Below are 72,089 nucleotides of genomic sequence, written 5' to 3'. Positions count from 1 at the left end.
GGGAGGAAAGGGTTAACAGTGGAATATTAAGGTGCATTTCTGTGTGCAGTGTTACTAGTCAATGTAACAATTCAGTATGAGCTGCTCTTGGTGCCGGGGGAGGGAGATGCTCTCCTGAGCAAGATAGATGGGGAATGAACATGATATCTATATAGTGTAAGGCAGGGGGTCTCAAACCAGGTGATCATGTCTGATCAACTGGTTACATTATGTCTGATTACCTTGTCTAACAGTTTTTTCTCCCCTTTCTTTACCTTCCAGGTTCCCATAGTCACGTGAAATATCCCTGTTGCACTTGATTACGGCTCACTATTCACTATAGGATGTCTTATATCTAACATCACACTCTCACCCATCAGCACTCTATAGGTTTGTATAAGGTATGCGCTTACACATCCGGTCCTCCATAGGTATTTCCACTTATGTAACACTATCCCTATGATCACTCATAACTCATACCCTTGTAGTCAATTACAGCCTCCTCTCTCCCCCCTCCCCTTCTCCCTTTCCATCTATAATTTTGCCAGTACAATATTAGTTTACATTAGGCACACACTCACATATTCCTTTCCTTAGTGATTTATTGTAATTCACATTGACATACAATTCTCTATGCCTGCCCCATTACTACATTCATACCTACTTGACCCTATCCTGATACCCCTTGTCTCACCTTGTTGGTCCCTACACCTGTTATCATGTCCTTTCCTGTGTCTGTCTTGTCACACAACACATTTTAGCATATAACTTGTGCTCCTTATTACCTGTCCTGCCTATTAGAATTATGTCCATTATGTCCATGCATGGCCCAATGAATCAAGTCTGTACTTCATATTCATGGTTTAAGCCTTTGGGTTCCAATGTGCCCAGAGTATATATCCAGAAAGATTCCCTTTCTTTGAGCTTCCTAAATCTATTGCCTCCTCTGCGTATGGCTTGGACATGTTCGATGACTTGGAATCTTAATTGGATCACTGTGTGATTATGCGTCACAAAATGGTGTGGGACTGGTAATAGAATCTGCTTACAATGTATTGTTGACTTGTGTTTAGCTCAAAGAAAGAGAATCTTTCTGGATATGTACTCTGGGCATATTAGAACCCAAGGGCTTAAACCGTGAATATGAAGTAAAGACTTGATTCATTGGGCCGTGCACCATGTCACCAAGTGTCCAATTGCATTGTCCAATGGCTCACAATGGTTATGCGTTTTCATTGGATGGATAATCGAAGCCATGTTTTTTTCCTTTCTGTTGGGTTTGTTGTGTGAGTAGCCTATAGGATTAAGTTGGTTACCGCAGGCAGTGGATTTAACTTCCTGTCTTTGGTCCAGTGGTAGATGGATTGTCTGGTCTATGAGCTGTTATTGGTTTGAATGCAGGTGAATGCCCATGGGCTGCTTATGACTGTGTAAAATAGTATTGATTCATGATGGATTTCAGACTACATGTAGATATCTTCAGTCTTTCTATCCACATCATTTAAATGAACATTATCCATGCAGCTTGATGCCTTGTGGACTCGGTCTAGGGACTTTGGCTTCAACTAGAGGATCACTTGGCTACATGGCTTCAATCTAGGGGCTCCAATTCCGATTGGAGATCATAACCGCAATCTAGGGATTTCGACTCCGGCTGCCAGGATTATGCCATATCATCATACCAGAGACTACTTAAGGAAGAAACCCAGGTTGGACAATTTTGTCACCTGGCTACAGACTTTGCAGACCTCAGCCAGCTTCCTAAATCTGGCGCTATTCTATTGTCGGTGGGTGCCCGACAAATTACACAGCTATGTAAAATTTTGGTTTATGAAACTTCAAATCCAGTGACTGATTATTATGTTTTCTAATGTCCTGATTTAAAAAAAAAATAAATATTTTTTTTTAACCATCAAATATTGATTTTGTACAATCCATGTGTGAAGTTACATACAAGTGACATGAACAAGAAAAATACTTATTGTAACCAAAAATATTCACAATTTTATATATAAAATACATTTATTTATTGTACAGTCATTCTGCAACTTTATTAGAAATTTATTCTTGCACTTTTTCCTTTTCTCTAAATCCCCCTTTTCTCTTATAGAAGGCCTGTGGATCTTCTCTGTGAAGCATCCGGCAATCATGTTCACGTTTCATTTACTTTGGTATCGTCGTTCCATCTCCTTGATATTCCGATGAAAACCTTCTTGTTCTTCCCACCAGCACCAAGGTTTTCAGACAAGTAGTCCAAATAGGAATGTAAAAAATGTAACTTCAAATTCATTAGACAACCCAAGGCTTTGAAACGTTTCAGCATGTTCTCCACGATGGACTTAAATTTTGATTCTTTGTTGTTACCTAGAAACGTATTTATTGCTTCTTTCAAAGAGTCCCAAGCCCTTTTTTCAACAGTTTTCATTATTGTTTAAAACACGTCATCCTTCATTCATGGGTTTCTGAATATCCGAACCCACAAAAATGCTTTTGTGCTGCCCCTGTGCCAGCAGCCGCCGTTGGTCGGATCCAGACCTTCTAAGAGAGTGGCTCGACCCGGGGGTCTCGCGGACATGTCGAATAAAAGGAGGAATGTAGATGTATGGGCTAGGCCGTATTAAGTTTGTGACGCCACCAACGGTGTGTGGTGAGGTGGGACACCACCGCTGCCGTTATGGGATACCCGGGAGAGATGTAGTGGCAGCTGGATGTTAACCCCTCCGTGTGTAGGGATGATTGCCCCGGGGCCCAGTGTCTTTGTGCAGGGTATGGAGATGGCAAGGGCCGGCGCGCCTGAGCAAGCAGGGGGATGTTTGGTTACTCACAGTAAATGAATCACACGAGTCTTTCGGTAAACCAAAGGTGCTGGTGGCCTGCCGCCCCGGCCGGTTGCATTCAGGTCCCCCACCCAGGCTGGTGGTCGCTGTCCTTTACTCTGCACTTGTTTTTGTGTATGGTGGACTGCCTGGTCTGGAACTCAGGAGTCCGCTCCCGGCTGGATATGGCCTAAGGAGCCGTGCCCGCAGGCGCTGGCCCGTGGGATCTAAGGGCCCTGGCGGTGGCCTTATCCCTATCAGTGGGCTGTTGTCTTCTTTGAGGGACTTTAGGTGGGATAGGACCTATAATCCTGCCCTCAATCATTTAATTAGCTAGGCCGCTGGTTTCGGTCCTGGCTTCAGGGTCCTAGGTGACTAGGGTTTCAGGTCGGCTGTGTGTTTCCTAAGTGAGGAAAGGTGTTGTGCGGGGGCCTATCTGTAACTACCTGGTTTTGCCAGGGCATCACACCTTCCTTCAGACTTGATTCTGACAGTCCCTGAAACTTGGTACACAGGTACTTAAACATCTCTCCTTCTTTCAGTAGCGCTTTCACAAACAGCTTCATCAGTCCAAGCTTACAGTGGAGTGGTGGCAAGAGAACTTTAGGTGGGATCAACTAAGCTTTATGCAACAATGTTCTTGAGTCCCGGTTACAAAGATGTTCTTGTTGGCCAATTTTTTTTGCTCCAGTGAAGAGTCCTAACCTGGCTTTCCAATTCACACAAAAAGCATGTGTTCTGCCTTCTTTTACGTAATGCTGTGAATCTCTAGCATACAGCTAAACCCTAGTTCACATTTCAAATAAACAGACTGTGGAGTTCAATAGCCTTGATTTATTAGCTGGTAACGTGAACTTGATTGCAGTATACATGGAATATACAGTGAATATAGGAATATCCAAGATGCAGTTGAAGACAGAATACGGTATATCCAAGATACTGTTTTATACGGGTAAAAACTATAACAAGAAAATGATTACAGTCAGTACAGTGTTAATACAGAGTTAACATAGCATAACAGTACATGAGATGCAGTTCTTACGAGAATGTAGGTGAAAGGTCACTGCATCTGCAATACATAGAAATCTTATCTAGACAAACAAGACAGGGATGACACTAAAGGTGTAGAAGTACAATGTACAATGCATTTACTACACTCTTCCATCTAGGATTCTATCACTAACACATGTAATTTGCTTTGCTCACCGGATTACACTAGGCAGGGGTGAATGTACAGAGAGGTAAGTCGGCATGTCCTTTCCTGACAAATCCAAAGAGAAAATGGCTGCAGGCTTCTTCTCAGCTCAGGGAGGCATTCCTTACCCAGAATACATTTAGCTTAAAGGGAAACTCAGCAATTCAAAAGAATAACAATGATCTCTAGGGGTTGTAACAGAAATTTCAATGAATGACTATTAGCAGGCTGCCATGAGGCAGAACAGCATGGGTATTTAATATATCCTCCTTGCTGCCCAAGAAGCAATGAGAACATTTTTAGACCACCACATATTGACCATCCATGCTCCTTGTAGTTAAGTTTCTTGAGAATAAAGTCTAAATTCTCACAGCTTTCTTCCAAGTGCATAGCATGTGTGACGCCCTGGACTAGCCAGGTAGTCACAAACACAAAATCACACACACCCCCTCCCCTGGATAGTCTACATCAGTCACACAAAATCCTTGTTGCCTCCTCCAGGGTCTGATGTCCACACCAGGTGGGGCGGAGCCAGGCGGTTGGCCCCACCCACCGAGGAGTTCACAGGCCTGGAGGCGGGAAAAGCAGTTAGTTTAGTTTTGTAGTGGAAAGTGAGAGGACAGAAACTGTTAGTGTCTGGGTAGGAGCCCAGGCACTGTCAGCAAGGTCGGCAGACGGTGGTGGCCGTCTGCAGGAGGTGGTACAAGTCAGCTGAACCGTAGGACCGGGGACGGGCGGTGACCCGAGGGGAACTGAACCGGTGAGCGGATCTGTACCAAGCACAAAGGCAGGGCCATTGGACCCTGACCAGGCTAGGAGCCGCCGACAATGGTCAAATCCGAGAGTGACCGGAATCCCAGGGGTTCCCTAACACCCAAGACCCGACAGAAGGCAACCGTCCACACCGTGAGGATAAAAAGCCACCGCCATAGGCTAGAGATCCAAGGGCCAGCGCCTGCGGGCAAACGGGCTCCCTCGGTACGTACACCCCAGCCATCCAGCCTCCCCGTACCGCCACCGGGCCCCGGGATCACCAACCCCTACCCACGGAGGGGGAACCAACATCCTAGCTGCTCCCTGCCATCGCTCCCGGGATCCCCGTCACCAGCAGTGGTGGTGCCCATTATCACCACGACCTGTGGGTGACGTCACTAACTATCTCCCCAAACAAACCACCCCCTTTTCACTCGTGGGCGAGGAGCGCTGCTCGAGTCCCCGGATCTGGCCCTCCGCTCGAGCCACCGAGCAGCAGCAGCAGCAGAAGTCCCCGAACCCGAGCGTAGCGTGCGTGGCCCCTCTGCCCGCGACACATGCCCTACACACACTGAAGAATACTTACTGCCATTGAGCAGTAGCACAGCTTTCAGACTTTTTGGATGAAACAATGACGTGTCTCCACTCGCTCACATTGTACTTAATGTTACATTTTCCATCAGCACAGGAACATCGCTTGAATACACTAGAGCACCATCTTCAGAAAAGTATGGAGGGAATCTTTTCAGAATTCTAACCTTTTGGAAACCTATTGTCACGCTCTCCGGGTCCCCTGCTTCGCTCCCCGGCTCCTCTGGCAGACATCCCCCGCTCCACGGTCTCCAGCCTCCACCACCTGCGGTCCCCAGGCGGCCCGGTCCCCGCTCCCGGCGCCCGTCGGCAGCCCTGCTCCAGGCCGGCTCCCCTGCTTCCTATACACCGCTCCCTGCCCTGGCTTCTGGCACCCGGGCCTCGCGCATGCGCATTAGGGCGCGCGCGCGGTCATTGACCCTCTCTTAAAGGGCCAGCGTCCACTGACAGGAAATTGAACACACAGGTACAGGGTATAAAGGGGTTTAATGTCCAAGTGGGCGGGGCCTGTTCTTCGTGTTTCCTAAGCTAGGAGTCAGGTCTCCTTGTGTCTCTGTGATATACTTACCTATCTCTCTTCTAGAGCCGCTCCTGCCTCGCCATCCGGTCCTGCCGATTCCCGAACCCCGAACGCTGACTATCTGCCATCCCGTCAGTCCGTACCATCTCTGATCCCTGTGGTGACCCGTCCTCTCGCTCCATCGGTTCCGGACTCTGCCTGACATCTCGGCCTCCGAACCTGAGCTCCGTCACCCGGACTACCATCAGTGACTCCGTGGTCCCAGGGACTTCTCCATTCCACTCTTTTGCACGGACTGTCCTGCTACCCGTAGTGCTCCGGCTACCGGACCCCTTGCCTTCATTAAGGTGTTCGGCCCAGTGGATCCACCTCCTGGGTCTGCCCGTCCACCTGGCCCTAACACCTATAGAATCAGTGTTTGTGAAAAAACTGTACGTGATGATATTTTTTCAATATTTTTACTGAGTCCAATGATCAAAAGTATGAAAAAAATCACATCTTTCAAAAATTTTTACCCTTGGAAACCTGTGTTATTATTACTATGCACGAGCCCTAAATTGTCTGAAAAACAACAAATATGCTGGTTGGATAGACCTTGACCCCACAATTCAACGGCCACAATTAAGGAGAAAAGTGCTAAGAGAGTTAAATTTGCCCCTGAAATAACCCATGATACGGGCCAAGGAGGGACACACCATTTTGATCCGAAAATAGCCCAACACCATGAGAGACGGGCAAATCCGTGAAAAGACAAAGTTCCAAGCTACAACTGACGCAGGATCTACAGCACATACGCCCATTGTAATTGTTCATGATTTCCGGCCACTACGCATTTCAGCCTTCAGGGAACTGGTAATTCGAATGCTATGTCCAGGAGTAGAGATGAGCGAACCGGTCCCGGTTCGGCTCGAGGTCGGTTCGCCGAACGGAGCTCCCGTTCGAGTTCGGCTCGTCGAACGTTCGACGAACCGAACTCGAGCCAATAGGAAACAATGGCAGGCAATCACAAACACAGTAAAACACCTAGAAAACACCCTCAAAGGTGTCCAAAAGGTGACAAACAACTCACAACACAACACAAACACATGGGAAAGTGACAAGGACATATACTCATGCGAAAACAAAACAGCTGGACAAGGAAAAAGAGGAGGACACACAGATATAGGCATGGCACGCCATTCTAAAATCATGTAAAACACCGCAAGGTGACTCCAAGCGGAGTCTCCCTTTTTTCCAAAAATTGGGTCCCACACACACCCACCCCTTCAGTGGCAGCAGTTGTGCCCCAGTTGTACACTTCACAGCTACATTTGCATCAAGCACATTCAAAAATACGCTATTCTTAACCGTCCCCAGGATGACACCGGGGTAGGTAGCAAAGTCTTTCCTGATCCCAGCTCTGTTCATCTTGGCTTCTTTTAAAAACACAGCAAGCAAGGGTTACTCCAAGCGGAGTCTCCCTTTTTTCCAAAAATTGGGCCACACAGACACCCACCCCATCAGTGGCAGCACTTGGGCCCTAGTTGCAAACAGGATGTTTTGATTTGCATCAAGCAAATTCAAAAATACGCCATAATTAACCGTCCCCAGGATGACACCGGGGTAGGTAGCAAAGTCTTTCCTGATCCCAGCTCTGTTCATCTTGGCTTCTTTTAAAAACACAGCAAGCAAGGGTTACTCCAAGCGGAGTCTCCCTTTTTTCCAAAAATTGGGCCACACAGACACCCACCCCATCAGTGGCAGGACTTGGGCCCTAGTTGCAAACAGGATGTTTTGATTTGCATCAAGCACATTCAAAAATACGCCATTCTTATCCGTCCCCAGGATGACACCGGGGTAGGTAGATAAAGTCTTTGCTGACCCATGACTTGTTCATCTTGGCTTCTTTTAAAAACACAGCAAGCAAGGGTTACTCCAAGCGGAGTCTCCCTTTTTTCCAAAAATTGGGCCACACAGACACCCACCCCATCAGTGGCAGCACTTGGGCCCTAGTTGCAAACAGGATGTTTTGATTTGCATCAAGCACATTCAAAAATACGCCATAATTAACCGTCCCCAGGATGACACCGGGGTAGGTAGCAAAGTCTTTCCTGATCCCAGCTCTGTTCATCTTGGCTTCTTTTAAAAACACAGCAAGCAAGGGTTACTCCAAGCGGAGTCTCCCTTTTTTCCAAAAATTGGGCCACACAGACACCCACCCCATCAGTGGCAGCACTTGGGCCCTAGTTGCAAACAGGATGTTTTGATTTGCATCAAGCACATTCAAAAATACGCCATAATTAACCGTCCCCAGGATGACACCGGGGTAGGTAGCAAAGTCTTTCCTGATCCCAGCTCTGTTCATCTTGGCTTCTTTTAAAAACACAGCAAGCAAGGGTTACTCCAAGCGGAGTCTCCCTTTTTTCCAAAAATTGGGCCACACAGACACCCACCCCATCAGTGGCAGCACTTGGGCCCTAGTTGCAAACAGGATGTTTTGATTTCCATCAAGCACATTCCAAAATTCGCCATAATTAACCGTCCCCAGGATGACACCGGGGTAGGTAGCAAAGTCTTTCCTGATCCCAGCTCTGTTCATCTTGGCTTCTTTTAAAAACACAGCAAGCAAGGGTTACTCCAAGCGGAGTCTCCCTTTTTTCCAAAAATTGGGCCACACAGACACCCACCCCATCAGTGGCAGCACTTGGGCCCTAGTTGCAAACAGGATGTTTTGATTTGCATCAAGCACATTCAAAAATACGCCATAATTAACCGTCCCCAGGATGACACCGGGGTAGGTAGCAAAGTCTTTCCTGATCCCAGCTCTGTTCATCTTGGCTTCTTTTAAAAACACAGCAAGCAAGGGTTACTCCAAGCGGAGTCTCCCTTTTTTCCAAAAATTGGGCCACACAGACACCCACCCCATCAGTGGCAGCACTTGGGCCCTAGTTGCAAACAGGATGTTTTGATTTGCATCAAGCACATTCAAAAATACGCCATAATTAACCGTCCCCAGGATGACACCGGGGTAGGTAGCAAAGTCTTTCCTGATCCCAGCTCTGTTCATCTTGGCTTCTTTTAAAAACACAGCAAGCAAGGGTTACTCCAAGCGGAGTCTCCCTTTTTTCCAAAAATTGGGCCCCACACTCACCCACCCCTTCAGTGGCAGCAGTTGTGCCCCAGTTGTACACTTCACAGCTACATTTGCATCAAGCACATTCAAAAATACGCTATTCTTAACCGTCCCCAGGATGACACCGGGGTAGGTAGCAAAGTCTTTCCTGATCCCAGCTCTGTTCATCTTGGCTTCTTTTAAAAACACAGCAAGCAAGGGTTACTCCAAGCGGAGTCTCCCTTTTTTCCAAAAATTGGGCCACACAGACACCCACCCCATCAGTGGCAGCACTTGGGCCCTAGTTGCAAACAGGATGTTTTGATTTGCATCAAGCACATTCAAAAATACGCCATAATTAACCGTCCCCAGGATGACACCGGGGTAGGTAGCAAAGTCTTTCCTGATCCCAGCTCTGTTCATCTTGGCTTCTTTTAAAAACACAGCAAGCAAGGGTTACTCCAAGCGGAGTCTCCCTTTTTTCCAAAAATTGGGCCCCACACACACCCACCCCTTCAGTGGCAGCAGTTGTGCCCCAGTTGTACACTTCACAGCTACATTTACATCAAGCACATTCAAAAATACGCTATTCTTAACCGTCCCCAGGATGACACCGGGGTAGGTAGCAAAGTCTTTCCTGATCCCAGCTCTGTTCATCTTGGCTTCTTTTAAAAACACAGCAAGCAAGGGTTACTCCAAGCGGAGTCTCCCTTTTTTCCAAAAATTGGGCCACACAGACACCCACCCCATCAGTGGCAGCACTTGGGCCCTAGTTGCAAACAGGATGTTTTGATTTGCATCAAGCACATTCAAAAATACGCCATAATTAACCGTCCCCAAGATGACACCGGGGTAGGTAGCAAAGTCTTTCCTGATCCCAGCTCTGTTCATCTTGGCTTCTTTTAAAAACACAGCAAGCAAGGGTTACTCCAAGCGGAGTCTCCCTTTTTTCCAAAAATTGGGCCCCACACACACCCACCCCTTCAGTGGCAGCAGTTGTGCCCCAGTTGTACACTTCACAGCTACATTTGCATCAAGCACATTCAAAAATACGCTATTCTTAACCGTCCCCAGGATGACACCGGGGTAGGTAGCAAAGTCTTTCCTGATCCCAGCTCTGTTCATCTTGGCTTCTTTTAAAAACACAGCAAGCAAGGGTTACTCCAAGCGGAGTCTCCCTTTTTTCCAAAAATTGGGCCACACAGACACCCACCCCATCAGTGGCAGCACTTGGGCCCTAGTTGCAAACAGGATGTTTTGATTTGCATCAAGCACATTCCAAATCAACAAGCATTTACTCTCCCCAGGATGACACAGGGGTAGTAAATTCCTTATGGATCCATGACTTGTTCATTTTGATGACATTGTCACTGGACAGACGCGTGCGCTTATCTGTCAGCACACACCCAGCAGCACTGAATACACGTTCAGAGACAACGCTGGCAGCTGGACACGACAAAATCTCCAAGGCGTAACTGGAGAGCTCTGGCCATTTTTCTAGGTTTGAAGCCCAAAAGGAGCAAGGCTCCAGTTGCACAGTCATGGCATCGATGTTCATTTGGAGATACTCCTGTATCATCCTCTCCAGCCGTTGAGTATGTGTCAGACTTGTTGTCTCTGGTCGCCTTGCAAAAGAGGGTCTAAAAAAATTATGAAAAGATTCCATAAAATTGCTGTTACCGGCACCAGATACGGTCCTACTGGTACGGGTAGACTGTTGAAGATGACGAGACCGTCCCATGTTTGTCAAGTTACAACTGGGAGATTCCCTCCCTGCACCTGCACGGTTGTTTGGTGGAAAAGCCGAGCTAAGATCGAGTAACAGCTTCTGCTGATACTCCTGCATACGTGCGTCCCTTTCTATGGCTGGAATTATGTCACAAAATTTGGACTTGTACCGGGGATCTAATAGTGTGGCAATCCAGTAGTCATCATCACTTCTAATTTTGACAATACGACTGTCATGTTGGAGGTAGTGCAACAAAAAGGCACTCATGTGTCTTGCGCAGCCATGCGGACCAAGTCCACGCTGTGTTTGTGGCATAGAGGTGCTACCCGTTCTTTCTTCCTCTGACATCTCCCCCCAACCTCTTTCAACTGAAATTTGACTAAGGTCTCCCTCATCCGCTGAGTCTTCCATGTCCATGGACAGTTCGTCCTCCATTTCTTCATGTTCTCCTGCACCTTGCTCAACATTTCGCCTGCTACTATGCGCCCTTGTCGATCCCTGTTCCCCATGGTCCCATGCCTGCTGCGTTGGTGATGATGAACGTCTGGACCTTGGTGATGTTGTTGTCCCTTGCGCATATGAATCCTCCTGTAGTCCCTCCCCTTCATGTTGTCCCACCCCCTGACTCCGAATAGTGTTTAGCGTGTGCTCCAGCATGTAAATGACTGGAATCGTCATGCTGATAATGGCATTGTCAGAGCTAAACATATTCGTCGCCATGTCGAAACTGTGCAGAAGGGTGCATAGGTCCTTGATCTGAGACCACTCCATCAGGGTGATCTGCCCCACCTCTGCATCTCGTTGGCCCAGGCTATACGTCATGACGTATTGCACCAGGGCTCTGCGGTGCTGCCACAGTCGCTGTAACATGTGGAGAGTTGAATTCCAGCGTGTCGCCACATCGCATTTCAGGCGATGAACCGGCAGGCCGAAAGACTTCTGGAGCGATGCTAGTCGCTCTGCTGCGGCGCTTGAACGGCGGAAGTGAGCTGACAGTTTTCGTGCCCTGTTCAGAAGGCCATCTAGGCCGGGATAGTGTGTTAAAAATTGCTGGACGACAAGGTTCAACACGTGAGCCATACAAGGTACGTGTGTCACAATGCCCAGGCGAAGTGCCGCACCCAGGTTTGCAGCATTGTCGCACACGGCCTTACCAGGCTGCAGGTTGAGTGGAGACAACCATTTATTAAACTCGGACCGCAGAGCTGACCACAACTCCTCAGCTGTGTGACTCTTATTCCCAAGACATGTCAAGCTAAAGACCGCCTGATGCCGTTGCGCTCTGCTGCCAGCATAGTAATGAGGCGTGCGTGATTCCTTCTGCGCAGTGAGAACGCTGGTGGCCTGACCAGGCAGGCTTGGGGCGGAGGTGGAGGACCCAGATGAGGTGGAGGATGCAGAAGCTGTGGAGGAACTTGGACAGACAGAGGATTGACACACAAGTCGTGGGGACGGCAAGACTTGTGCAGCAGACCCTTCACCATCTATCACCATAGTTACCCAGTGCCCAGTCAGCGACATGTAACGTCCCTGTCCATGCTTACTGGTCCAAGTATCGGTGGTGAAATGCACCCGTTCACACACAGAGTTTCTCAAGGAAGCGGTGATGTTGTGTGCGACATGCTGGTGTAGCGCGGGCACACCTTTCTTAGAGAAGTAGTGGCGACTAGGCATCTGGTACTGGGGCACAGCGACAGACATAAGGTCTCTAAAATCCTGTGTGTCCACTAGGCGGAAAGGCAGCATTTCGGTAGACAACAGCTTACAGAGGGATAGAGTCAACCTCTTAGCTTTGTCATGGGTCGGAGGAAGTGGCCTTTTATTTGACCACATCTGAGGGACAGAGATCTGGCTGCTGTGTGTAGACGGTGTTGAGTAGGGTGTCCCTGGAAAAATGCAGGTTTGTGAGGAAAGTGCAGGCGGAGACATGATGTTGCCTTCATCCAACGTTGGTGCTATCGATGTCTGAGAGAGCTGTACACACTCACTTGTTTCCCCTTCCAAACCAACTGACGACCTTACAAGCAAACTGCCTGTTGCGGTTACAGTGGTGGAAGTTTGGCGTGGAAAAACAGGTGTGACAGCTGTCCCCACAGTCCTAGAAGATGAAGAGCGCGCGGATGCACTGGAAGGGGCGGGCGGTGGATGGTTCGCTCTTGCAGCATTGCAGCACAGTGAGCTTCCTACCGGGACCTATGATATTTATTCATGTGACGATTCATGGAAGAAGTTGTCAAAGTGCTGAGGTTTTGACCTCTACTAAGAGAATCATGACAAATTTTACATATCACATGATTTGGGCGATCTTTTTCTATGTCAAAAAAGGACCAGGCTAGGCAAGGCTTAGAGGCCATGCGACCTGTTGATCCACCCCGAATAATGCTCATAGGCAGAGTGGTGGCTGAGGATGCAGTTGTAGACGTGCTACCAGTGCTCCGACTCTGTCCAGGAAGGCGCAAGGTAACTTCGTCGTCGGTTGCATCCTCCTCCACCGCCTCTGTTGACCTCCTCGAGTGCCTGACTGGGGGTTGACAGTAGGTGGGATCTAGAACTTCATCATCAATTGTTGTGTTTGCACTCCCCTCCCCCTCAGACCGAGCCTCTTCTTGCCCTGACCGAATATTTAAGTTGTCATCCCAATCGGGTATCTGCGTCTCATCTTCATCAGTATGTTCCTCATTGTCTATAACCACAGGTGTTACAGTTTGTGACAAAGGGTCAACATTATGCTCAGAAACTTGGTCCTCACAGCCTGAATCAGAGTCACAAAGGTTCTGGGCATCACTGCAGACCATTTCCTGTTCTGTATTCACTGTAGCTTGGGAGCAGACCTCTGATTCCCAGGCTATAGTGTGACTGAACAGCTCTGCAGACTCAGCCATCTCAGTTCCACCATACTGTGCAGGGCTGATGGAGACTTCAGAGCTGGGAGAAATCAAGTGTGATTGGGATGACAACTCAGAGGACTGGTGTTTTTTGGATGCGGTACTTGAAGTGGCTGAGAGGGCACTTGTTGGACCACTTGAGATCCATTCAAGCATTTTCCTTTTTTGCCCATCATCTACCTTTCTTCCTGTTGTTCGTGTCCGTAAAAAAGGGAGCACATCGGATTGTCCACGGTAAGTAGTAGACATCTTACTTTTGCTGGTAGATGGTCTATCTTCAGCAGATGATAATGGAGCTTTGCCACTTTCCCCACAGACAAAACCTTTTTTGCCTTTTCCACCACGCCTCTTCCCCTTTCCACCAGCATCTGTCATTTTGCCACTCATGTTGATTGCGACAAGATTGTGGACTGAAAATGTGGTAGTAAAAATTGAGAGGTGGTGAAGATTGCAGTGGTGGTCTAGCTTTATTAACAGCAGAATAATAAAGAATAAATATCCCTGACAATGCAACTTATTTATAATGAGTTGGAGTGTGCAACGCAGGCAGATGCGCTCTGCAAATGTCTTGGCACTAGTGGGACTATAGCAAAGTCCAATAGCCACGTATAGGATGCCACTAGGTACACTGAGTGTTTGCTAGTATAATGGCTAAGTTAAAATTAGTTGGAGTGTGCAACGCAGGCAGATGCGCTCTGCAAATGTCTTGGCACTAGTGGGACTATAGCAAAGTCCAATAGCCACGTATAGGATGCCACTAGGTACACTGAGTGTTTGCTAGTATAATGGCTTACTTATAATTAGTTGGAGTGTGCAATGCAGGCAGATGCGCTCTGCAAATGTCTTGGCACTAGTGGGACTATAGCAAGGTCCAATAGCCACGTATAGGATGCCACTAGGTACACTGAGTGTTTGCTAGTATAATGGCTTACTTATAATTAGTTGGAGTGTGCAACGCAGGCAGATGCGCTCTGCAAATGTCTTGGCACTAGTGGGACTATAGCAAGGTCCAATAGCCACGTATAGGATGCCACTAGGTACACTGAATGTTTGCTAGTATAATGGCTTACTTATAATTAGTTGGAGTGTGCAACGCAGGCAGATGCGCTCTGCAAATGTCTTGGCACTAGTGGGACTATAGCAAAGTCCAATAGCCACGTATAGGATGCCACTAGGTACACTGAGTGTTTGCTAGTATAATGGCTAAGTTAAAATTAGTTGGAGTGTGCAACGCAGGCAGATGCGCTCTGCAAATGTCTTGGCACTAGTGGGACTATAGCAAAGTCCAATAGCCACGTATAGGATGCCACTAGGTACACTGAGTGTTTGCTAGTATAATGGCTTACTTATAATTAGTTGGAGTGTGCAATGCAGGCAGATGCGCTCTGCAAATGTCTTGGCACTAGTGGGACTATAGCAAGGTCCAATAGCCACGTATAGGATGCCACTAGGTACACTGAGTGTTTGCTAGTATAATGGCTTACTTATAATTAGTTGGAGTGTGCAACGCAGGCAGATGCGCTCTGCAAATGTCTTGGCACTAGTGGGACTATAGCAAGGTCCAATAGCCACGTATAGGATGCCACTAGGTACACTGAATGTTTGCTAGTATAATGGCTTACTTATAATTAGTTGGAGTGTGCAACGCAGGCAGATGCGCTCTGCAAATGTCTTGGCACTAGTGGGACTATAGCAAAGTCCAATAGCCACGTATAGGATGCCACTAGGTACACTGAGTGTTTGCTAGTATAATGGCTTACTTATAATTAGTTGGAGTGTGCAACGCAGGCAGATGCGCTCTGCAAATGTCTTGGCACTAGTGGGACTATAGCAAAGTCCAATAGCCACAGATAGGATGCCACTAGGTACACTGAGTGTTTGCTAGTAAAATTGCTTAGTTTAAAAAAGTTGGAGTGTGCAATGCAGGCAGACGTGCTCTGCAAATGTCTTTGCACTAGTGGGACTATAGCAAAGTCCAATAGCCACAGATAGGATGCCACTAGGTACACTGAGTGTTTGCTAGTATAATGGCTTACTTATAATTAGTTGGAGTGTGCAACGCAGGCAGATGCCCTCTGCAAATGTCTTGGCACTAGTGGGACTATAGCAAAGTCCAATAGCCACGTATAGGATGCCACTAGGTACACTGAGTGTTTGCTAGTAAAATTGCTTAGTTTAAAAAAGTTGGAGTGTGCAATGCAGGCAGACGTGCTCTGCAAATGTCTTTGCACTAGTGGGACTATAGCAAAGTCCAATAGCCACAGATAGGATGCCACTAGGTACACTGAGTGTTTGCTAGTATAATGGCTTACTTATAATTAGTTGGAGTGTGCAACGCAGGCAGATGCGCTCTGCAAATGTCTTGGCACTAGTGGGACTATAGCAAAGTCCAATAGCCACGTATAGGATGCCACTAGGTACACTGAGTGTTTGCTAGTATAATGGCTTACTTATAATTAGTTGGAGTGTGCAATGCAGGCAGACGTGCTCTGCAAATGTCTTTGCACTAGTGGGACTATAGCAAAGTCCAATAGCCACAGATAGGATGCCACTAGGTACACTGAGTGTTTGCTAGTATAATGGCTTACTTATAATTAGTTGGAGTGTGCAACGCAGGCAGATGCCCTCTGCAAATGTCTTGGCACTAGTGGGACTATAGCAAAGTCCAATAGCCACGTATAGGATGCCACTAGGTACACTGAGTGTTTGCTAGTAAAATTGCTTAGTTTAAAAAAGTTGGAGTGTGCAATGCAGGCAGACGTGCTCTGCAAATGTCTTTGCACTAGTGGGACTATAGCAAAGTCCAATAGCCACAGATAGGATGCCACTAGGTACACTGAGTGTTTGCTAGTATAATGGCTTACTTATAATTAGTTGGAGTGTGCAACGCAGGCAGATGCGCTCTGCAAATGTCTTGGCACTAGTGGGACTATAGCAAAGTCCAATAGCCACGTATAGGATGCCACTAGGTACACTGAGTGTTTGCTAGTATAATGGCTAAGTTAAAATTAGTTGGAGTGTGCAACGCAGGCAGATGCGCTCTGCAAATGTCTTGGCACTAGTGGGACTATAGCAAAGTCCAATAGCCACAGATAGGATGCCACTAGGTACACTGAGTGTTTGCTAGTATAATGGCTTACTTATAATTAGTTGGAGTGTGCAACGCAGGCAGATGCGCTCTGCAAATGTCTTGGCACTAGTGGGACTATAGCAAGGTCCAATAGCCACGTATAGGATGCCACTAGGTACACTGAGTGTTTGCTAGTATAATGGCTTACTTATAATTAGTTGGAGTGTGCAACGCAGGCAGATGCGCTCTGCAAATGTCTTGGCACTAGTGGGACTATAGCAAGGTCCAATAGCCACGTATAGGATGCCACTAGGTACACTGAATGTTTGCTAGTATAATGGCTTACTTATAATTAGTTGGAGTGTGCAACGCAGGCAGATGCGCTCTGCAAATGTCTTGGCACTAGTGGGACTATAGCAAAGTCCAATAGCCACAGATAGGATGCCACTAGGTACACTGAGTGTTTGCTAGTATAATGGCTTACTTATAATTAGTTGGAGTGTGCAACGCAGGCAGATGCGCTCTGCAAATGTCTTGGCACTAGTGGGACTATAGCAAAGTCCAATAGCCACGTATAGGATGCCACTAGGTACACTGAGTGTTTGCTAGTAAAATTGCTTAGTTTAAAAAAGTTGGAGTGTGCAATGCAGGCAGACGTGCTCTGCAAATGTCTTTGCACTAGTGGGACTATAGCAAAGTCCAATAGCCACAGATAGGATGCCACTAGGTACACTGAGTGTTTGCTAGTATAATGGCTTACTTATAATTAGTTGGAGTGTGCAACGCAGGCAGATGCCCTCTGCAAATGTCTTGGCACTAGTGGGACTATAGCAAAGTCCAATAGCCACGTATAGGATGCCACTAGGTACACTGAGTGTTTGCTAGTAAAATTGCTTAGTTTAAAAAAGTTGGAGTGTGCAATGCAGGCAGACGTGCTCTGCAAATGTCTTTGCACTAGTGGGACTATAGCAAAGTCCAATAGCCACAGATAGGATGCCACTAGGTACACTGAGTGTTTGCTAGTATAATGGCTTACTTATAATTAGTTGGAGTGTGCAACACAGGCAGATGCGCTCTGCAAATGTCTTGGCACTAGTGGGACTATAGCAAAGTCCAATAGGCACGTATAGGATGCCACTAGGTACACTGAGTGTTTGCTAGTATAATGGCTAAGTTAAAATTAGTTGGAGTGTGCAACGCAGGCAGATGCGCTCTGCAAATGTCTTGGCACTAGTGGGACTATAGCAAAGTCCAATAGCCACGTATAGGATGCCACTAGGTACACTGAGTGTTTGCTAGTAAAATTGCTTAGTTTAAAAAAGTTGGAGTGTGCAATGCAGGCAGACGTGCTCTGCAAATGTCTTTGCACTAGTGGGACTATAGCAAAGTCCAATAGCCACAGATAGGATGCCACTAGGTACACTGAGTGTTTGCTAGTATAATGGCTTAGTTATAATGAGTTGGAGTGTGCAGAGGACAGGAGGGTACAGTGGCAGGATTGTGGTGCTCTGGGTAGAGGAATGGAAGCCTGCCTTTCTATTCCCTCCTAATGGTGAAATGCAGGGAGGAAATCCCTGACCTTGGCTACACAGATGCTGTTGCTGTTTGCAGGACCTGTCACCTATGGCTCTCTGACCCTGCCGGTTTGAGCCCTTAAAAGGACTGCTATAAAGTGCTCTCCCTATGCTGTCTAACGCTGTGTATGCAGCGCATACAGCTGTATCGGCTATAGGACTCAGGAGGACGGAGCTGCGACAGTGATGTCTGACACCAAAGACGCAGAAGGCAGATAATGGCGTCCGTGAAGAAAATGTCCGGTTTTATAATGCAGGGATGACCGTTACAAGAGTTAGGCCTTTGTTTCAGGTATACCCCCAGTGGTAAATTTTTTCGCCCATTCTTTGCAGAATGGACATTACAACGACAGGAGACCCGCTCCTTTGCAATGGGAACAATGTTTTGAGGCCCTCATGCACGTCTCTATGCAGGGACAACGTGGAGCCTCCCAATTTTTGGCTGCCCTGCCTAAGGGCTATACTAAAATAGACCCACTTCCTTACAATGGGAATTATATTATATTATACTAGCAAACACTCAGTGTACCTAGTGGCATCCTATACGTGGCTATTGGACCTTGCTATAGTCCCACTAGTGCCAAGACATTTGCAGAGCGCATCTGCCTGCGTTGCACACTCCAACTAATTATAAGTAAGCCATTATACTAGCAAACACTCAGTGTACCTAGTGGCATCCTATACGTGGCTATTGGACCTTGCTATAGTCCCACTAGTGCCAAGACATTTGCAGAGCGCATCTGCCTGCGTTGCACACTCCAACTAATTATAAGTAAGCCATTATACTAGCAAACACTCAGTGTACCTAGTGGCATCCTATCTGTGGCTATTGGACTTTGCTATAGTCCCACTAGTGCCAAGACATTTGCAGAGCGCATCTGCCTGCGTTGCACACTCCAACTAATTATAAGTAAGCCATTATACTAGCAAACACTCAGTGTACCTAGTGGCATCCTATACGTGGCTATTGGACCTTGCTATAGTCCCACTAGTGCCAAGACATTTGCAGAGCGCATCTGCCTGCGTTGCACACTCCAACTAATTATAAGTAAGCCATTATACTAGCAAACACTGAGTGTACCTAGTGGCATCCTATACGTGGCTATTGGACCTTGCTATAGTCCCACTAGTGCCAAGACATTTGCAGAGCGCATCTGCCTGCGTTGCACACTCCAACTAATTATAAGTAAGCCATTATACTAGCAAAAACTCAGTGTACCTAGTGGCATCCTATCTGTGGCTATTGGACTTTGCTATAGTCCCACTAGTGCAAAGACATTTGCAGAGCACGTCTGCCTGCATTGCACACTCCAACTTTTTTAAACTAAGCCATTATACTAGCAAACACTCAGTGTACCTAGTGGCATCCTATACGTGGCTATTGGACTTTGCTATAGTCCCACTAGTGCCAAGACATTTGCAGAGCGCATCTGCCTGCGTTGCACACTCCAACTAATTATAAGTAAGCCATTATACTAGCAAGCACTCAGTGTACCTAGTGGCATCCTATACGTGGCTATTGGACCTTGCTATAGTCCCACTAGTGCCAAGACATTTGCAGAGCGCATCTGCCTGCGTTGCACACTCCAACTAATTATAAGTAAGCCATTATACTAGTAAACACTCAGTGTACCTAGTGGCATCCTATACGTGGCTATTGGACTTTGCTATAGTCCCACTAGTGCCAAGACATTTGCAGAGCGCATCTGCCTGCGTTGCACACTCCAACTAATTATAAGTAAGCCATTATACTAGCAAACACTCAGTGTACCTAGTGGCATCCTATACGTGGCTATTGGACCTTGCTATAGTCCCACTAGTGCCAAGACATTTGCAGAGCGCATCTGCCTGCGTTGCACACTCCAACTAATTATAAGTAAGCCATTATACTAGCAAACACTCAGTGTACCTAGTGGCATCCTATCTGTGGCTATTGGACTTTGCTATAGTCCCACTAGTGCCAAGACATTTGCAGAGCGCATCTGCCTGCGTTGCACACTCCAACTAATTATAAGTAAGCCATTATACTAGCAAACACTCAGTGTACCTAGTGGCATCCTATACGTGGCTATTGGACTTTGCTATAGTCCCACTAGTGCCAAGACATTTGCAGAGCGTATCTGCCTGCGTTGCACACTCCAACTAATTATAAGTAAGCCATTATACTAGCAAACACTCAGTGTACCTAGTGGCATCCTATACGTGGCTATTGGACTTTGCTATAGTCCCACTAGTGCCAAGACATTTGCAGAGCGCATCTGCCTGCGTTGCACACTCCAACTAATTTTAACTTAGCCATTATTCTAGCAAACACTCAGTGTACCTAGTGGCATCCTATACGTGGCTATTGGACTTTGCTATAGTCCCACTAGTGCCAAGACATTTGCAGAGCGCATCTGCCTGCATTGCACACTCCAACTAATTATAAGTAAGCCATTATACTAGCAAACACTCAGTGTACCTAGTGGCATCCTATACGTGGCTATTGGACTTTGCTATAGTCCCACTAGTGCCAAGACATTTGCAGAGCGCATCTGCCTGCGTTGCACACTCCAACTAATTTTAACTTAGCCATTATACTAGCAAACACTCAGTGTACCTAGTGGCATCCTATACGTGGCTATTGGACTTTGCTATAGTCCCACTAGTGCCAAGACATTTGCAGAGCGCATCTGCCTGCGTTGCACACTCCAACTCATTATAAATAAGTTGCATTGTCAGGGATATTTATTCTTTATTATTCTGCTGTTAATAAAGCTAGACCACCACTGCAATCTTCACCACCTCTCAATTTTTACTACCACATTTTCAGTCCACAATCTTGTCGCAATCAACATGAGTGGCAAAATGACAGATGCTGGTGGAAAGGGGAAGAGGCGTGGTGGAAAAGGCAAAAAAGGTTTTGTCTGTGGGGAAAGTGGCAAAGCTCCATTATCATCTGCTGAAGATAGACCATCTACCAGCAAAAGTAAGATGTCTACTACTTACCGTGGACAATCCGATGTGCTCCCTTTTTTACGGACACGAACAACAGGAAGAAAGGTAGATGATGGGCAAAAAAGGAAAATGCTTGAATGGATCTCAAGTGGTCCAACAAGTGCCCTCTCAGCCACTTCAAGTACCGCATCCAAAAAACACCAGTCCTCTGAGTTGTCATCCCAATCACACTTGATTTCTCCCAGCTCTGAAGTCTCCATCAGCCCTGCACAGTATGGTGGAACTGAGATGGCTGAGTCTGCAGAGCTGTTCAGTCACACTATAGCCTGGGAATCAGAGGTCTGCTCCCAAGCTACAGTGAATACAGAACAGGAAATGGTCTGCAGTGATGCCCAGAACCTTTGTGACTCTGATTCAGGCTGTGAGGACCAAGTTTCTGAGCATAATGTTGACCCTTTGTCACAAACTGTAACACCTGTGGTTATAGACAATGAGGAACATACTGATGAAGATGAGACGCAGATACCCGATTGGGATGACAACTTAAATATTCGGTCAGGGCAAGAAGAGGCTCGGTCTGAGGGGGAGGGGAGTGCAAACACAACAATTGATGATGAAGTTCTAGATCCCACCTACTGTCAACCCCCAGTCAGGCACTCGAGGAGGTCAACAGAGGCGGTGGAGGAGGATGCAACCGACGACGAAGTTACCTTGCGCCTTCCTGGACAGAGTCGGAGCACTGGTAGCACGTCTACAACTGCATCCTCAGCCACCACTCTGCCTATGAGCATTATTCGGGGTGGATCAACAGGTCGCATGGCCTCTAAGCCTTGCCTAGCCTGGTCCTTTTTTGACATAGAAAAAGATCGCCCAAATCATGTGATATGTAAAATTTGTCATGATTCTCTTAGTAGAGGTCAAAACCTCAGCACTTTGACAACTTCTTCCATGAATCGTCACATGAATAAATATCATAGGTCCCGGTAGGAAGCTCACTGTGCTGCAATGCTGCAAGAGCGAACCATCCACCGCCCGCCCCTTCCAGTGCATCCGCGCGCTCTTCATCTTCTAGGACTGTGGGGACAGCTGTCACACCTGTTTTTCCACGCCAAACTTCCACCACTGTAACCGCAACAGGCAGTTTGCTTGTAAGGTCGTCAGTTGGTTTGGAAGGGGAAACAAGTGAGTGTGTACAGCTCTCTCAGACATCGATAGCACCAACGTTGGATGAAGGCAACATCATGTCTCCGCCTGCACTTTCCTCACAAACCTGCATTTTTCCAGGGACACCCTACTCAACACCGTCTACACACAGCAGCCAGATCTCTGTCCCTCAGATGTGGTCAAATAAAAGGCCACTTCCTCCGACCCATGACAAAGCTAAGAGGTTGACTCTATCCCTCTGTAAGCTGTTGTCTACCGAAATGCTGCCTTTCCGCCTAGTGGACACACAGGATTTTAGAGACCTTATGTCTGTCGCTGTGCCCCAGTACCAGATGCCTAGTCGCCACTACTTCTCTAAGAAAGGTGTGCCCGCGCTACACCAGCATGTCGCACACAACATCACCGCTTCCTTGAGAAACTCTGTGTGTGAACGGGTGCATTTCACCACCGATACTTGGACCAGTAAGCATGGACAGGGACGTTACATGTCGCTGACTGGGCACTGGGTAACTATGGTGATAGATGGTGAAGGGTCTGCTGCACAAGTCTTGCCGTCCCCACGACTTGTGTGTCAATCCTCTGTCTGTCCAAGTTCCTCCACAGCTTCTGCATCCTCCACCTCATCTGGGTCCTCCACCTCCGCCCCAAGCCTGCCTGGTCAGGCCACCAGCGTTCTCACTGCGCAGAAGGAATCACGCACGCCTCATTACTATGCTGGCAGCAGAGCGCAACGGCATCAGGCGGTCTTTAGCTTGACATGTCTTGGGAATAAGAGTCACACAGCTGAGGAGTTGTGGTCAGCTCTGCGGTCCGAGTTTAATAAATGGTTGTCTCCACTCAACCTGCAGCCTGGTAAGGCCGTGTGCGACAATGCTGCAAACCTGGGTGCGGCACTTCGCCTGGGCATTGTGACACACGTACCTTGTATGGCTCACGTGTTGAACCTTGTCGTCCAGCAATTTTTAACACACTATCCCGGCCTAGATGGCCTTCTGAACAGGGCACGAAAACTGTCAGCTCACTTCCGCCGTTCAAGCGCCGCAGCAGAGCGACTTGCATCGCTCCAGAAGTCTTTCGGCCTGCCGGTTCATCGCCTGAAATGCGATGTGGCGACACGCTGGAATTCAACTCTCCACATGTTACAGCGACTGTGGCAGCACCGCAGAGCCCTGGTGCAATACGTCATGACGTATAGCCTGGGCCAACGAGATGCAGAGGTGGGGCAGATCACCCTGATGGAGTGGTCTCAGATCAAGGACCTATGCACCCTTCTGCACAGTTTCGACATGGCGACGAATATGTTTAGCTCTGACAATGCCATTATCAGCATGACGATTCCAGTCATTTACATGCTGGAGCACACGCTAAACACTATTCGGAGTCAGGGGGTGGGACAACATGAAGGGGAGGGACTACAGGAGGATTCATATGCGCAAGGGACAACAACATCACCAAGGTCCAGACGTTCATCATCACCAACGCAGCAGGCATGGGACCATGAGGAACAGGGATCGACAAGGGCGCATAGTAGCAGGCGAAATGTTGAGCAAGGTGCAGGAGAACATGAAGAAATGGAGGACGAACTGTCCATGGACATGGAAGACTCAGCGGATGAGGGAGACCTTGGTCAAATTTCAGTTGAAAGAGGTTGGGGGGAGATGTCAGAGGAAGAAAGAACGGGTAGCACCTCTATGCCACAAACACAGCGTGGACTTGGTCCGCATGGCTGCGCAAGACACATGAGTGCCTTTTTGTTGCACTACCTCCAACATGACAGTCGTATTGTCAAAATTAGAAGTGATGATGACTACTGGATTGCCACACTATTAGATCCCCGGTACAAGTCCAAATTTTGTGACATAATTCCAGCCATAGAAAGGGACGCACGTATGCAGGAGTATCAGCAGAAGCTGTTACTCGATCTTAGCTCGGCTTTTCCACCAAACAACCGTGCAGGTGCAGGGAGGGAATCTCCCAGTTGTAACTTGACAAACATGGGACGGTCTCGTCATCTTCAACAGTCTACCCGTACCAGTAGGACCGTATCTGGTGCCGGTAACAGCAATTTTATGGAATCTTTTCATAATTTTTTTAGACCCTCTTTTGCAAGGCCACCAGAGACAACAAGTCTGACACATACTCAACGGCTGGAGAGGATGATACAGGAGTATCTCCAAATGAACATCGATGCCATGACTGTGCAACTGGAGCCTTGCTCCTTTTGGGCTTCAAACCTAGAAAAATGGCCAGAGCTCTCCAGTTACGCCTTGGAGATTTTGTCGTGTCCAGCTGCCAGCGTTGTCTCTGAACGTGTATTCAGTGCTGCTGGGTGTGTGCTGACAGATAAGCGCACGCGTCTGTCCAGTGACAATGTGGACAGACTGACGTTCATCAAAATGAACAAGTCATGGATCCATAAGGAATTTACTACCCCTGTGTCATCCTGGGGAGAGTAAAATGCTTGTTGATTTGGAATGTGCTTGATGCAAATCAAAACATCCTGTTTGCAACTAGGGCCCAAGTGCTGCCACTGATGGGGTGGGTGTCTGTGTGGCCCAATTTTTGGAAAAAAGGGAGACTCCGCTTGGAGTAACCCTTGCTTGCTGTGTTTTTAAAAGAAGCCAAGATGAACAGAGCTGGGATCAGGAAAGACTTTGCTACCTACCCCGGTGTCATCCTGGGGACGGTTAAGAATAGCGTATTTTTGAATGTGCTTGATGCAAATGTAGCTGTGAAGTGTACAACTGGGGCACAACTGCTGCCACTGAAGGGGTGGGTGTGTGTGGGGCCCAATTTTTGGAAAAAAGGGAGACTCCGCTTGGAGTAACCCTTGCTTGCTGTGTTTTTAAAAGAAGCCAAGATGAACAGAGCTGGGATCAGGAAAGACTTTGCTACCTACCCCGGTGTCATCCTGGGGACGGTTAATTATGGCGTATTTTTGAATGTGCTTGATGCAAATCAAAACATCCTGTTTGCAACTAGGGCCCAAGTGCTGCCACTGATGGGGTGGGTGTCTGTGTGGCCCAATTTTTGGAAAAAAGGGAGACTCCGCTTGGAGTAACCCTTGCTTGCTGTGTTTTTAAAAGAAGCCAAGATGAACAGAGCTGGGATCAGGAAAGACTTTGCTACCTACCCCGGTGTCATCCTGGGGACGGTTAAGAATAGCGTATTTTTGAATGTGCTTGATGCAAATGTAGCTGTGAAGTGTACAACTGGGGCACAACTGCTGCCACTGAAGGGGTGGGTGTGTGTGGGGCCCAATTTTTGGAAAAAAGGGAGACTCCGCTTGGAGTAACCCTTGCTTGCTGTGTTTTTAAAAGAAGCCAAGATGAACAGAGCTGGGATCAGGAAAGACTTTGCTACCTACCCCTGTGTCATCCTGGGGACGGTTAATTATGGCGTATTTTTGAATGTGCTTGATGCAAATCAAAACATCCTGTTTGCAACTAGGGCCCAAGTGCTGCCACTGATGGGGTGGGTGTCTGTGTGGCCCAATTTTTGGAAAAAAGGGAGACTCCACTTGGAGTAACCCTTGCTTGCTGTGTTTTTAAAAGAAGCCAAGATGAACAGAGCTGGGATCAGGAAAGACTTTGCTACCTACCCCGGTGTCATCCTGGGGACGGTTAAGAATAGCGTATTTTTGAATGTGCTTGATGCAAATGTAGCTGTGAAGTGTACAACTGGGGCACAACTGCTGCCACTGAAGGGGTGGGTGTGTGTGGGGCCCAATTTTTGGAAAAAAGGGAGACTCCGCTTGGAGTAACCCTTGCTTGCTGTGTTTTTAAAAGAAGCCAAGATGAACAGAGCTGGGATCAGGAAAGACTTTGCTACCTACCCCGGTGTCATCCTGGGGACGGTTAATTATGGCGTATTTTTGAATGTGCTTGATGCAAATCAAAACATCCTGTTTGCAACTAGGGCCCAAGTGCTGCCATTGATGGGGTGGGTGTCTGTGTGGCCCAATTTTTGGAAAAAAGGGAGACTCCGCTTGGAGTAACCCTTGCTTGCTGTGTTTTTAAAAGAAGCCAAGATGAACAGAGCTGGGATCAGGAAAGACTTTGCTACCTACCCCGGTGTCATCCTGGGGACGGTTAATTATGGCGTATTTTTGAATGTGCTTGATGCAAATCAAAACATCCTGTTTGCAACTAGGGCCCAAGTGCTTCCACTGATGGGGTGGGTGTCTGTGTGGCCCAATTTTTGGAAAAAAGGGAGACTCCGCTTGGAGTAACCCTTGCTTGCTGTGTTTTTAAAAGAAGCCAAGATGAACAGAGCTGGGATCAGGAAAGACTTTGCTACCTACCCCGGTGTCATCCTGGGGACGGTTAATTATGGCGAATTTTGGAATGTGCTTGATGGAAATCAAAACATCCTGTTTGCAACTAGGGCCCAAGTGCTGCCACTGATGGGGTGGGTGTCTGTGTGGCCCAATTTTTGGAAAAAAGGGAGACTCCGCTTGGAGTAACCCTTGCTTGCTGTGTTTTTAAAAGAAGCCAAGATGAACAGAGCTGGGATCAGGAAAGACTTTGCTACCTACCCCGGTGTCATCCTGGGGACGGTTAATTATGGCGTATTTTTGAATGTGCTTGATGCAAATCAAAACATCCTGTTTGCAACTAGGGCCCAAGTGCTGCCACTGATGGGGTGGGTGTCTGTGTGGCCCAATTTTTGGAAAAAAGGGAGACTCCGCTTGGAGTAACCCTTGCTTGCTGTGTTTTTAAAAGAAGCCAAGATGAACAGAGCTGGGATCAGGAAAGACTTTGCTACCTACCCCGGTGTCATCCTGGGGACGGTTAATTATGGCGTATTTTTGAATGTGCTTGATGCAAATCAAAACATCCTGTTTGCAACTAGGGCCCAAGTGCTGCCACTGATGGGGTGGGTGTCTGTGTGGCCCAATTTTTGGAAAAAAGGGAGACTCCGCTTGGAGTAACCCTTGCTTGCTGTGTTTTTAAAAGAAGCCAAGATGAACAAGTCATGGGTCAGCAAAGACTTTATCTACCTACCCCGGTGTCATCCTGGGGACGGATAAGAATGGCGTATTTTTGAATGTGCTTGATGCAAATCAAAACATCCTGTTTGCAACTAGGGCCCAAGTCCTGCCACTGATGGGGTGGGTGTCTGTGTGGCCCAATTTTTGGAAAAAAGGGAGACTCCGCTTGGAGTAACCCTTGCTTGCTGTGTTTTTAAAAGAAGCCAAGATGAACAGAGCTGGGATCAGGAAAGACTTTGCTACCTACCCCGGTGTCATCCTGGGGACGGTTAATTATGGCGTATTTTTGAATTTGCTTGATGCAAATCAAAACATCCTGTTTGCAACTAGGGCCCAAGTGCTGCCACTGATGGGGTGGGTGTCTGTGTGGCCCAATTTTTGGAAAAAAGGGAGACTCCGCTTGGAGTAACCCTTGCTTGCTGTGTTTTTAAAAGAAGCCAAGATGAACAGAGCTGGGATCAGGAAAGACTTTGCTACTTACCCCGGTGTCATCCTGGGGACGGTTAAGAATAGCGTATTTTTGAATGTGCTTGATGCAAATGTAGCTGTGAAGTGTACAACTGGGGCACAACTGCTGCCACTGAAGGGGTGGGTGTGTGTGGGGCCCAATTTTTGGAAAAAAGGGAGACTCCGCTTGGAGTCACCTTGCGGTGTTTTACATGATTTTAGAATGGCGTGCCATGCCTATATCTGTGTGTCCTCCTCTTTTTCCTTGTCCAGCTGTTTTGTTTTCGCATGAGTATATGTCCTTGTCACTTTCCCATGTGTTTGTGTTGTGTTGTGAGTTGTTTGTCACCTTTTGGACACCTTTGAGGGTGTTTTCTAGGTGTTTTACTGTGTTTGTGATTGCCTGCCATTGTTTCCTATTGGCTCGAGTTCGGTTCGTCGAACGTTCGACGAGCCGAACTCGAACGGGAGCTCCGTTCGGCGAACCGACCTCGAGCCGAACCGGGACCGGTTCGCTCATCTCTACTCCTGGACATAGCATTCGAATTACCAGGTCCCTGAAGGCTGAAATGCGTAGTGGCCGGAAATCATGAACAATTACAATGGGCGTATGTGCTGTAGATCCTGCGTCAGTTGTAGCTTGGAACTTTGTCTTTTCACGGATTTGCCCGTCTCTCATGGTGTTGGGCTATTTTCGGATCAAAATGGTGTGTCCCTCCTTGGCCCGTATCATGGGTTATTTCAGGGGCAAATTTAACTCTCTTAGCACTTTTCTCCTTAATTGTGGCCGTTGAATTGTGGGGTCAAGGTCTATCCAACCAGCATATTTGTTGTTTTTCAGACAATTTAGGGCTCGTGCATAGTAATAATAACACAGGTTTCCAAGGGTAAAAATTTTTGAAAGATGTGATTTTTTTCATACTTTTGATCATTGGACTCAGTAAAAATATTGAAAAAATATCATCACGTACAGTTTTTTCACAAACACTGATTCTATAGGTGTTAGGGCCAGGTGGACGGGCAGACCCAGGAGGTGGATCCACTGGGCCGAACACCTTAATGAAGGCAAGGGGTCCGGTAGCCGGAGCACTACGGGTAGCAGGACAGTCCGTGCAAAAGAGTGGAATGGAGAAGTCCCTGGGACCACGGAGTCACTGATGGTAGTCCGGGTGACGGAGCTCAGGTTCGGAGGCCGAGATGTCAGGCAGAGTCCGGAACCGATGGAGCGAGAGGACGGGTCACCACAGGGATCAGAGATGGTACGGACTGACGGGATGGCAGATAGTCAGCGTTCGGGGTTCGGGAATCGGTAGGACCGGATGGCGAGGCAGGAGCGGCTCTAGAAGAGAGATAGGTAAGTATATCACAGAGACACAAGGAGACCTGACTCCTAGCTTAGGAAACACGAAGAACAGGCCCCGCCCACTTGGACATTAAACCCCTTTATACCCTGTACCTGTGTGTTCAATTTCCTGTCAGTGGACGCTGGCCCTTTAAGAGAGGGTCAATGACCGCGCGCGCGCCCTAATGCGCATGCGCGAGGCCCGGGTGCCAGAAGCCAGGGCAGGGAGCGGTGTATAGGAAGCAGGGGAGCCGGCCTGGAGCAGGGCTGCCGACGGGCGCCGGGAGCGGGGACCGGGCCGCCTGGGGACCGCAGGTGGTGGAGGCTGGAGACCGTGGAGCGGGGGATGTCTGCCAGAGGAGCCGGGGAGCGAAGCAGGGGACCCGGAGAGCGTGACAATAGGTTTCCAAAAGGTTAGAATTCTGAAAAGATTCCCTCCATACTTTTCTGAAGATGGTGCTCTAGTGTATTCAAGCGATGTTCCTGTGCTGATGGAAAATGTAACATTAAGTACAATGTGAGCGAGTGGAGACACGTCATTGTTTCATCCAAAAAGTCTGAAAGCTGTGCTACTGCTCAATGGCAGTAAGTATTCTTCAGTGTGTGTAGGGCATGTGTCGCGGGCAGAGGGGCCACGCACGCTACGCTCGGGTTCGGGGACTTCTGCTGCTGCTGCTGCTCGGTGGCTCGAGCGGAGGGCCAGATCCGGGGACTCGAGCAGCGCTCCTCGCCCACGAGTGAAAAGGGGGTGGTTTGTTTGGGGAGATAGTTAGTGACGTCACCCACAGGTCGTGGTGATAATGGGCACCACCACTGCTGGTGACGGGGATCCCGGGAGCGATGGCAGGGAGCAGCTAGGATGTTGGTTCCCCCTCCGTGGGTAGGGGTTGGTGATCCCGGGGCCCGGTGGCGGTACGGGGAGGCTGGATGGCTGGGGTGTACATACCGAGGGAGCCCGTTTGCCCGCAGGCGCTGGCCCTTGGATCTCTAGCCTATGGCGGTGGCTTTTTATCCTCACGGTGTGGACGGTTGCCTTCTGTCGGGTCTTGGGTGTTAGGGAACCCCTGGGATTCCGGTCACTCTCGGATTTGACCATTGTCGGCGGCTCCTAGCCTGGTCAGGGTCCAATGGCCCTGCCTTTGTGCTTGGTACAGATCCGCTCACCGGTTCAGTTCCCCTCGGGTCACCGCCCGTCCCCGGTCCTACGGTTCAGCTGACTTGTACCACCTCCTGCAGACGGCCACCACCGTCTGCCGACCTTGCTGACAGTGCCTGGGCTCCTACCCAGACACTAACAGTTTCTGTCCTCTCACTTTCCACTACAAAACTAAACTAACTGCTTTTTCCCGCCTCCAGGCCTGTGAACTCCTCGGTGGGTGGGGCCAACCGCCTGGCTCCGCCCCACCTGGTGTGGACATCAGACCCTGGAGGAGGCAACAAGGATTTTGTGTGACTGATGTAGACTATCCAGGGGAGGGGGTGTGTGTGATTTTGTGTTTGTGACTACCTGGCTAGTCCAGGGCGTCACACATGCTATGCACTTGGAAGAAAGCTGTGAGAATTTAGACTTTATTCTCAAGAAACTTAACTACAAGGAGCATGGATGGTCAATATGTGGTGGTCTAAAAATGTTCTCATTGCTTCTTGGGCAGCAAGGAGGATATATTAAATACCCATGCTGTTCTGCCTCATGGCAGCCTGCTAATAGTCATTCATTGAAATTTCTGTTACAACCCCTAGAGGTCATTGTTATTCTTTTGAATTGCTGAGTTTCCCTTTAAGCTAAATGTATTCTGGGTAAGGAATGCCTCCCTGAGCTGAGAAGAAGCCTGCAGCCATTTTCTCTTTGGATTTGTCAGGAAAGGACATGCCGACTTACCTCTCTGTACATTCACCCCTGCCTAGTGTAATCCGGTGAGCAAAGCAAATTACATGTGTTAGTGATAGAATCCTAGATGGAAGAGTGTAGTAAATGCATTGTACATTGTACTTCTACACCTTTAGTGTCATCCCTGTCTTGTTTGTCTAGATAAGATTTCTATGTATTGCAGATGCAGTGACCTTTCACCTACATTCTCGTAAGAACTGCATCTCATGTACTGTTATGCTATGTTAACTCTGTATTAACACTGTACTGACTGTAATCATTTTCTTGTTATAGTTTTTACCCGTATAAAACAGTATCTTGGATATACCGTATTCTGTCTTCAACTGCATCTTGGATATTCCTATATTCACTGTATATTCCATGTATACTGCAATCAAGTTCACGTTACCAGCTAATAAATCAAGGCTATTGAACTCCACAGTCTGTTTATTTGAAATGTGAACTAGGGTTTAGCTGTATGCTAGAGATTCACAGCATTACGTAAAAGAAGGCAGAACACATGCTTTTTGTGTGAATTGGAAAGCCAGGTTAGGACTCTTCACTGGAGCAAAAAAAATTGGCCAACAAGAACATCTTTGTAACCGGGACTCAAGAACATTGTTGCATAAAGCTTAGTTGATCCCACCTAAAGTTCTCTTGCCACCACTCCACTGTAAGCTTGGACTGATGAAGCTGTTTGTGAAAGCGCTACTGAAAGAAGGAGAGATGTTTAAGTACCTGTGTACCAAGTTTCAGGGACTGTCAGAATCAAGTCTGAAGGAAGGTGTGATGCCCTGGCAAAACCAGGTAGTTACAGATAGGCCCCCGCACAACACCTTTCCTCACTTAGGAAACACACAGCCGACCTGAAACCCTAGTCACCTAGGACCCTGAAGCCAGGACCGAAACCAGCGGCCTAGCTAATTAAATGATTGAGGGCAGGATTATAGGTCCTATCCCACCTAAAGTCCCTCAAAGAAGACAACAGCCCACTGATAGGGATAAGGCCACCGCCAGGGCCCTTAGATCCCACGGGCCAGCGCCTGCGGGCACGGCTCCTTAGGCCATATCCAGCCGGGAGCGGACTCCTGAGTTCCAGACCAGGCAGTCCACCATACACAAAAACAAGTGCAGAGTAAAGGACAGCGACCACCAGCCTGGGTGGGGGACCTGAATGCAACCGGCCGGGGCGGCAGGCCACCAGCACCTTTGGTTTACCGAAAGACTCGTGTGATTCATTTACTGTGAGTAACCAAACATCCCCCTGCTTGCTCAGGCGCGCCGGCCCTTGCCATCACCATACCCTGCACAAAGACACTGGGCCCCGGGGCAATCATCCCTACACACGGAGGGGTTAACATCCAGCTGCCACTACATCTCTCCCGGGTATCCCATAACGGCAGCGGTGGTGTCCCACCTCACCACACACCGTTGGTGGCGTCACAAACTTAATACGGCCTAGCCCATACATCTACATTCCTCCTTTTATTCGACATGTCCGCGAGACCCCCGGGTCGAGCCACTCTCTTAGAAGGTCTGGATCCGACCAACGGCGGCTGCTGGCACAGGGGCAGCACAAAAGCATTTTTGTGGGTTCGGATATTCAGAAACCCATGAATGAAGGATGACGTGTTTTAAACAATAATGAAAACTGTTGAAAAAAGGGCTTGGGACTCTTTGTAAGAAGCAATAAATACGTTTCTAGGTAACAACAAAGAATCAAAATTTAAGTCCATCGTGGAGAACATGCTGAAACGTTTCAAAGCCTTGGGTTGTCTAATGAATTTGAAGTTACATTTTTTACATTCCTATTTGGACTACTTGTCTGAAAACCTTGGTGCTGGTGGGAAGAACAAGAAGGTTTTCATCGGAATATCAAGGAGATGGAACGACGATACCAAAGTAAATGAAACGTGAACATGATTGCCGGATGCTTCACAGAGAAGATCCACAGGCCTTCTATAAGAGAAAAGGGGGATTTAGAGAAAAGGAAAAAGTACAAGAATAAATTTCTAATAAAGTTGCAGAATGACTGTACAATAAATAAATGTATTTTATATATAAAATTGTGAATATTTTTGGTTACAATAAGTATTTTTCTTGTTCATGTCACTTGTATGTAACTTCACACATGGATTGTACAAAATCAATATTTGATGGTTAAAAAAAAAATATTTTTTTTTTTTTTTAAATCAGGACATTAGAAAACATAATAATCAGTCACTGGATTTGAAGTTTCATAAACCAAAATTTTACATAGCTGTGTAATTTGTCGGGCACCCACCGACAATAGAATAGCGCCAGATTTAGGAAGCTGGCTGAGGTCTGCAAAGTCTGTAGCCAGGTGACAAAATTGTCCAACCTGGGTTTCTTCCTTAAGTAGTCTCTGGTATGATGATATGGCATAATCCTGGCAGCCGGAGTCGAAATCCCTAGATTGCGGTTATGATCTCCAATCGGAATTGGAGCCCCTAGATTGAAGCCATGTAGCCAAGTGATCCTCTAGTTGAAGCCAAAGTCCCTAGACCGAGTCCACAAGGCATCAAGCTGCATGGATAATGTTCATTTAAATGATGTGGATAGAAAGACTGAAGATATCTACATGTAGTCTGAAATCCATCATGAATCAATACTATTTTACACAGTCATAAGCAGCCCATGGGCATTCACCTGCATTCAAACCAATAACAGCTCATAGACCAGACAATCCATCTACCACTGGACCAAAGACAGGAAGTTAAATCCACTGCCTGCGGTAACCAACTTAATCCTATAGGCTACTCACACAACAAACCCAACAGAAAGGAAAAAAACATGGCTTCGATTATCCATCCAATGAAAACGCATAACCATTGTGAGCCATTGGACAATGCAATTGGACACTTGGTGACATGGTGCACGGCCCAATGAATCAAGTCTTTACTTCATATTCACGGTTTAAGCCCTTGGGTTCTAATGTGCCCAGAGTACATATCCAGAAAGATTCTCTTTCTTTGAGCTAAACACAAGTCAACAATACATTGTAAGCAGATTCTATTACCAGTCCCACACCATTTTGTGACGCATAATCACACAGTGATCCAATTAAGATTCCAAGTCATCGAACATGTCCAAGCCATACGCAGAGGAGGCAATAGAATTAGGAAGCTCAAAGAAAGGGAATCTTTCTGGATATATACTCTGGGCACATTGGAACCCAAAGGCTTAAACCATGAATATGAAGTACAGACTTGATTCATTGGGCCATGCATGGACATAATGGACATAATTCTAATAGGCAGGACAGGTAATAAGGAGCACAAGTTATATGCTAAAATGTGTTGTGTGACAAGACAGACACAGGAAAGGACATGATAACAGGTGTAGGGACCAACAAGGTGAGACAAGGGGTATCAGGATAGGGTCAAGTAGGTATGAATGTAGTAATGGGGCAGGCATAGAGAATTGTATGTGAATGTGAATTACAATAAATCACTAAGGAAAGGAATATGTGAGTGTGTGCCTAATGTAAACTAATATTGTACTGGCAAAATTATAGATGGAAAGGGAGAAGGGGAGGGGGGAGAGAGGAGGCTGTAATTGACTACAAGGGTATGAGTTATGAGTGATCATAGGGATAGTGTTACATAAGTGGAAATACCTATGGAGGACCGGATGTGTAAGCGCATACCTTATACAAACCTATAGAGTGCTGATGGGTGAGAGTGTGATGTTAGATATAAGACATCCTATAGTGAATAGTGAGCCGTAATCAAGTGCAACAGGGATATTTCACGTGACTATGGGAACCTGGAAGGTAAAGAAAGGGGAGAAAAAACTGTTAGACAAGGTAATCAGACATAATGTAACCAGTTGATCAGACATGATCACCTGGTTTGAGACCCCCTGCCTTACACTATATAGATATCATGTTCATTCCCCATCTATCTTGCTCAGGAGAGCATCTCCCTCCCCCAGCACCAAGAGCAGCTCATACTGAATTGTTACATTGACTAGTAACACTGCACACAGAAATGCACCTTAATATTCCACTGTTAACCCTTTCCTCCCAGCAGTAACACACAACTCCTCACCTTGATATCATGGTGATTTATGGTCAGAATGACTTCAATGCGATCAGTGATTTCTATTCTAGCTCTGCTCACATAGATTTTATATCCACACTCAACTATAGGCCGTTCTTCATATTTTGGGGGCTTTTAGTCAGATATACTAGTTTGTGCCTGTATAGTATTGGTGTAGATGGGAGTGTAGGGCATGGGTTACATGGCACTGTGGTGGAATACTGATGGGAGGTATTGGTGCTGTGTTTGATGCTTCTACTGGGTATTTTCCTACAAATACTGGAACAGCTCACTGCTTAGAATGATCCTTCCCAGCTCTATAATATATTATATATACCCCACAATGCAGGCTCACACACACATTTGTCTCAAGTGTGTTGTAGGGACACAGATACAGTCTTGGTCATGTGACTAAAGGCTACTTTACACACTGCGATATCGGTCCCGATATCGCTAGTGTGGGTACCCGCCCCCATCTGTTGCGCGACACGGGCAAATCGCTGCCCATGCCGCACAACACCGACCAGACCCGTCACACATACTTACCTGCCCGGCGACGTCGCTGTGTCCGGCGAACCGCCTCCTTTCTAAGGGGGCGGTCCGTGCGGCGTCACAGCGACGTCACTGAGCGACGGCCCAATAGCAGCGGAGGGGCGGAGATGAGTGGCCGGAACATCCCGCCCACCTCCTTCCTTCCTCATAGCGGCTGGGAGGCAGGTAAGGAGAGGTTCCTCGTTTCTGCGGTGTCACACGGAGCGATGTGTGCTACCGCAGGAGCGACGAACTACATCGTTACTGCTGCAGTAACGATAATCGAGAATGGAGACCCATGTCACCGATGAGCGATTTTGCACGTTTTTGCAACGATGCAAAATCGCTCATCGGTATCACACGCAGCAACATCGCTAATGCGGCCGGATGTGCGTCACAAATTCCGTGACCCCAACGACTCCGCATTAGCGATGTCGCAGCGTGTAAAGCCCCCTTTAGTGGGAGTGATGTACAGGGTCTTAGCAGTAAAGAGTATTCCATATTTCTGCCAGATACCCACAGAGATATTGAAATCTGAAAAAAGAGACTTCTGCTCATTGAAGGTAAGAACTACTCACATAGCGTTCAACTCCACAGCAAACGAGTGCTCTAGCACTGGCATCTCAGCAGGGATATTCCCCTACTACACATGTGTGTCTAGGTCACTGTGACAGTTTACAGGACATAACTCAGGGCACCTAGACAGAAGGCAGAGGGACTACTTTCTATTTCTGGTGTAGAGCTTAGTACAATATATATATATTTATACTATTACATGGGACACATGTACCTTGTATTACCATTATTCGCTGTATATGAACCCCTTTTCTCCGGGCATTATTTGTCTATAGCATTTTTCACGAACCTGAGGCAACTGAGAACCCTTCAGTGAAGGAATTCCACTAACCCTCACAATACCTACCAGGGGCCTCCCTGCAGTAACTCAGGTAGTTGTACCCATTCTCTTTCCGCATTCTATGTGTTCTTCTTCTTTCTTCTTTTTTTTCTTTTTTCTTCTTTTTATTTCTATCATGTAGTTCAGGGGTTTATAGATATATGTCCTGCATCTCATATTTCCTTTAGTGGTGCTTCTTACCCATTCTCATATCATTTACCCTAGTATTTCATGATCCTGAGGCGACTGAGAACCCTTTAATAAAGGAATCCTTTTTCACCTGAATTGTCAAGTGATACTTACCAGTGACTATCACGTAATGTTACAGGTAGTTCCATTTTCTTCCTCTTCTTTCTCTCCTTTCTTCTTTGTCACACGGTCCATTGTGTTATAGCCCACGTGTCATGATAACACTTGTACCATCTTTTCATTTAGATTCCACCTACAATTATTTACCGATTCCAGTTCTGGAATAGGCTTTCATCATCTACTCACTAGAATTCTCAAGTTCATAAGGTACTGAGACATATACATGTTCACACCATTATAAAGAACAAAGTATAAACATTGAGGTTTTTCTCACACCCATGTTCCTGTGTTCTTTGATATGATATGTGTTCATTTCCTTCACTATATAGGATTGCAAGTTTTCCATTTGTACCTTAATGGCAATGACGCTATACAATTGAACACATATCATCCTGTTATCCATATAGGTGTGTATTTACCTGCTTGACTATTTTTGGTTGTTTGATCCAGAATGTTTCTCCAGATAGGTCATGTGGAAATTTTCTTTCCTCAGTACAAATGTTTTCACTATGGCTTTGGAAAATTTTTTTGTATGTGCATCATGGTCATTTGACCCATTGTACTCTCAAGTAGCAATATATTGTACTGTTATGTTGTACTATGTACTAATTACGTGTTTATATGGTTTTGTAACCCTTTATGATCTTAGATAACTTTATCCTTGATAAAGACCTAAAAACAAGCTCGAAACGTTGGATGAATTATCCTTTTGCACAAATAAAGAATTTTCAGCATTCTAAGAGTTCTTTTCTTACGTTATTGATCACTATAGTGTGCCAGAGCTATTTCTATTGAATTGACTCTTATTTTTTCTGAGCACCTGCTATATACACAGTGAGCCAGACATATTCAATTTTCATTCAGAAGGCAGAGGGAAGCCTTAGCAGCTGAGCCTATATCTTGGCTTGTGAGCATTAGAACAGGCCGGCGATTACAGGGTAACATGAAAAATGTCCAGCTTGCATTATGACTAGAACATGACAATATCCTTTTAAGTACTAACCTATGATGCGTTCCTAAGCAGTTGATGTTATATGTTCTACATTTCATTTTCTGCATACTTTACAAGTAGTAGAATTTGCTTTGATATAGGCAACTGGATTTTCATTTTTTTTCTGTTTATCAGTAGGACTTCAAAATAACAAAGGTGATCGCCTCCCGTTGCCTGGGAACCGTCCAGGCACAAGAGGGCTATGTGTCACCAGAAGGCGCACACACTCCCTCAAGGCCGGCAGACGTGCAATCCCAGGCACCTTCCAGTACCGACCAAGGTAGCGTCCTCCGAAACTACACTTGATCTTAGCCAAAAGGCCGAGAAGCTATAACCCGAATTGGTTACGGCCTTAAGTGGCACCCTGGCCTATACCGGACACATCTTAGGGAGAGGGAGACAAACCCACGCCTACAGAAGACATTTTGTCACCCAAGCCAAACCCTTGAAAAGGCTGTTTTGCAGAGCAAAAACAAGGAGAATGGTGCTTTTTGCAGCCGCCGCCCACTGCAATGAATCTGAATAACTCCTCCTTTTGGGCACAAGCACCTCCCCTCCCCCTTGCAGTCTTTCCAATTCATGATACAAAAAGACGGACGGACAGGACAGGACAGGACCATCTGCCTGACTTTCCGTCACTGCCACCCTTTGCCATCCTTGCCCGTAGAAAGCCCTTTCATCATCCCCAAACCCTAATCTTTTCCCTTCCCTTCCCAGCTGCGTCTCACTCCCTTTCATTAGGAAGTGAGCGCAGCCTTTTCTCCGTTCTGCACATGCGCGACGTTAAACACAAATGCGCAGGCGTGCGTTCCATTAGCCTCACTGCATTCCACTCCCATACAGGAAGTGGGCACAGCTATTACTACGGTCGCACATAAAAGAACCCACGGCCACCACTGCACATAGCTGACTCCACCACAGGACACCCACTTCTACACCAACGCAGGTAAGACAGGATCGGCACCTCTATGCTCCCGTTACAATCAGGCTCAGTCACCATGTGATAACGCTCTCAACTCTTTAGTTGCAGGCTCCCCTTGCTTCACCTCCACTGGCTGTGCTGCCATTTCCTCTCCCACCTGGAAGGTATACTTTATTCCACTATTTTCCTGTTTCTCTCTTCCCCCTTTTCCCATAACCTACTTTTATCTGCATTTGTGGGGTATCTATATGCTATTTACATCATAGTTTTATTCATTAATATGGAAGGGAAGAGTGCCCATGAGAGTGTTGAACTGCGGAGAGCAAAAGATTAAGCTGCTCCGATTTGCCACCATTGATAAGCTGTTCTCAGTAGATACACATGCTATCCAAACAGCAGCATCCACCATTGCTTCAGCCCACCCATTCAGTGACAGCTCACCAAGTCAGCCAGAGGAGTGGTGTAAGGAATTACACGTAGGCACTGACTCCACACCTTCACATCACAAGAAGGGGGTCTACAGGCTAGTGCAAGAATACGAGCAAGTCTTCAGCAAACATCCGCTAGACTTTTGAAAAATAAAAGGGGTCAAACACTACATCCCCACAAGTGCACACCCACCCATCAAAGAGAGATATAAGCCAAATCTACCTGCACATTACCAGTGTACCAAGGACATGTTGAGCAACATGAAGGAGGCTGGGGTTATCCGTGACAGTTGTAGCCTCTGGGCAGCTCCGTTGGTCCTGTTAAAGAAGAAGGACAGCACCACTCCCCTGTATTGAGGAATAGCTAGCTGCATTGACAACTGCAAATTATTTTTCTACCCTTGATCTCACTAGTCACTATTGGCAAGTGTCCGTTGCTGAGGCAGACCGGGAGAAGACCGCCTTTGCCACCCCGATGGGTCTCTGCGAGTTCAAAAGCATGCCCTTCGAGCTGTGCAATTTGCCAGGAACCTTCCAGAGGCTGATGGAATGCTGCTTGGGACACCGAAACTTTGAAACGGTACTGCTATACCTTTATGATGTTATTGTTTATTCTAACGCAAACAAGATTTTAGGGTGTATAAAAAGGGAGATTAGATCCGATGATCCCAACGTATTGTTACCCCTCTATAAATCACTTGTAAGGCCACATCTGGAATATGGGGTAAAGTCCTGAGCAGGTTGATAACCATTGGTTTGAGCATGGTAGGGTGTAGTACGCATCTTCCTGCATCGGTAAAAGCTGCAGAAGTCCTTGAAGATTTCCGCTTCAAAGGCAGTGCCTTGATCTGTGAGGACTCTCTCTGAGTAGCCATGAGGTCTGCATAAGTGTGCTTGGAAGACCTTCGCTGCAGTATGGGCCATTAGATCTTTGACTTGTACCACAACCATAAATCTCGAGTAGTTGTCTACCATCGTAAGTGCATACGTGAGCTCACCTCGATATTCTGCAACAAAACTCCCTTTTTCGATTTCAGTTTCAGCAAACACTCCTCTTCCTGTAGAAAATATTTATCATTACCTAAGACAGTCATTCTAATGCATGACAATATTAAGGCAATTTAGTTAAAACTTGTTTTAACTCACCTTTAAGGGGATTGATGTATTTCATGGTCAATCCAGGTTTGTCAGTGATGGCACTGACATAATGTATGGCGTCTTTTTCGGGCGTTATCCTTTGCCTTTTCATTGTGAAAATCCAGTTGCCTATATCAAAGCAAATTCTACTACTTGGAAAGTATGCAGAAAATGAAATGTAGAACATATAACATCAACTGCTTAGGAACGCATCATAGGTTAGTACTTAAAAGGATATTGTCATGTTCTAGTCATAATGCAAGCTGGACATTTTTCATGTTACCCTGTAATCGCCGGCCTGTTCTAATGCTCACAAGCCAAGATATAGGCTCAGCTGCTAAGGCTTCCCTCTGCCTTCTGAATGAAAATTGAATATGTCTGGCTCACTGTGTATATAGCAGGTGCTCAGAAAAAATAAGAGTCAATTCAATAGAAATAGCTCTGGCACACTATAGTGATCAATAACGTAAGAAAAGAACTCTTAGAATGCTGAAAATTCTTTATTTGTGCAAAAGGATAATTCATCCAACGTTTCGAGCTTGTTTTTAGGTCTTTATCAAGGATAAAGTTATCTAAGATCATAAAGGGTTACAAAACCATATAAACACGTAATTAGTACATAGTACAACATAACAGTACAATATATTGCTACTTGAGAGTACAATGGGTCAAATGACCATGATGCACATACAAAAAAATTTTCCAAAGCCATAGTGAAAACATTTGTACTGAGGAAAGAAAATTTCCACATGACCTATCTGGAGAAACATTCTGGATCAAACAACCAAAAATAGTCAAGCAGGTAAATACACACCTATATGGATAACAGGATGATATGTGTTCAATTGTATAGCGTCATTGCCATTAAGGTACAAATGGAAAACTTGCAATCCTATATAGTGAAGGAAATGAACACATATCATATCAAAGAACACAGGAACATGGGTGTGAGAAAAACCTCAATGTTTATACTTTGTTCTTTATAATGGTGTGAACATGTATATGTCTCAGTACCTTATGAACTTGAGAATTCTAGTGAGTAGATGATGAAAGCCTATTCCAGAACTGGAATCGGTAAATAATTGTAGGTGGAATCTAAATGAAAAGATGGTACAAGTGTTATCATGACACGTGGGCTATAACACAATGGACCGTGTGACAAAGAAGAAAGGAGAGAAAGAAGAGGAAGAAAATGGAACTACCTGTAACATTACGTGATAGTCACTGGTAAGTATCACTTGACAATTCAGGTGAAAAAGGATTCCTTTATTAAAGGGTTCTCAGTCGCCTCAGGATCATGAAATACTAGGGTAAATGATATGAGAATGGGTAAGAAGCACCACTAAAGGAAATATGAGATGCAGGACATATATCTATAAACCCCTGAACTACATGATAGAAATAAAAAGAAGAAAAAAGAAAAAAAAGAAGAAAGAAGAAGAACACATAGAATGCGGAAAGAGAATGGGTACAACTACCTGAGTTACTGCAGGGAGGCCCCTGGTAGGTATTGTGAGGGTTAGTGGAATTCCTTCACTGAAGGGTTCTCAGTTGCCTCAGGTTCGTGAAAAATGCTATAGACAAATAATGCCTGGAGAAAAGGGGTTCATATACAGCGAATAATGGTAATACAAGGTACATGTGTCCCATGTAATAGTATAAATATATATATATTGTACTAAGCTCTACACCAGAAATAGAAAGTAGTCCCTCTGCCTTCTGTCTAGGTGCCCTGAGTTATGTCCTGTAAACTGTCACAGTGACCTAGACACACATGTGTAGTAGGGGAATATCCCTGCTGAGATGCCAGTGCTAGAGCACTCGTTTGCTGTGGAGTTGAACGCTATGTGAGCAGTTCTTACCTTCAATGAGCAGAAGTCTCTTTTTTCAGATTTCAATATCTCTGTGGGTATCTGGCAGAAATATGGAATACTCTTTACTGCTAAGACCCTGTACACCACTCCCACTAAAGGGGGCTTTACACGCTGCGACATCGCTAATGCGGAGTCGTTGGGGTCACGGAATTTGTGACGCACATCCGGCCGCATTAGCGATGTTGCTGCGTGTGATACCGATGAGCGATTTTGCATCGTTGCAAAAACATGCAAAATCGCTCATCGGTGACATGGGTCTCCATTCTCGATTATCGTTACTGCAGCAGTAACGATGTAGTTCGTCGCTCCTGCGGTAGCACACATCGCTCCGTGTGACACCGCAGAAACGAGGAACCTCTCCTTACCTGCCTCCCAGCCGCTATGAGGAAGGAAGGAGGTGGGCGGGATGTTCCGGCCACTCATCTCCGCCCCTCCGCTGCTATTGGGCGGTCGCTCAGTGACGTCGCTGTGACGCCGCACGGACCGCCCCCTTAGAAAGGAGGCGGTTCGCCGGACACAGCGACGTCGCCGGGCAGGTAAGTATGTGTGACGGGTCTGGTCGGTGTTGTGCGGCATGGGCAGCGATTTGCCCGTGTCGCGCAACAGATGGGGGCGGGTACCCACACTAGCGATATCGGGACCGATATCGCAGTGTGTAAAGTAGCCTTTAGTCACATGACCAAGACTGTATCTGTGTCCCTACAACACACTTGAGACAAATGTGTGTGTGAGCCTGCATTGTGGGGTATATATAATATATTATAGAGCTGGGAAGGATCATTCTAAGCAGTGAGCTGTTCCAGTATTTGTAGGAAAATACCCAGTAGAAGCATCAAACACAGCACCAATACCTCCCATCAGTATTCCACCACAGTGCCATGTAACCCATGCCCTACACTCCCATCTACACCAATACTATACAGGCACAAACTAGTATATCTGACTAAAAGCCCCCAAAATATGAAGAACGGCCTATAGTTGAGTGTGGATATAAAATCTATGTGAGCAGAGCTAGAATAGAAATCACTGATCGCATTGAAGTCATTCTGACCATAAATCACCATGATATCAAGGTGAGGAGTTGTGTGTTACTGCTGGGAGGAAAGGGTTAACAGTGGAATATTAAGGTGCATTTCTGTGTGCAGTGTTACTAGTCAATGTAACAATTCAGTATGAGCTGCTCTTGGTGCCGGGGGAGGGAGATGCTCTCCTGAGCAAGATAGATGGGGAATGAACATGATATCTATATAGTGTAAGGCAGGGGGTCTCAAACCAGGTGATCATGTCTGATCAACTGGTTACATTATGTCTGATTACCTTGTCTAACAGTTTTTTCTCCCCTTTCTTTACCTTCCAGGTTCCCATAGTCACGTGAAATATCCCTGTTGCACTTGATTACGGCTCACTATTCACTATAGGATGTCTTATATCTAACATCACACTCTCACCCATCAGCACTCTATAGGTTTGTATAAGGTATGCGCTTACACATCCGGTCCTCCATAGGTATTTCCACTTATGTAACACTATCCCTATGATCACTCATAACTCATACCCTTGTAGTCAATTACAGCCTCCTCTCTCCCCCCCTCCCCTTCTCCCTTTCCATCTATAATTTTGCCAGTACAATATTAGTTTACATTAGGCACACACTCACATATTCCTTTCCTTAGTGATTTATTGTAATTCACATTCACATACAATTCTCTATGCCTGCCCCATTACTACATTCATACCTACTTGACCCTATCCTGATACCCCTTGTCTCACCTTGTTGGTCCCTACACCTGTTATCATGTCCTTTCCTGTGTCTGTCTTGTCACACAACACATTTTAGCATATAACTTGTGCTCCTTATTACCTGTCCTGCCTATTAGAATTATGTCCATTATGTCCATGCATGGCCCAATGAATCAAGTCTGTACTTCATATTCATGGTTTAAGCCTTTGGGTTCCAATGTGCCCAGAGTATATATCCAGAAAGATTCCCTTTCTTTGAGCTTCCTAATTCTATTGCCTCCTCTGCGTATGGCTTGGACATGTTCGATGACTTGGAATGTTAATTGGATCACTGTGTGATTATGCGTCACAAAATGGTGTGGGACTGGTAATAGAATCTGCTTACAATGTATTGTTGACTTGTGTTTAGCTCAAAGAAAGAGAATCTTTCTGGATATGTACTCTGGGCACATTAGAACCCAAGGGCTTAAACCGTGAATATGAAGTAAAGACTTGATTCATTGGGCCGTGCACCATGTCACCAAGTGTCCAATTGCATTGTCCAATGGCTCACAATGGTTATGCGTTTTCATTGGATGGATAATCGAAGCCATGTTTTTTTCCTTTCTGTTGGGTTTGTTGTGTGAGTAGCCTATAGGATTAAGTTGGTTACCGCAGGCAGTGGATTTAACTTCCTGTCTTTGGTCCAGTGGTAGATGGATTGTCTGGTCTATGAGCTGTTATTGGTTTGAATGCAGGTGAATGCCCATGGGCTGCTTATGACTGTGTAAAATAGTATTGATTCATGATGGACTACATGTAGATATCTTCAGTCTTTCTATCCACATCATTTAAATGAACATTATCCATGCAGCTTGAAATCCATCCAATAAGAGAAGCAACCTTGTACAACCAATCTGATAAGGGCACAGTATATCCTAAGGGAAGGTTATGGCGGATGCAGGAAGATGCGCACTACACCCTACCATGCTCAAACCAATGGTTATCAACCTGTTCAGGACTTTACCCCATATTCCAGATGTGGCCTTACAAGTGATTTATAGAGGGTTAACAATACGTTGGGATCACCGGATCTAATCTCCCTTTTTATACACCCTAAAATCTTGTTTGCTTTAGAATAAACAATAACATCATAAAGGTATAAGATGACGCCATTATTAGCGTCACCATACCGCTACTCTGCCTTCTAAAACGGTCTCTGCTCAAAACCAAACATGATGCATTGCAGGCGGAGCGCGATGAGTTGCAGCAAGAAACAGTAGTGGGTGTGGGTGATAACACACAGCCCAGCCTCGTCTCATCACAACGTGCAGTGGAGGACTATGACGAGGAGGAGGATGAAGACATGGAGCAAATCTCCGGCCAAATTGAGGATATGACATGCACACCAGTCATATCCTCGGTTCAGCGTGGCTGGCCAGAGGACAGGGTAGATGAGGAGGAGAAGGAGGAGGAGGAGGAGGACAGCATGTTCAGTCAACGTGTTGGTCAGGCTACTGAAGTCCTGGCTGTTAAGAGTCTGGCGCACATGGCTGACTTTATGGTAAGCTGCCTGTCTCGTGACCCTCGCGTTAAGAACATCTTGGCCGACAATCATTACTGGTTGGTAACACTGTTAGACCCACGCTACAAGGAGAACTTTATGTCTCTTATTCCCGAGGCGGAGAGGTCAACCAAAATGCAGCAGTTCCGGAAGGCCATAGTCACGGAAGTAGGCAAAGCATTCCCCTCACAAAACGCTAGCGGCATAGGTCAGGAATCAGTGGACAACCAAGGCGTACAGCCGAGAGAGGCACAAGTCCAATCCGCCAGAGGTAGGGGAACAGTCTTTAAGATGTGGGACAGTTTTCTCAGCCCCTCACGTACCACAGCCCCTGAGGTGCGGGGTAGTGCCACAAGAAATCCTAAGTTTGCCCAGATGCTCAAGGAGTACCTTGCAGATCGAACAACTGTACTCCGACATTCCTCTGTGCCTTACAATTATTGGGTATCCAAGGTGGACACGTGGCATGAATTGGCTCTCTACGCCTTGGAAGTCCTGGCCTGCCCTGCCGCTAGCGTTTTGTCAGAGCGTGTTTTTAGTGCCGCAGGTGGAATCATTACAGATAAACGCACCCGCCTGTCAACTGAAAATGCTGACAGGCTGACTCTGATCAAGATGAACAAGGGTTGGATTGGGCCAGACTTCACCACACCACCAGCAAATGAGAGCGGAATTTAAAGTTTGTAACGGGAATTTGCCATGTACCTCCAGTCACCCATGGGTACACACTTCTGGACTTTGGATAATCGCTGGACTGCTCCTCCTTCTCCTCATGCGCCACCATGATGACCGTTACAAGAGTTAGGCCTTTGTTTCAGGTATACCCCCAGTGGTAATTTTTTTCGCCCATTCTTTGCAGAATGGACATTACAACGACAGGAGACCCGCTCCTTTGCAATGGGAACAATGTTTTGAGGCCCTCATGCACGTCTCTATGCAGGGACAACGTGGAGCCTCCCAATTTTTGGCTGCCCTGCCAAAGGGCTATACTATAATACACCCACTTCCTGACAATGGACACTTAATGTTTTGAGGCCCTCATGCACGTCCCTATCCAGGGACAACGTGTAGCCTCCCAATTTTTGGCTGCCCTGCCAAAGGGCTATACTACAAAAGACCCACTTCCTGACAATGGACACTTAATGTTTTGAGGCCCTCATGCACGTCTCTATCCAGGGACAACGTGGAGCCTCCCAATTTTTGGCTGCCCTGCCTAAGGGCTATACTATAATACACCCACTTCCTGACAATGGACACTTAATGTTTTGAGGCCCTCATGCACGTCTCTATCCAGGGACAACGTGGAGCCTCCCAATTTTTGGCTGCCCTGCCAAAGGGCTATACTACAAAAGACCCACTTCCTGACAATGGACACTTAATGTTTTGAGGCCCTCATGCACGTCTCTATCCAGGGACAACGTGGAGCCTCCCAATTTTTGGCTGCCCTGCCAAAGGGCTATACTACAAAAGACCCACTTCCTTCCAATGGGCACTTCAGGTTTACAGGCCCTCATGCACGTCTCTATCCAGGGACAACGTGGAGCCTCCCAATTTTTGGCTGCCCTGCCTAAGGGCTATACTATAATACACCCACTTCCTGACAATGGACACTTAATGTTTTGAGGCCCTCATGCATGTCTCTATCCAGGGACAACGTGGAGCCTCCCAATTTTTGGCTGCCCTGCCAAAGGGCTATACTACAAAAGACCCACTTCCTTCCAATGGGCACTTCAGGTTTACAGGCCCTCATGCACGTCTCTATCCAGGGACAACGTGGAGCCTCCCAATTTTTGGCTGCCCTGCCAAAGGGCTATACTACAAAAGACCCACTTCCTTCCAATGGGCACTTCAGGTTTACAGGCCCTCATGCACGTCTCTATCCAGGGACAACGTAGAGCCTCCCAATTTTTGGCTGCCCTGCCTAAGGGCTATACTATAATACACCCACTTCCTGACACTGGACACTTAATGTTTTGAGGCCCTCATGCACGTCTCTATCCAGGGACAACGTGGAGCCTCCCAATTTTTGGCTGCCCTGCCTAAGGGCTATACTACAATAGACCCACTTCCTTACAATGGGCACTTCAGGTTTACAGGCCATCATGCACGTCTGTATGCAGGGGCATTAGTGAACCTCACAATTTTGGACTGCCCTTGCAAAGGAAAATACTACAAAGACTCAGTTCCTCAAAATGGGCACATTAGACTCAGAGGCCTTTATGTACGTCTCTTCTCAGGGACATCGGAGTGCCACACAATGTTTTACGTAAAATCTTTCATGTATTGATCTCAAAAAGTAACATACATTAGCTCTATCTCACTATTGGGTATGTGCCCTTAACATTTCCGCTATGAAAAATCATTTTGGTGTCATTTTGGAAGGTTTTCTGGTGAGTCCGTAAAAATGGCGTAAAACGTGGACAAAATTATTCACAGCTGTGACTTTTGAGTGATAAATGCTTCAAGGGGTCTTCCCCATGCTGTTGCCATGTCATTTGAGCACTCTTCGGAGACTTTTGTGCCATTTTTAGGGTTTCTACATGCTGCCGGTGGTCATTTCACAAAAATACTCGGGTCTCCCATAGGATAACATTGGGCTCGGTGCTCGGGCCGAGTACACGAGTATCTTGGGAGGCTCGGCCCGAGCTTCGAGCACCCGAGCTTTTTAGTACTCGCTCATCACTACTAATAAACCTAAAAAATAAAAATAAATTGAATAAAAATCATGAATGTTGTGTTATAACAGGAAATTCGGTGTAAGAATGAATATCCGGGATGAGAGTTCAGCGAATGAGTTATAGAAATTGTTACAAAAAGGAGTGTGTACGGTTTATGCGTAAATTTTCAGAATGCGTACATGAAAATTATATGTATGTGAGAATGTCCCCCATGCTTTGTAAAAAGTTATTTATGAAAATGTAAATAAAATATATAAAAATGCCTAATTATTTATAATTTATGAGAAAGATATATATGTATGGAAGAATGTTATAAGGTGTCCAAGAACCATAAAGAAAAAGGGTGCATATATAATGTTAGAGGTCTAGAGTTCCACCAGGCTATATCACCCCTAAAGAAATAGAAAGAAGACCTTACTACCTGTGTACCCCAAAAAAAGCTATATTTCTTAGCCAGGATTATGGTGGAGATATGCACAAGTGAAATAAGAATATAAAGTAATACAATAAGATTATAAAACCAATATGTGTGCATTCATGCACCACCCGGTACGCTACCCTTGCCAAATTGTTCACTCTAGATCCCCACACGATCCATGAAGCCGTTCCCCCGGTCACACCGCCTGCTGCCGGTTCCCACTCATCCCTGGGGGAGTTAGGCGAGTGGTATCGAGAGCTACATGTCGGCACTGATGATACCCCCATACACCACAAGGAAGGGGTATACCGGGTGGTACAGGAGTATGAGCGGGTTTTTAGCAAGCACCCTCTAGATTTTGGGCAGATTAAAGGGGTTCAACACCACATCCCTACCGGTACACACTCCCCTATTAAAGAGAGATACAGGCCTATTCCCCCTGCGCACTACCAATGCGCCAAAGACATGTTGAGGAACATGAAGGAGGCAGAGGTTATTAGGGACAGCTGTAGTCCCTGGGCCGCTCCGTTGGTGCTGGTTAAGAAGAAGGATGGCACCATGCGGATGTGTGTGGATTACCGGAAGATTAACCAGATAACGCATAAGGATGCTTACCCTCTGCCCCGCATCAAAGAGTCCCTGGCCTCGCTGAGAACCGCTAACTACTTCTCCACCCTTGACCTCACCAGCGGGTACTGGCAGGTGGCCGTGGCACCGGAAGACCGAGAGAAGACTGCCTATGGGACCGTTTTGCTGTACTTGGATGATGTGATTGTGTACTCACAGACGTATGAAGCCCACCTGGAGCACCTAGCCGAGGTGTTCGCGTCCCTTGCCAAGTATGGGATGAAGTTGAAGCCCTCAAAGTGTCATCTGCTGAAACCCAGAGTGCAGTACCTAGGACATGTGGTTGGTGCGGAAGGTGTCGCCCCCAACCCCGAGAAGATCACCGCCATCCAAGACTGGCCGAGACCGACCACAGTGAGGGAAGTGAGGCAGTTTCTGGGCCTGGTGGGATATTACCGTCGCTTCATTAAGGGGTACACAAAGATGGCTGCCCCCATGCAAGACCTCCTCGTAGGACAGACCAAGGGTGGTAGATCCCTAGTAGCCCCATTGGTGTGGGAAGAAAAGCATGAGGAATCCTTCCGCCAGCTGAGAACAGCCCTGACCGGAGAGGAAATCCTAGCGTACCCTGACTACAGCCGCCCATTCATCCTCTACACCGACGCCAGCAATGTGGGCTTGGGGGCTGTTCTATCCCAGGTCCAAGACAGAAGGGAAAAGGTAATAGCTTATGCTAGCCGAAAACTCCGACCGACTGAGAGGAACCCTGAGAACTACATCTCCTTCAAGCTTGAGCTCTTGGCACTGGTGTGGGCTATCACCGAGCGTTTCCGCCATTACCTGGCAGCAGCCAAGTTCACCGCGTACACAGACAATAACCTGCTGACCCATCTAGATACGGCCAAGCTGGGCGCGTTGGAGCAGCGGTGGGTGACCAGGTTAGCCAACTACGATTTCACCATCAAGTACCGGGCCGGCCGTACCAACGTCAATGCCAATGCACTCTCCCGGATGCCCCACCTGTCGGAAGAGGGGCCAGAGGATGATGACCTCGAAGAGATCGAGTTGCCTGCATTTCACCGGCCATTCACTGAGAAGGTGCACGTCTACCAACAACGGGTGAACCTGGATCCGCTGCCCCGACAGGACTGGCAGGAAGCTCAGGACCAGGCACCTGCTGTCCGCCTGGTCAAGACTCTAGTGGAACAGGGTTCTGCTGGGATAGACCCTGCTGCCCCTGCCGAAGCCCAACGTCTGTGGCAAGAACGGACCCGGCTATACCTACACCAGGGGAAGTTGTATCGCGAGCTGATTAATCCAAAGACTCACGAGAAGATCCGCCAGCTGGTGATTCCCCAGGCTAAAGTGCCCACCGTCCTGCAAGCATACCATGATGGTGCAGTGCACTTCGGGTGGAAGAAGCTAGAGATGTTGTTAAGAGAGCGGTTCTATTGGAGTGGAATGCGGGAATCTGTGGAGGCCTGGTGCCGAGAATGTGGCCCTTGCGCATTGAGAAGGAAGGACGAGGCCAGCCAGAAGGCACCCCTACACCCGATCATTACACACCAACCGCTGGAGCTGGTTCCCCTTGACCATGTAAAGCTCACCCCCAGCCGAAGTGGGTACACCTACGCTCTGACCATCGTAGACCACTACTCGAGGTTCCTGGTGGTTGTCCCAGTTAAGGACTTAACCGGCCGCACCGCTGCTAAGGCTTTCCAGGCTTATTTCTGTTGACCGCATTGGTACCCGGAGAGGGTGCTTACCGACCAGGGTCCGGCCTTTGAAGCAGAGGTATTCCAGGAATTCTGCCAGTTGTACGGCTGCAAGAAAATCCGGACCACGCCTTACCACGCCCAAACCAATGGCATTTGTGAAAAGATGAACCACTTGGTCCTGGGCCTCCTCAAGACGTTACCACTGGAAGAGCGGAACCTGTGGCTGGAGAAGCTACCTGACCTGGTCGATATGTACAACAACATCCCTTCCAGCTCTACGAAATGCACTCCAGCATACCTGATGAGAGCTCGTCCCGGCCGGCTACCAGTGGATCTGGAAATGGGCTTGGAAGCTTCAGAAGCACTCCTGTCGACAGCTGAATGGGACACTCGGCGGAGGACACAGTACCGACAGGTCCAGGAGTATGTTGAAAAGAACTTGTGCCGGAGTCGGGGACAACAGGAGCAGTGCTTCAACAAGAAGGCGCCTGCCGGTTCCTTCCAACCTGGGGATGTAGTGCTGAAGCGGAAAAGAAGGGCCCACAAGCTGGATGATCAATGGGAAAAAACCCCGTATGTAGTCCAGCCCACAGGATGGGAGAATGGGAAGGCCTACCAGATCAGCCGTGACCAGGGGGGGACTTTGGCCACGGTTTCCCGAGACCACCTGAAGAAGTGCACACCAGCATTGAGAGTAGCGGATGAGGCTCCAGTTCCCAGTCCAGTGGAGAAGGAAAAAGAGGTAATCCACACCATGATGGGTGATTTTCCAGCAGACTGGCCTACACAGAACGGTGCGGTGATCCTTCCAGTGATACTGTTCCCACAACCCGTGGATGAAGAAATGATGGAAACGGTTAACCGCGAGCCAGTGCCCAGGGATGTACCTGTACCCAGCTCCCCTACGCCTCCGCCTGCCCCACATGATAGCAGGGAGGAGGAACTGACTGTTCCCTCTGCCCCACTGCCTGTCACCACTGACACCGGACCCCGAAGGTCCACTCGCTCCAACCTAGGTAGACCCCCACTTAGGTACAGGGAAACTACTCTTTAAAAGGGGGGGGCTTTATGTGTTGAGTGTACCAGTTTGAAAGTTTTAAATGATAAGTAAAGATGATCAACCTCTATAAATCACTTGTAAGGCTACATCTGGAATATGGGAACCAGTTTTGGGCTCCACATTTTAAAAAGGACATTCAGAAGTTAGAGTCAGTTCAAAGGTGGGCAACTAGACTACTACAAGGAATGGAAGGCCTCCCATATGATGACAAGTTGAAAAAGTTATTAAGTGATTATTGGCTGCAATGGGGCTTTCTGGCTGGTGCCAGCCTCTCTTCTTAGCACACAGGAACCACAATCCCTACACCATGCTTCAATGGATTCTCTCATCCCAGCCCAGTAAAACTACATATTTTACACAGTCATAAGCAGCCCATGGGCATTCACCTGCATTCAAACCAATAACAGCTCATAGACCAGACAATCCATCTACCACTGGACCAAAGACAGGAAGTTAAATCCACTGCCTGCGGTAACCAACTTAATCCTATAGGCTACTCACACAACAAACCCAACAGAAAGGAAAATAACATGGCTTTGATTATCCATCCAATGAAAACGCATAACCATTGTGAGCCATTGGACAATGCAATTGGACACATGGTGACATGGTGCACGGCCCAATGAATCAAGTCTTTACTTCATATTCACGGTTTAAGCCCTTGGGTTCTAATGTGCCCAGAGTACATATCCAGAAAGATTCTCTTTCTTTGAGCTAAACACAAGTCAACAATACATTGTAAGCAGATTCTATTACCAGTCCCACACCATTTTGTGACGCATAATCACACAGTGATCCAATTAAGATTCCAAGTCATCGAACATGTCCAAGCCATACGTAGAGGAGGCAATAGAATTAGGAAGCTCAAAGAAAGGGAATCTTTCTGGATATATACTCTGGGCACATTGGAACCCAAAGGCTTAAACCATGAATATGAAGTACAGACTTGATTCATTGGGCCATGCATGGACATAATGGACATAATTCTAATAGGCAGGACAGGTAATAAGGAGCACAAGGGATATGCTAAAATGTGTTGTGTGACAAGACAGACACAGGAAAGGAGATGATAACAGGTGTAGGGACCAACAAGGTGAGACAAGGGGTATCAGGATAGGGTCAAGTAGGTATGAATGTAGTAATGGGGCAGGCATAGAGAATTGTATGCGAATGTGAATTACAATAAGTCACTAAGGAAAGGAATATGTGAGTGTGTGCCTAATGTAAACTAATATTGTACTGGCAAAATTATAGATGGAAAGGGAGAAGGGGAGAGGGGAGAGAGGAGGCTGTAATTGACTACAAGGGTATGAGTTATGAGTGATCATAGGGATAGTGCTACATAAGTGGAAATACCTATGGAGGACCGGATGTGTAAGCGCATACCTTATACAAACCTATAGAGTGCTGATGGGTGAGAGTGTGATGTTAGATATAAGACATCCTATAGTGAATAGTGAGCCGTAATCAAGTGCAACAGGGATATTTCACGTGACTATGGGAACCTGGAAGGTAAAGAAAGGGGAGAAAAAACTGTTAGACAAGGTAATCAGACAAACATGACAAATAAAAAACAAGGAAGAATGGAACTCCATACATACTGGAACCATATATAGTGTGAACACGAAAAAGAACCGGGCGTTAGAAAAAATGTGCACGGCCCAATGAATCAAGTCGGTTCTTCATATTCATGGTTTAAGCCCTTGGGTTCCAACGTGCCCAGAGTATATATCCAGAAAGATTCCCTTTCTTTGAGCTTCCTAATTCTATCGCCTCCTCTGCGTATGGCTGGGACATGTTCGATGACTTGGAATCTTAATTGGGCCACTGTGCGATTATGCGTCACAAAATGGTGTGGGACTGGTAATAGAATCTGCTTACAACGTATTGTTGACTTGTGCTTAGCACAAAGAAAGGGAATCTTTCTGGATATGTACTCTGGACACATTAGAACCCAAGGGCTTAAACCGTGAATATGAAGTACAGACTTGATTCATTGGGCCGTGCACCATGTCACCATGTGTGCAATTGCATTGTCCAATGGCTCACAATGGTTATGCGTTTTCATTGGATGGATAATCGAAGCCATGTTTTTTTCCTTTCTCTTGGGTTTGTTGTGTGAGTAGACTATAGGATTAAGTTAGTTACCGCAGGCAGTGGATTTAGCTTCCTGTCTTTGGTCCAGTGGTAGATTGATTGTTTGGTCTATGAGCTGTTATGGGTTTTAATCCAGGTGAATGCCCATGGGCTGCTTATAACTGTGTGAAATATGTAGTTTTACTGGGCTGGGATGAGAGAATCCATCGAAGCATGGTGTAGGGATTGTGGTTCCTGTGTGCTAAGAAGAAAGGCTGGCACCAGCCAGAAAGCCCCATTACAGCCAATAATCAACCGCTAGCCGCTGGAACTCGTTGCTCTAGATCATGTCAAACTCACACCAAGCAGGAATAGATACATTAGCCCACCATCCCACCCAAAGAGCAACTTCTGCTGCGCAGTTGGCTTTCTAGGCAGCAGCGCTATCGTGATGTCAGCGGGGGACATTGTGACAAGCCAGTGTTCCGTCACTTCATGTTGTGCACTGTTCAAACGGAAAATACATCAACAGGCAGACTACAGAAAAGCTTACTAACAAAGGTTAGAGAGGGGCTTTCTCAGAGGGCTTTTTACAGTTTGTCTATTCCCAATTAGCCGTTTAAGTATGCTTAATGAAAGTACTAATTCTTTCATAGGCCGCCCATTCTTAGTATTTGACGTTCCTTATATTGCGGTATCAGGCTTCGCAGCAGGTTGCAAAACATTCATCACCCATGACTGTCCCCAATTGGGCTCAGAAGCTAAATGTCTATCATGACCTCTCTTTTTGAAAGTCCAAGAGCAAGCAAACTCTTCCTCCAGGAGAGGGAGCCAACAGATCACTAAAGACATCATCATTGCTCAAAGAAAACACCGAAAAACAATGGAAGCTTTAATTGGAGTGGAATCTGATAGACAGCACCTGATGCCAAGTCTGCATCTTCTAACACCTGCAGTCACTGCAGCAGCTGAATCCAATGTGTCCAAAAGGGATCTATTCTATTCAATTGCAAATGATCTAGATAAGACTGAGAATAAGATACTGCACGGGACATAGCAGAGTTGGTCAAGTTGAGTGGAGATGAGTTTGCTATTTGGCACAGCTTTTGCATCAATAAAGCAAGTAAAAGGTGTGAAAGATAAAAAAAAGGGTGAAAGTGTGAAAAGTGAATTGGCCAAATTGAGGTGCATATAAAGTTTTTGCTTTCTTTCAATTCACTAATGGGGCTCATTTGAATCAGGTGAATTGAGTTCTGCTTTTGGAAACTGGGTTAAGAAGGGGTGCACCGGTCCTGGAGGTACTGCAATACCAGGTCAATGCGTGGAGTGGACAGAGCAAGATTTTTTCCATCTCCTTGTTCTAAAAATCCATTTAATATATGGTCCCCAGAGAGGGGACGTATCAGATATTAAACTGATAAGAACAGATTTAATTTTTTTTTTTTCTGTTTATCAGTAGGACTTCAAAATAACAAAGGTGATCGCCTCCCGTTGCCTGGGAACCGTCCAGGCACAAGAGGGCTATGTGTCACCAGAAGGCGCACACACTTCCTCAAGGCCGGCAGACGTGCAATCCCAGGCACCTTCCAGTACCGACCAAGGTAGCGTCCTCCGAAACTACACTTGATCTTAGCCAAAAGGCCGAGAAGCTATAACCCGAATTGGTTACGGCCTTGAGTGGCACCCTGGCCTATACCGGACACATCTTAGGGAGAGGGAGACAAACCCACGCCTACAGAAGACATTTTGTCACCCAAGCCAACCCTTGAAAAGGCTGTTTTGCAGAGCAAAAACAAGAAGAATGATGCTTTTTGCAGCCGCCGCCCACTGCAATTAATCTGAATAACTCCTCCTCCTCCAAGCACCTCCCCTCCCCCTTGCAGTCTTTCCAATTCATGATACAAAAAGACGGACGGACAGGACAGGACAGGACAGGCTGCCTGACTTTCCGTCACTGCCACCCTTTGCCATCCTTGCCCGTAGAAAGCCCTTTCATCATCCCCAAACCCTAATCTTTTCCCTTCCCTTCCCAGCTGCGTCTCACTCCCTTTCATTAGGAAGTGAGCGCAGCCTTTTCTCCGTTCTGCACATGCGCGACGTTAAACACAAATGCGCAGGCGTGCGTTCCATTAGCCTCACTGCATTCCACTCCCATACAGGAAGTGGGCGCAGCTATTACTACGGTCGCACATAAAAGAACCCACGGCCACCACTGCACACAGCTGACTCCACCACAGGACACCCACTTCTACACCAACGCAGGTAAGACAGGATCGGCACCTCTATGCTCCCGTTACAATCAGGCTCAGTCACCATGTGATAACGCTCTCAACTCTTTAGTTGCAGGCTCCCCTTGCTTCACCTCCACTGGCTGTGCTGCCATTTCCTCTCCCACCTGGAAGGTATACTTTATTCCACTATTTTCCTGTTTCTCTCTTCCCCCTTTTCCCATAACCTACTTTTATCTGCATTTGTGGGGTATCTATATGCTATTTACATCATAGTTTTATTCATTAATATGGAAGGGAAGAGAGCCCATGAGAGTGTTGAACTGCGGAGAGCAAGAGATTAAGCTGCTCCGATTTGCCACCATTGATAAGCTGTTCTCAGTAGATACACATGCTATCCAAACAGCAGCATCCACCATTGCTTCAGCCCACCCATTCAGTGACAGCTCACCAAGTCAGCCAGAGGAGTGGTGTAAGGAATTACACGTAGGCACTGACTCCACACCTTCACATCACAAGAAGGGGGTCTACAGGCTAGTGCAAGAATACGAGCAAGTCTTCAGCAAACATCCGCTAGACTTTTGAAGAATAAAAGGGGTCAAACACTACATCCCCACAAGTGCACACCCACCCATCAAAGAGAGATATAAGCCAAAACTACCTGCACATTACCAGTGTACCAAGGACATGTTGAGCAACATGAAGGAGGCTGGGGTTATCCGTGACAGTTGTAGCCTCTGGGCAGCTCCGTTGGTCCTGTTAAAGAAGAAGGACAGCACCACTCCCCTGTATTGAGGAATAGCTAGCTGCATTGAGAACTGCAAATTATTTTTCTACCCTTGATCTCACTAGTCGCTATTGGCAAGTGTCCGTTGCTGAGGCAGACCGGGAGAAGACCGCCTTTGCCACCCCGATGGGTCTCTGCGAGTTCAAAAGCATGCCCTTCGAGCTGTGCAATTTGCCAGGAACCTTCCAGAGGCTGATGGAATGCTGCTTGGGACACCGAAACTTTGAAACGGTACTGCTATACCTTTATGATGTTATTGTTTATTCTAAAGCAAACAAGATTTTAGGGTGTATAAAAAGGGAGATTAGATCCGGTGATCCCAACGTATTGTTAACCCTCTATAAATCACTTGTAAGGCCACATCTGGAATATGGGGTAAAGTCCTGAGCAGGTTGATAACCATTGGTTTGAGCATGGTAGGGTGTAGTGCGCATCTTCCTGCATCGGTAAAAGCTGCAGAAGTCCTTGAAGATTTCCGCTTCAAAGGCAGTGCCTTGATCTGTGAGGACTCTCTCTGAGTAGCCATGAGGTCTGCATAAGTGTGCTTGGAAGACCTTCGCTGCAGTATGGGCCATTAGATCTTTGACTTGTACCACAACCATAAATCTCGAGTAGTTGTCTACCATCGTAAGTGCATACGTGAGCTCGCCTCGATATTCTGCAACAAAACTCCCTTTTTCGATTTCAGTTTCAGCAAACACTCCTCTTCCTGTAGAAAATATTTATCATTACCTAAGACAGTCATTCTAATGCATGACAATATTAAGGCAATTTAGTTAAAACTTGTTTTAACTCACCTTTAAGGGGATTGATGTATTTCATGGTCAATCCAGGTTTGTCAGTGATGGCACTGACATAATGTATGGCGTCTTTTTCGGGCGTTATCCTTTGCCTTTTCATTGTGAAAATCCAGTTGCCTATATCAAAGCAAATTCTACTACTTGTAAAGTATGCAGAAAATGAAATGTAGAACATATAACATCAACTGCTTAGGAACGCATCATAGGTTAGTACTTAAAAGGATATTGTCATGTTCTAGTCATAATGCAAGCTGGACATTTTTCATGTTACCCTGTAATCGCCGGCCTGTTCTAATGCTCACAAGCCAAGATATAGGCTCAGCTGCTAAGGCTTCCCTCTGCCTTCTGAATGAAACTTGAATATGTCTGGCTCACTGTGTATATAGCAGGTGCTCAGAAAAAATAAGAGTCAATTCAATAGAAATAGCTCTGGCACACTATAGTGATCAATAACGTAAGAAAAGAACTCTTGGAATGCTGAAAATTCTTTATTTGTGCAAAAGGATAATTCATCCAACGTTTCGACCTTGTTTTTAGGTCTTTATCAAGGATAAAGTTATCTAAGATCATAAAGGGTTACAAAACCATATAAACACGTAATTAGTACATAGTACAACATAACAGTACAATATATTGCTACTTGAGAGTACAATGGGTCAAATAACCATGATGCACATACAAAAAATTTTTCCAAAGCCATAGTGAAAACATTTGTACTGAGGAAAGAAAATTTCCACATGACCTATCTGGAGAAACATTCTGGATCAAACAACCAAAAATAGTCAAGCAGGTAAATACACACCTATATGGATAACAGGATGATATGTGTTCAATTGTATAGCGTCATTGCCATTAAGGTACAAATGGAAAACTTGCAATCCTATATAGTGAAGGAAATGAACACATATCATATCAAAGAACACAGGAACATGGGTGTGAGAAAAACCTCAATGTTTATACTTTGTTCTTTATAATGGTGTGAACATGTATATGTCTCAGTACCTTATGCACTTGAGAATTCTAGTGAGTAGATGATGAAAGCCTATTTCAGAACTGGAATCGGTAAATAATTGTAGGTGGAATCTAAATGAAAAGATGGTACAAGTGTTATCATGACACGTGGGCTATAACACAATGGACCGTGTGACAAAGAAGAAAGGAGAGAAAGAAGAGGAAGAAAATGCAACTACCTGTAACATTACGTGATAGTCACTGGTAAGTATCACTTGACAATTCAAGTGAAAAAGGATTCCTTTATTAAAGGGTTCTCAGTCGCCTCAGGATCATGAAATACTAGGGTAAATGATATGAGAATGGGTAAGAAGCACCACTAAAGGAAATATGAGATGCAGGACATATATCTATAAACCCCTGAACTACATGATAGAAATAAAAAGAAGAAAAAAGAAAAAAAAGAAGAAAGAAGAAGAACACATAGAATGCGGAAAGAGAATGGGTACAACTACCTGAGTTACTGCAGGGAGGCCCCTGGTTGGTATTGTGAGGGTTAGTGGAATTCCTTCACTGAAGGGTTCTCAGTTGCCTCAGGTTCGTGAAAAATGCTATAGACAAATAATGCCCGGAGAAAAGGGGTTCATATACAGCGAATAATGGTAATACAAGGTACATGTGTCACATGTAATAGTATATATATATATATTGTACTAAGCTCTACACCAGAAATAGAAAGTAGTCCCTCTGCCTTCTGTCTAGGTGCCCTGAGTTATGTCCTGTAAACTGTCACAGCGACCCAGACACACATGTGTAGTAGGGGAATATCCCTGCTGAGATGCCAGTGCTAGAGCACACGTTTGCTGTGGAGTTGAACGCTATGTGAGCAGTTCTTACCTTCAATGAGCAGAAGTCTCTTTTTTCAGATTTCAATATCTCTGTGGGTATCTGGCAGAAATATGGAATACTCTTTACTGCTAAGACCCTGTACACCACTCCCACTAAAGGGGGCTTTACACGCTGCGACATCGCTAATGCGGAGTCGTTGGGGTCACGGAATTTGTGACGCACATCCGGCCGCATTAGCGATGTTGCTGCGTGTGACACCGATGAGCGATTTTGCATCGTTGCAAAAACGTGCAAAATCGCTCATCGGTGACATGGGTCTCCATTCTCGATTATCGTTACTGCAGCAGTAACGATGTAGTTCGTCGCTCCTGCGGCAGCACACATTGCTCCGTGTGACACCGCAGAAACGAGGAACCTCTCCTTACCTGCCTCAAAGCCGCTATGAGGAAGGAAGGAGGTGGGCGGGATGTTCCGGCCACTCATCTCCGCCCCTCCACTGCTATTGGGCGGTCGCTCAGTGACGTTGCTGTGACGCCGCACGAACCGCCCCCTTAGAAAGGAGGCGGTTCGCCGGTCACAGCGACGTCGCCGGGCAGGTAAGTATGTGTGACTGGTTCTGTTCGGTGTTGTGCAGCATGGGCAGCAATTTGCCCGTGTCGCGCAACAGATGGGGGCGGGTACCCACACTAGCGATATCAGGACCGATATCGCAGTGTGTAAAGTAGCCTTTAGTCACATGACCAAGACTGTATCTGTGTCCCTACAACACACTTGAGACAAATGTGTGTGTGAGCCTGCATTGTGGGGTATATATAATATATTATAGAGCTGGGAAGGATCATTCTAAGCAGTGAGCTGTTCCAGTATTTGTAGGAAAATACCCAGTAGAAGCCTCAAACACAGCACCAATACCTCCCATCAGTATCCCACCACAGTGCCATGTAACCCATGCCCTACACTCCCATCTACACCAATACTATACAGGCACAAACTAGTATATCTGACTAAAAACCCCCAAAATATGAAGAACGGCCTATAGTTGAGTGTGGATATAAAATCTATGTGAGCAGAGCTAGAATAGAAATCACTGATCGCATTGAAGTCATTCTGACCATAAATCACCATGATATCAAGGTGAGGAGTTGTGTGTTACTGCTGGGAGGAAAGGGTTAACAGTGGAATATTAAGGTGCATTTCTGTGTGCAGTGTTACTAGTCAATGTACAAATTGTCTCTCCAGTAAAGGAGACAAACTCTAGCACAGCGCCACCTATTGGAAGTAGCGATCCTAAAAGTCACAAGTGGATTTTCAACAATCCATTGCAATATGACTCAGGATATATAAGCCAGATCAGAATCCCAATTTGCAGACACGGTGTTTCGGGGTGCTTGCCCCTCGTCAGTGCAAAGTATGGGGGTGTCAATGTAGTCATTGTAACAATTCAGTATGAGCTGCTCTTGGTGCCGGGGGAGGGAGATGCTCTCCTGAGCAAGATAGATGGGGAATGAACATGATATCTATATAGTGTAAGGCAGGGGGTCTCAAACTCGGCTGGGTGTATGGGCCGCACAGAGGAAAAAAATAATGTGGGGGGCTGCATTCTTTGCAGGACAAAGTGACATTTTTATTGGTACCATATATATATTTTTTTTTCACACACCTTTGGATGACTGATTTTCAACATTTTTCACTTGTTTATTATAACAAATGTGCACATTCTTTGGTTAAATCTAAAAAAAAAAAATTGATGTTAAAAAAAAGTTATGCCTTATTTTGTTTTTTTTACAGTTTATCCCTTTCTTTTAACTAATAGTGTTACAATTATGACGCTAGCGTTTTGTGAAGGGAATGCTTTGCCTACTTCCGTGACTATGGCCTTCCAGAACTGCTGCATTTTGGCTGACCTCTCCGCCTCGGGAATAAGAGACATAAAGTTCTCCTTGTAGCGTGGGTCTAACAGTGTTACCAACCAGTAATGATTGTCGGCCAAGATGTTCTTAACGCGAGGGTCACGAGACAGGCAGCTTACCATAAAGTCATCCATGTGCGCCAGACTCTTAACAGCCATCACTTCAATATCCAGACCAACACGATGACTGAACATGCTGTCCTCCTCCTTCTCCTCCTCCTCCTCCTCATCTACCCTGTCCTCTGGCCAGCCACGCTGAACTGAGCATATGACTGGTATGCATGTCATATCCTCAATTTGGTCGGAGAGTTGCTCCATGTCTTCATCTTCCTCCTCGTCATAGTCCTCCACTGCACGTTGTGATGAGACGAGGCTGGGCTGTGTGTTATCACCCACACCCACTACTGTTTCTTGCTCCAACTCATCGTGTTCCGCCTGCAATGCATCATGTTTGGTTTTGAGCAGAGACCGTTTTAGAAGGCAGAGAAGCGGTATGGTGACGCTAATAATGGCGTCATCGCCGCTCACCATCTTGGTGGAGTCCTCAAAGTTTTGGAGGATGGTACATAGGTCGGACATCCATCTCCACTCCTCAGGTGTTATGTGTGGAGTTTGACCCATTTCCCGATGGCTTAGGTGATGCAGGTACTCAACAACTGCCCTCTTCTGCTCACATATCCTGATCAACATGTGCAGAGTTGAATTCCAATGCGTGGGGACATCACACACCAGTCTGTGAGCCGGAAGATGCAAATGACGCTGAAAGCCGGCAAGGCCGGCTGAAGCAGTAGGTGACTTTCGAAAATGTGCAGACAGGCGGCGAACTTTTACCAGCAGATCAGACAGCTCTGGGTATGAGTTTAGAAACCGCTGAACCACGAGGTTGAGCACATGGGCCACGCATGGAACATGTGTCAGCTGGCCTCGCCTCAAAGCCGCCACCAGGTTCCGGCCATTGTCACACACAACCTTTCCTGGCTTTAGGTTCAGAGGTGTGAGCCAGTGATCTGCATGCTGTTTTAGAGCTGTCCACACCTCTTCTGCATTGTGGGGTTTGTCACCTATGCAGATTAGCTGCAGCACAGCCTGTTGCCGCTTCGCCGAGGCAGTGCTGCAGTGCTTCCAGCTTGGGACTGGTGTGGAGGGTAAAGTGGATGAGGATGCGCAGGAGGAGGAGGAGGCTGAAGAGCATGACATTCCGGAGCTGTAGAGTGTGGGTGAAACCCTGACTGAGGTAGGGCCTGCAAACCTTGGTGTGGGAAGGACTTGTTCCGTTCCTCGCTCAAACTGGGTCCCAGCTGGGCTGGGCTGGGTCCCTACCCGGCTGGGTAGGGCGTTGTGGGGGGTTTGTCTATCTCCGTTTGAGGTGAGTTTGTTTAAGTTAGCCTTTTCTTTGGCGTTTTTTGGAGCCCTGCGGGTTGGGGAGTTGGTATCGCCCAGTAAGGCGTTCCCCGGGAACTTGGATTGGGGTGACATTATGTCAGTGGAAAACGGAGTTGAATTTTGGATTAGGAAATCGAAAACTGATCAGAGAGGTGTGGGTAGACTAGTCCGTTTGGGGATGGTTGTGGCATCTGATATGTGCCCGTTCAAGTGTCTCGGGAATTTTCAACAGATCCGTCCGAAGGTGGATGGCCCCTTATTACATATATCTTTTTATCGAGATACCAATTTGTGAGTGTTTTTAGGGCATGTTTGAAGTCGTTGGGGTTAGATCCGAAGTCTTTCGGATTGGGGCAGCGACGGAGGCCTCTATATGCGGCCTACCGGAGGAGACAGTTAAGCAGATTGGTAGGTGGAAGTCGCAGCGCTTTAAGTCGTATGTACGTCCCCAGGTGGTTGTTGGCAATTGAGGGGAAAAGGGGGGGGGTATTAGGGTATTAGGGTAGCAATGGGGGGGGTGAGAGTGTGTGTTTTTTGTCAATTTGGTTTGGTGAGGCAATAAAATGGTGTCGTCTGTACATTTTGTATTGCAGAAGCACCCCCCCTTCCTTCCCTGGTCTGGATCCTTGGCCACTCTTATGTGTATTGGGGAGCCCGACGAGCGGACGCGAGATGGAACTGGAGACAGCTAGGTTTTGAGAAGGACCTGGCTCTCGTGCGATGGCTCGGTGTTCGGGGGTTAGGGTGCAGGAGGTGCATAGATACGCCCGGTTGGACAGACCTCCTGACATCTTAGTGTTGCATGCCGGGGGGAATGATTTGGGTGGGCGTCCTTTTCGAATCTTGATAAAGGACATCAAACATGATTTGTTACGGTTATGGGCGTCGTTTCCAGGTCTAACGATAGTCTGGTCAGAGATAGTAGCGAGAAAGAGTTGGCAGAAAGCGCGGTCAGTTGACAGGTTGAACAAGGCGCGGGCGAAGGTTAATAGGGCGATCTCGAAGTTTGTTAGTCGGAACGGGGGTATAGCAATACGGCATGTTGAGTTGGAAAGGACGGAAGAGGAATTTTGGTTGGCTGACGGGGTACACCTTAATGCGGTGGGAACTGACTTATGGGCTCTTGGCTTGCAGGGAGGTATTGAGAGGGCCCTTTGCTTGCGGGGGGTCTCAGGCACTTGAAGGGTTTCAAGGTGCCTTCGTTGTGGTGTTGTTTATTGGTGGGTCCTTGAAGTTGGTTTAAAATTGGTTCGGGGATTCATCCGGGTATGGATCCCCTCATTGGCAGAATTGATGGTCCCCTGGTGATTTTGGGGGGGAACCCCGACGGGGTATGTCGGGGCCCCTGGGGGTGTGGTTGGGGTTGACGGAGGATTAACCCTTATAATTTGGTGCTCCTGAGCCAGTGTGGGTAACGGCTGGGAGCAAGTTGAGGTTTTTTATTGCTCGGTTATGGGAATCACCAGGGTTTTGGTAGCTTCAAGGACCTTACCACATTGCAAATTTAATTGGTTATGTATTCTTGTTAATAAAATGGCTGCTATGGCCAAAATTATCCAAAGATAAATTTGTGTCTGTGTAATTACTTTTAAATAAGAAATGGGAATGGAGGTGTGGGGTATGAAAGGAAGACCGGAGTCAACAATTCCAGGGTCAAGCATGTTTATTTGCGTAAGCTTCGTTCCAGGGTAGAAAGGGTAAGAGTGCCTTTCAGAATTCGAAGTGGTCAGACTGTACGGACCACCAAGAACTGCAGGAGAGCTTGAACATCTTCCCATGGATTTGCGACATCCTCCCTCATCAGTTACGTAGGTAAGCAGGTTCTCAGCATTGCAGCCCATTTGTTGTCTTAAGTTAGTTAAGCGGGGTTAACTAACCTGTCAGTTCAGCCTCAGGTCTAAAGCAGAGGCCTGGACTCCACTCCTTACTCCTCACTCCACAACTCTCCTTAAAAACAACTGACTCCTTTTTCCTGCCCCGGGGTCTCCAGACCCCTAGGTGGGCGTTTCCTTCCGTCTGGTCCTGCCCACTGGTGTGCCTGTCTTTCCCTAGGGGAGGTGACTAGGGTTTTCTGGTTGGCTTTGTGTGACTTAGGTGAGGGAAGTTGTTATGCGGGGGCCTATGTGTGACTATCTGCAGTGTCAGGGCGTCACATATGTATGTGTGTATGTCTGCTAAAGGAATCCGCACCGTCATATTTACAAACACAAAATTTTGCAGACACCTCATGTGACTCAGGGAACGTTGTAGACTATGTTTTAACAGGAATATTTAACCTTTACAGTTACTCTCCAAAAAACCTGCCTCCATTAAACTGAATGGAGGTGGGAGCTGCAAGTTATTAATAGCAGCTGTGATTGGTTGCTATAGGAACAAAGGACATTCATAGTATAAGAAGCTTATGTGTGAGATAATATGATGTCAGTGGGGAGACAGATAGAGAGAGACAGACACAGACTGAGAGACAAACAGACAGAGACAGATAGGCATAGACAGACAGGGAAAGAGACAGAGACAAACAGACAGAGGCAGACAGGGAAAGAGACAGACAGAGATAGACAGGGAAAAAAGGCAGACAGACAGAGACAGAGAAAGAGACAGAGGCAGATAGGGAAACAGACAAAGACAAACATACAGAGACAGGCAGGAGAAAAGGCAGACCGACAGGGAAACAGACAGACAGGGGAAGAGACAGACAGAGAGAGACAGACAGATAGAGACAGACAAAGAAATACAGAGATAGACAGGGAAAGAGACAAACGGGGAATGAGTCAGACAGAGAGAGACAAAGAGAGACAGGCAGAGAGAGACAGGGAAAGAGACAGACAGGGGAAGAGACAGACAGAGACAGACAAAGAAATACAGAGACAGACAGGGGAAGAGACAGACAGGGGAAGAGACAGACAGGGGAAGAGACAGACAGACAGGGAAAGAGACAGACCTGGAAAAGAGACAGACCTGGAAAAGAGACAGACAGACATAGAAACAGACAGCCACAAAGAGAGAAAGACAGACAGACACAGAGAGACAGACAGAGATAGAGAGACAGAGAGACATGGATAGAGATAGAGACACACAGAGACAGACAGATGACAGAGATTGGGAGAGAGACAGACAGAAGCATAAATCCCTAACTAAAACTTAACATTTAATGATAGTTTTAAAAGGTAAAAAAACACAAATCATGTAAATAGCATGACTCTCTTCTGTGCATAGAGTCAAAATTTTGTGTTTGTAAATATGACGGTGCGGATTCCTTTAGCAGACATACACACATACATATGTGACGCCCTGACACTGCAGGTAGTCACACATAGGCCCCCGCATAACAACTTCCCTCACCTAAGTCACACAAAGCCAACCAGAAAACCCTAGTCACCTCCCCCAGGGAAAGACAGGCACACCAGTGGGCAGGACCAGACGGAAGGAAACGCCTGGAGACCCCGGGGCAGGAAAAAGGAGTCAGTTGTTTTTAAGGAGAGTTGTGGAGTGAGGAGTAAGGAGTGGAGTCCAGGCCTCTGCTTTAGACCTGAGGCTGAACTGACAGGTTAGTTAACCCCGCTTAACTAACTTAAGACAACAAATGGGCTGCAATGCTGAGAACCTGCTTACCTACGTAACTGATGAGGGAGGATGTCGCACATCCATGGGAAGATGTTCAAGCTCTCCTGCAGTTCTTGGTGGTCCGTACAGTCCGACCACTTCGAATTCTGAAAGGCACTCTTACCCTTTCTACCCTGGAACGAAGCTTACGCAAATAAACATGCTTGACCCTGGAATTGTTGACTCCGGTCTTCCTTTCATACCCCACACCTCCATTCCCATTTCTTATTTAAAAGTAATTACACAGACACAAATTTATCTTTGGATAATTTTGGCCATAGCAGCCATTTTATTAACAAGAATACATAACCAATAAAATTTGCAATGTGGTAAGGTCCTTGAAGCTACCAAAACCCTGGTGATTCCCATAACCGAGCAATAAAAAACCTCAACTTGCTCCCAGCCGTTACCCACACTGACTCAGTAGCACCAAATGGTTAGGGTTAATCCTCCGTCAACCCCAACCACACCCCCAGGGGCCCCGACATACCCCGTCGGGGTTCCCCCCCAAAATCACTAGGGGACCATCAATTCTGCCAATGAGGGGATCCATACCCGGATGAATCCCCGAACCAATTTTAAACCAACTTCAAGGACCCACCAATAAACAACACCACAACGAAGGCACCTTGAAACCCTTCAAGTGCCTGAGACCCCCCGCAAGCAAAGGGCCCTCTCAATACCTCCCTGCAAGCCAAGAGCCCATAAGTCAGTTCCCACCGCATTAAGGTGTACCCCGTCAGCCAACCAAAATTCCTCTTCCGTCCTTTCCAACTCAACATGCCGTATTGCTATACCCCCGTTCCGACTAACAAACTTCGAGATCGCCCTATTAACCTTCGCCCGCGCCTTGTTCAACCTGTCAACTGACCGCGCTTTCTGCCAACTCTTTCTCGCTACTATCTCCGACCAGACTATCGTTAGACCTGGAAACGACACCCATAACCGTAACAAATCATGTTTGATGTCCGTTATCAAGATTCGAAAAGGACGCCCACCCAAATCATTCCCCCCGGCATGCAACACTAAGATGTCAGGAGGTCTGTCCAACCGGGCGTATCTATGCACCTCCTGCAACACCCTGTTCCACCCTAACCCCCGAACACCGAGCCATCGCACGAGAGCCAGGTCCTTCTCAAAACCTAGCTGTCTCCCGTTCCATCTCGCGTCCGCTCGTCGGGCTCCCCAATACACATAAGAGTGGCCAAGGATCCAGACCAGGGAAGGAAGGGGGGGTGCTTCTGCAATACAAAATGTACAGACGACACCATTTTATTGCCTCACCAAACCAAATTGACAAAAAACACACACTCTCACCCCCCCATTGCTACCCTAATACCCCCCCCTTTTCCCCTCAATTGCCAACAACCACCTGGGGACGTACATACGACTTAAAGCGCTGCGACTTCCACCTACCAATCTGCTTAACTGTCTCCTCCGGTAGGCCGCATATAGAGGCCTCCTTCGCTGCCCCAATCCGAAAGACTTCGGATCTAACCCCAACGACTTCAAACATGCCCTAAAAACACTCACAAATTGGTATCTCGATAAAAAGGACCCATCCTCGTGACATAATAAGGGGCCATCCACCTTCGGACGGATCTGTTGAAAATTCCCGAGACACTTGAACGGGCACATATCAGCAATGCGTGGGGACATCACACACCAGTCTGTGAGCCGGAAGATGCAAATGACGCTGAAAGCCGGCAAGGCCGGCTGAAGCAGTAGGTGACTTTCGAAAATGTGCAGACAGGCGGCGAACTTTTACCAGCAGATCAGACAGCTCTGGGTATGAGTTTAGAAACCGCTGAACCACGAGGTTGAGCACATGGGCCACGCATGGAACATGTGTCAGCTGGCCTCGCCTCAAAGCCGCCACCAGGTTCCGGCCATTGTCACACACAACCTTTCCTGGCTTTAGGTTCAGAGGTGTGAGCCAGTGATCTGCATGCTGTTTTAGAGCTGTCCACACCTCTTCTGCATTGTGGGGTTTGTCACCTATGCAGATTAGCTGCAGCACAGCCTGTTGCCGCTTCGCCGAGGCAGTGCTGCAGTGCTTCCAGCTTGGGACTGGTGTGGAGGGTAAAGTACTGATGGGGTGGGTGTCTGTGTGGCCCAATTTTTGGAAAAAAGGGAGACTCCGCTTGGAGTAACCCTTGCTTGCTGTGTTTTTAAAAGAAGCCAAGATGAACAGAGCTGGGATCAGGAAAGACTTTGCTACCTACCCCGGTGTCATCCTGGGGACGGTTAATTATGGCGTATTTTTGATTTTGCTTGATGCAAATCAAAACATCCTGTTTGCAACTAGGGCCCAAGTGCTGCCACTGATGGGGTGGGTGTCTGTGTGGCCCAATTTTTGGAAAAAAGGGAGACTCCGCTTGGAGTAACCCTTGCTTGCTGTGTTTTTAAAATAAGCCAAGATGAACAGAGCTGGGATCAGGAAAGACTTTGCTACCTACCCCGGTGTCATCCTGGGGACGGTTAAGAATAGCGTATTTTTGAATGTGCTTGATGCAAATGTAGCTGTGAAGTGTACAACTGGGGCACAACTGCTGCCACTGAAGGGGTGGGTGTGTGTGGGGCCCAATTTTTGGAAAAAAGGGAGACTCCTCTTGGAGTCACCTTGCGGTGTTTTACATGATTTTAGAATGGCGTGCCATGCCTATATCTGTGTGTCCTCCTCTTTTTCCTTGTCCAGCTGTTTTGTTTTCGCATGAGTATATGTCCTTGTCACTTTCCCATGTGTTTGTGTTGTGTTGTGAGTTGTTTGTCACCTTTTGGACACCTTTGAGGGTGTTTTCTAGGTGTTTTACTGTGTTTGTGATTGCCTGCCATTGTTTCCTATTGGCTCGAGTTCGGTTCGTCGAACGTTCGACGAGCCGAACTCGAACGGGAGCTCCGTTCGGCGAACCGACCTCGAGCCGAACCGGGACCGGTTCGCTCATCTCTACTCCTGGACATACCTACCCCGGTGTCATCCTGGGGACGGTTAAGAATAGCGTATTTTTGAATGTGCTTGATGCAAATGTAGCTGTGAAGTGTACAACTGGGGCACAACTGCTGCCACTGAAGGGGTGGGTGTGTGTGGGGCCCAATTTTTGGAAAAAAGGGAGACTCCGCTTGGAGTAACCCTTGCTTGCTGTGTTTTTAAAAGAAGCCAAGATGAACAGAGCTGGGATCAGGAAAGACTTTGCTACCTACCCCGGTGTCATCCTGGGGACGGTTAATTATGGCGTATTTTTGAATGTGCTTGATGCAAATCAAAACATCCTGTTTGCAACTAGGGCCCAAGTGCTGCCACTGATGGGGTGGGTGTCTGTGTGGCCCAATTTTTGGAAAAAAGGGAGACTCCGCTTGGAGTAACCCTTGCTTGCTGTGTTTTTAAAAGAAGCCAAGATGAACAGAGCTGGGATCAGGAAAGACTTTGCTACCTACCCCGGTGTCATCCTGGGGACGGTTAAGAATAGCGTATTTTTGAATGTGCTTGATGCAAATGTAGCTGTGAAGTGTACAACTGGGGCACAACTGCTGCCACTGAAGGGGTGGGTGTGTGTGGGGCCCAATTTTTGGAAAAAAGGGAGACTCCGCTTGGAGTAACCCTTGCTTGCTGTGTTTTTAAAAGAAGCCAAGATGAACAGAGCTGGGATCAGGAAAGACTTTGCTACCTACCCCGGTGTCATCCTGGGGACGGTTAATTATGGCGTATTTTTTAATGTGCTTGATGCAAATCAAAACATCCTGTTTGCAACTAGGGCCCAAGTGCTGCCACTGATGGGGTGGGTGTCTGTGTGGCCCAATTTTTGGAAAAAAGGGAGACTCCGCTTGGAGTAACCCTTGCTTGCTGTGTTTTTAAAAGAAGCCAAGATGAACAGAGCTGGGATCAGGAAAGACTTTGCTACCTACCCCGGTGTCATCCTGGGGACGGTTAATTATGGCGTATTTTTGAATGTGCTTGATGCAAATCAAAACATCCTGTTTGCAACTAGGGCCCAAGTGCTGCCACTGATGGGGTGGGTGTCTGTGTGGCCCAATTTTTGGAAAAAAGGGAGACTCCGCTTGGAGTAACCCTTGCTTGCTGTGTTTTTAAAAGAAGCCAAGATGAACAGAGCTGGGATCAGGAAAGACTTTGCTACCTACCCCGGTGTCATCCTGGGGACGGTTAAGAATAGCGTATTTTTGAATGTGCTTGATGCAAATGTAGCTGTGAAGTGTACAACTGGGGCACAACTGCTGCCACTGAAGGGGTGGGTGTGTGTGGGGCCCAATTTTTGGAAAAAAGGGAGACTCCGCTTGGAGTAACCCTTGCTTGCTGTGTTTTTAAAAGAAGCCAAGATGAACAGAGCTGGGATCAGGAAAGACTTTGCTACCTACCCCGGTGTCATCCTGGGGACGGTTAATTATGGCGTATTTTTGAATGTGCTTGATGCAAATCAAAACATCCTGTTTGCAACTAGGGCCCAAGTGCTGCCACTGATGGGGTGGGTGTCTGTGTGGCCCAATTTTTGGAAAAAAGGGAGACTCCGCTTGGAGTAACCCTTGCTTGCTGTGTTTTTAAAAGAAGCCAAGATGAACAGAGCTGGGATCAGGAAAGACTTTGCTACCTACCCCGGTGTCATCCTGGGGACGGTTAATTATGGCGTATTTTTGAATGTGCTTGATGCAAATCAAAACATCCTGTTTGCAACTAGGGCCCAAGTGCTGCCACTGATGGGGTGGGTGTCTGTGTGGCCCAATTTTTGGAAAAAAGGGAGACTCCGCTTGGAGTAACCCTTGCTTGCTGTGTTTTTAAAAGAAGCCAAGATGAACAGAGCTGGGATCAGGAAAGACTTTGCTACCTACCCCGGTGTCATCCTGGGGACGGTTAATTATGGCGAATTTTGGAATGTGCTTGATGCAAATCAAAACATCCTGTTTGCAACTAGGGCCCAAGTGCTGCCACTGATGGGGTGGGTGTCTGTGTGGCCCAATTTTTGGAAAAAAGGGAGACTCCGCTTGGAGTAACCCTTGCTTGCTGTGTTTTTAAAAGAAGCCAAGATGAACAAGTCATGGGTCAGCAAAGACTTTATCTACCTACCCCGGTGTCATCCTGGGGACGGATAAGAATGGCGTATTTTTGAATGTGCTTGATGCAAATCAAAACATCCTGTTTGCAACTAGGGCCCAAGTGCTGCCACTGATGGGGTGGGTGTCTGTGTGGCCCAATTTTTGGAAAAAAGGGAGACTCCGCTTGGAGTAACCCTTGCTTGCTGTGTTTTTAAAAGAAGCCAAGATGAACAGAGCTGGGATCAGGAAAGACTTTGCTACCTACCCCGGTGTCATCCTGGGGACGGTTAATTATGGCGTATTTTTGAATGTGCTTGATGCAAATCAAAACATCCTGTTTGCAACTAGGGCCCAAGTGCTGCCACTGATGGGGTGGGTGTCTGTGTGGCCCAATTTTTGGAAAAAAGGGAGACTCCGCTTGGAGTAACCCTTGCTTGCTGTGTTTTTAAAAGAAGCCAAGATGAACAGAGCTGGGATCAGGAAAGACTTTGCTACCTACCCCGGTGTCATCCTGGGGACGGTTAATTATGGCGTATTTTTGAATGTGCTTGATGCAAATCAAAACATCCTGTTTGCAACTAGGGCCCAAGTGCTGCCACTGATGGGGTGGGTGTCTGTGTGGCCCAATTTTT

At 46.9% G+C, this 72,089-nt stretch overlaps 1 pseudogene; it reads right to left on the bottom strand.

Annotated features, from left to right (window-relative positions):
- Positions 1–55,180: 55,180 nt before the first annotated feature.
- LOC142265723 (U2 spliceosomal RNA) lies at positions 55,181–55,386 on the bottom strand (annotated as a pseudogene).
- Between the last annotated feature and the right edge of the window lie 16,703 nt (positions 55,387–72,089).

Source organism: Anomaloglossus baeobatrachus, unplaced genomic scaffold (assembly GCF_048569485.1).
Source record: "Anomaloglossus baeobatrachus isolate aAnoBae1 unplaced genomic scaffold, aAnoBae1.hap1 Scaffold_276, whole genome shotgun sequence".
NCBI lineage: Eukaryota > Metazoa > Chordata > Amphibia > Anura > Aromobatidae > Anomaloglossus > Anomaloglossus baeobatrachus.
This window is presented reverse-complemented; position numbering and strand designations above follow the sequence as displayed.